Source organism: Artibeus jamaicensis, unplaced genomic scaffold, assembly GCF_021234435.1.
Source record: "Artibeus jamaicensis isolate MK-2021 breed Jamaican fruit bat unplaced genomic scaffold, CSHL_Jam_final contig_1832, whole genome shotgun sequence".
In the NCBI taxonomy this organism is placed as follows: Eukaryota; Metazoa; Chordata; class Mammalia; order Chiroptera; family Phyllostomidae; genus Artibeus; species Artibeus jamaicensis.
The window spans coordinates 678,230-750,318 of NW_026521362.1; the positions used below are offsets into that span (position 1 = coordinate 678,230).

The 72,089-nt window shown below is 37.9% G+C and overlaps 1 protein-coding gene across 1 annotated transcript; it reads right to left on the reverse strand.

The window, feature by feature from the left end:
* Nucleotides 1-1,941: 1,941 nt before the first annotated feature.
* GALNT5 (polypeptide N-acetylgalactosaminyltransferase 5) lies at nucleotides 1,942-38,746 on the reverse strand. The gene is made up of 10 exons (XM_037138322.2): nucleotides 37,100-38,746; nucleotides 25,389-25,555; nucleotides 23,045-23,164; nucleotides 17,196-17,331; nucleotides 16,522-16,641; nucleotides 14,825-14,942; nucleotides 13,551-13,874; nucleotides 8,827-8,907; nucleotides 5,784-5,945; nucleotides 1,942-2,415 (listed from the first exon to the last, which is right to left on the reverse strand). The coding sequence occupies exons 1-10, from the start codon at nucleotides 38,548-38,550 to the stop codon at nucleotides 2,275-2,277; spliced, it is 2,820 nt and encodes a 939-aa protein (XP_036994217.2). The 5' UTR covers nucleotides 38,551-38,746; the 3' UTR covers nucleotides 1,942-2,274.
* Between the last annotated feature and the right edge of the window lie 33,343 nt (nucleotides 38,747-72,089).

Consider the following 72,089-nt stretch of genomic DNA (forward strand, 5'->3'; position numbering starts at 1 on the left):
ATTGCGATCTTCTGAAAACAAAGTTTAGAGGGCAATGCTAAAAAAAAAATATTGGTAGTAGATTTTGCAATTAGTCAAAACTATCAAGCTTGGGCCTATAAAATTCTTAACTAGTGATTATTTTTTTTTGCATCATAGAATAACTGAGCAAATACATGCTAAGAGCTGTCTTTAAAATTCTACCCAAGAACAACTATGTGATGTATGAAAACAATCCTTTGTTATATTGACAATACAGATTCAATTATATCTTCATATAGTGCATATGTCAAGGTAAAGTCAGGAAGAACATACACTGAACAGACTATAAGAAGGTTTTTTGAGAAAAACATTCAAATTTCTTCTGCTCTTATACCCAAAGTGAAGTGTATCTAAAACATAATTCACCTTTTTCTGAACAGAGTTGGAGTTTTTGGTATAACAATAGAGTCTTTAGACTGGGGGAAAATAAACCTGCAACATTTTTCTGCTCATGAAGAATTGAACGAAGCGCTTAGCATACTCAATTCGGTCAGCAGTTCAGTAAGGCGTTTGGCAACTGCCTTGTGTTTTACCCGCTGCATGGCTCTGTGTGGAAAGAGTTATCTCATAATCTAGTCATTCTCTGATCTCCTCTGCAATGTCAATTATTTGTAAAATGCATCCCAAATATAATGTAAAAAAGCAAAACTTTTTCCCTTCCAATTCTTGTTTTATTGCTCTGCTCTTGTGGAATTAACTGGGAATTAAAAATAAACTTTAAATTAAAAGACAGAACTGAAGATGCCCAGGTTTATCATCAGCTCAGCTGAACAAAGCTTTTTTTTAAAGGTATTAACAGGCATATAATATAATTACCCTCCAGGACCCAACTCAGGCAAAATGGTTTATGTATCTCTTTCAGAGAAATGCTGTGGAACAGATTTGTTTAGGCCAGTGCCCTGGAGCAATAGAATGAGCCTCTGGTGATTCACATTTTAATCCTGATTCTCTCACTAATCGGCCTAGGATTTCAGAACGGTAACTCGACCTCTAGGTATCAATTTCTTATCAGAATAAAAGTAAAGGGTATCAGGATTTCTAAGATCTTCTCTGACACGCTTAAGTATTGACATGCCTAAGATAGGGGGGCTCAATTTGAATCAAAGGAATACTGGACTTTTCCCCACTGTTATCATTAGCTCCTTATCCGAGGCTTTATTATCCACCCTGTTCATCAAGGTGGCAAATTCTCTATTATTTTTGCCACGTCTAAAGTGTTTTCTTACCCCTTTTTCTGACGATTGCTTACCTCATTCTCTTCCCCTCTTATTGTTTCCTTCACTTTATTTCTTTTAAAAAATCTTTAGGGCCATTTTTAGCACATTTATCCCCTAAATGCTGCTAAATTTAAGGCAGTATTTTATATAATAGAACCTTAATATTTCTGCACGTTCCATTTCTCCTTCGTTTCCACTCCTCTTACTTGGACCCGAATTAGGGTGTTCAGTGATTAAATGTACTTTGGGTTACTACAATATGTTGTGATCAAGCCTCTTTTACTTTGCCTTTTTTGTTTCCTTCTTAATATTCATGTGACTCTACCAAGTTACTAATATGACTGTTTTTAAGTGTAGTTTTAAGTGTAGTTTTAAAAAGCACAAAATAAACGGAAACAATGTCCACATCTAGAATGGAATGAGTGTTTGATTCCCCAATTAAAAAATTTTCCATTGACTCATCTTGGTAAAAAGCACTATGTAGTAACCTAGATCAAATCCTGCCATCAAGGAATATGATATCAGTACTATCTCAAACTGAAAGGTAAACCCACATGTAGTCTGGGGAGTTTATGAGGTCTTCCAGCCATAGAAACTAATGTTTTTTTTTAATGAAAAAATAGTAAATAAAAGACCAGGTTCTCACTGATTTTAACCTACTTTGGGGCCACAAGAGCTGGTTTTGACCCAATACAGTCATTATGATTATGATTGTAGTTCCCCAAGTACTTCTGTCTTTATTTGTGGGTGCTTGGTGGGTTGCTTGGGGAAACTTGAAGGCTGATGCTAGCTAGCCCAGGGCAGGAAGCAGGCAGGTCAAAAGGGTTCCTGGTGCTGAAGAAGGACTCCAATTCAATGTAGGACTGTTTCCCTGAGTTAATGTTTGGTATCTCAAATATTATGATTTTTAAGAATCTTCCATTCAAGTGTTATTCATTCTGAAAATTTAAATTACTGTGGACAAACATAATCACTGAGTTCACTGTCATTTTCACAGTGTCTGATGGCCTCACTAGACAAAAACATCAGTTCCTCTTCAGTCTTCAAAATACTTTTCAAATTTCCACTTCTGATATGGCTTCTTTGGGTCACAAGCAGCAACTTTCAGGGTCTTCTGAGAAAAATTCCCTTCCAAGCATAATAACTGATGATAGCTTGCAAAAACAATGTGATTTACCTGCAGAGAAAGGGGATCTGGGGATGAGCCACAGACTGAATTTGACCACTGAGATGTAAAGAAATGGAAACCCATAAAAATAAGTATTTACATTTTTGATTATTTAGGAATTATTCTAACTCAATTAATAACATAAACACAGGCTTTAGACACTATTAATTTTGTCTCTCTCTCAAGTTAAGTTCTCACACTTCAAAGAGGAATTTTCTGATCATATGGCTGATTACTATATTATTTAAAGAAAATATTACCAGATGGCATTTGCTATATTTGATGGATGATGGCTCCTCACTGATGGTAAGAAAGAAAAAAACACAAACCATGACAAATAGTGAGTTAGTTCATTTCTTAATTAAATCCATGCCTTAGAATGCAAATTTGAAATACAAAGTGCTAGAAAAATGATGTATTTCATTTACAAGCTCCCCACCATAATCTCTGAGTACATAATGCCTGATATCCAGAAAATTCAGGTGTAATCAGGAAAAACATCAAAGGTACTTCAGGGCTCTATTATTGCTTAATATTCATTGATATCCTAGAAATGATCAATAACCTGCTTAGAACTCACTCATAACTTTATAATTTTTTCACCTATCACACTTCTCAATTATCCAGGACTATGACAAAGATAATTTAAAAAATTTATATATATATATATATATATATATATATATATAATACTTTAAGAATATTATCAAATGGGGGGACTTAATAATCATTTATTTTACAGATATCCCTACAAAAAATATGTTAGAAAAAAATAGACCTCTGGTAAAATCATTCTAAATGCTTTTATCTATTGAAGCATTCAGGATGTAATTGAGATTTTACTTAGATTACCAAGTGTGACCTCTGCACGGACATGGTGCCCCTGGACCATCAGCCACATCACCTGGGAGCTAGTTGGGAATGCTGAGTCTCAGCCCTGCCATGGACATATTGAATCAGAATCCGCATCATAGTAAACTCCTTTGTGAAACTTTGGAAATCTGGTGCTTGTATAAACTCAAGGTTTTTTGTGAAGGAGTTAGACTTGATCAAAATTATTCTGGATTATCTACAATATTCTGCTGGTGGATTGTAAAGAGGTAGCTAAATAACTGGTTCCCAGCCCAAAGACACTTGATATGAGAACTAGTGGTGGAGAGGTATTGTATTTCCCAAATCCTAGAAGCCACCCATGAAACTATTCACTTTTATGTGGCCATAACCTGGAGCATTTGGGGAGGGCTCACCTAGAGAACAGCATTTAAATGCTGATTAATAAACGTATAACTTGAATAACTCATTGGTATCCAGAGTCGAGCTCACTATTACCATTCCTCCTTCCATGAAGGTCCCGACTCCGAACACCTTCTGAAAGGAGAGAAAGGCTCCTGCCAGTCACAGTCTTATTTTCCACTTCTTTTGCTTTTTAAGACTTTCATGTCTTGGGGGACTTAGAAAGTTAAGTATGAAAACTACCAAAATACTGAAAAAAGAAGAACAGCAATTTTCAAAATCCTCATCTCTATGACATCCAGCAGCATGAGATGGGGGAACCAAGGCAGAAGGTAGCTATATACCGTGTCACAAGTCACGGCACAAACAACGTAGCAGAATAGCTTTCTAATTTTTGCCATCTTAATTCAATCCCCTTCTTCACAAATTGGCTTACCATTTCAGGAGAGTGAAATTAAACCTATATAAAAATTGGCCAGCTCTGGCTAGGCGTCTCAGTTGATTGGAGCATTATCCCATGCACCAAAAGGTTGAGGGTTCAATCCCCAGTCAGGGCACATGCAAGTTTGATCCTGGGGTATGTACGGGAAGTGGCTGATCTATGTGTCTCCTTTCTCACAACGATCTCTCTCTCTTTCTCTCTCTCTCAATCTCTCTTCCTCTCCTTCTCTCTATCTAAAATCAATGAACATGTTCTTGGGTGAGGATTCAAAAATAAAATTAATCCACTAATAAGCCTTAAGTTTCTCAGTGGGGCCAGCCCAGTTGGTAAATAGCCCTATGTGATTTAAGGATGGCCTGCTTCTAAATATTTTCTCACCAGCCTAAAATATTTTCTATTTTCAGATTCACTTCTGGAGATAAAGATTTTGTTCTCCTTCTTATATTCTCTCTCTCTTTCTTTTTCATTCTCTTCTTCCTCTCTCTCCCACCCTTCTTTTTCTCTTTTTCTTGCTCCCTTGCTCCCTCCCTCCTTTGGCATAGAGTTAGGGAAGCAAGAGATAAGATGTGATTTATTTGGTATGTAGTTATAGATTTTTCCAACACTATAAAACATAAAAATAGCAGTTTATACACTAGTAATTCCTCATTTTAAAAAATAAGTCAGCAATAACCATTGCCACTAAAGAGAAAAAAAATATTCAGGAGGGATTAAAATGTAACAGAGAAAATAAAAAAGGAGATAAAACTAGAGAATGTGTGGCTCAGGCCCTGATTTTGACCCTGGGCAGGAAGAAAAATATCCTAAAGAGAATAGTCCCTGGCTGTGATATCAAAAGAAATGGAGGCACTCCAAGTAAAGCAGCATGCTTACTTTGGGGCCAGCCCTGAGCAAAATAATGGTCTCCATATCTCAACGCATTTAGTGGATTTGGTGGCTACTCCTACTGAGATAGTGGAACATTTGAGAAGGCCGGCCTGACAGTATTTCTGCCACTCCAAGATCCTACATGAATGCTTCTGACTTTGTACCCTGTTAAAATAGAATTGGGAAAAGCTGAGAGGACTTTGTGTGAATAGGGCATTACAGGGGTATTCTGGTAAATATTAATCACTGGACCTCTGGAAAAATACCCCCTGACTTGTAACATGGATGTAAATATTCCCATCATGGCTGCTTTCAAGTTGCCAAAGCAGTATCACTGCAAGTGTCCTTGGCAAGCTGGTGGGAGCTGACTCCAGCATCCCCAGAGAGCTGAGGCCTCTGGAAACCCAGTGCATGAGATGTGTTCCTGTTGGCAAGAGGCAGAATGTGCATCCAGATGCACAGTGGAATGCAGGCCTTGTGGGGAGCACACTGCTTCCTGCTTTCCCCACATATTCTCCCTATAAGGTTTTCTGGTAAACAATGCAAACCAATTCTCACCCATAAGCTTGCCTTTTGACATTGTTCATTGGCTGAAGCAAATGACTTTTAGAATCAGATGATGAAAACTACGTAACTAACAAAACCTGGTGATTACCATTTAAAATAACTGATTTTAAATAAATTTGTAAAAGAAAAAAATTTGATGATTTGCAAAAAATACATTTATCTCTCTGTAAGAACTTTTACATTGCCTTTATTGTCACATGCTCTTTTATGTCACATTTCCTTTAAGGTTGGATTTGTGGTAAAGAAGGGATTCGAAGATTGTGCTTACCAGTCCTGAATGGAAGACTGATGTTGACTTATGCAGCCATTTCAGCCCTTTGTTTCTGTTGTCACAGGGGTGCAGCCTCAGGGCCCCCTTATCAGGGATGGGAGCCAAGCACCACTCTCCATGTTTGATGAGTCTTAACCAGGTGTAATTAAATTGCTGTAGCTGTGGGAAGATGAGTAGGAGAAAAGTCACTTTGAGCAGAAAATACAAGTTGGTTAGTTAGTTGCAATAATACAACTTAGTACAGTTAGTACATTCATGTCAATAAATATCATTTCAGGTGTTCTGAGGCCCAGACGTTGCTGATGCTTGAAGGATGGGAGCATGCAACACCACAGGATTATGGCCTTGAGCCATGGGGGCTACAGGGAGGTCAAAGTCAAGGCTCTAAAGTACCTTGGCAGAAATTATTACGTTTCTTTGTTTAATACTATTTAGACAATTGGACTTTTAGGAGTGTTAAGAATCTTCCTTTGCTGGTAGCACAAGGGGTCATCAGGTTGCTGCTGTGTGAGTGCCCCCAGTTCATAGAAACTGCTCTTGAAGAAGACTGGTTTTGGGGAGTCACTGGGTCTAAAGGTCTAAAATAAATACTGATTCAGGTAATAGAACCACTTGTCAATTTTTATATATTTTCTCCAGTTATTTACAATCTAGTACTATCTGCCTGCTTGATATACTATAAGGTTCTGGGTCTGTGGGAAACTGTTGTTTTACACCAATGTAAACATATTAGGAAAAAAATAGGCTGCTGGTAAAATCATCCTAAATTGTTTTATCTACTGAAGTATTTGGGATGTAACTAAGATTTAACTTGGATTACCAAGTGTCCAGGTGTGACCTCTGCATGGGCAGGGTTCCCCTGGACCATCAGCCTCATCACCTGGAAGCTAGTTGGCAATGCTGAGTCTCAGCCCCACCAAGGACATATTGAATCAGAATCCGCATCATAGCAAACTCCTCAGGTGATCTGTGGGCACATTAATTTTGAGAATGTGGAAGAAAAGTGGGTTTTATGGGAAATAACTTTGCAGGGTGATCTGATCATAAATTCCTCACTGGTCAGATCATGGTGGGTATTCACCCCTGTCCATTTTTCTGTGCATATAGGTTAACACACCTTTGCCATGTCCCCTGAAAGACCCCTTCTTCTAAACATGACCACCGTTTCAGACCTCTGTTTCCAAAGCGTGAGAGCTAAACTATCCTGTAATCCAGTCCCCTCCTTGCTCTCTCCCACATATAATCTTCCTCACATACCCACTTTAATCTCAAATTCATAAAATAAACGGCAAAATGGTTATTCTCTGGAGCATTTGAGATCTTACTCCCTGGCATATGCCATCAGTTCGGCTCAAATAAAGTAATAAAAATTCTCTGTAGGTTTGGATATTACATTGTCAAGAAGCATAGACATAAGTCATAGCACAAGGAAGCTATATAGCTACTAAGAAAAGCTAGATATTACCTTGCAAAGGGACATCTCACCTGGTTGAAAAGTTAACTAAAGACTTTTTAGGTAAAATGAAATATGGGGCTTGATGTTTCCATCCTAGGGTTTTATTCCTTTTGCACTTAAAAAAAAATAAATGCTGTAGTCAAGGGCTTGATATTAAGCCTCATTAACTCTGGCAAAAAATAAGTTAATTTTCATGAAGTTCCTTTACTTTTTATTTTTCAAACAAACCACAAGAAGCAGAAGGTGAAAAAAGGTAACAAGACCAAAAGGGAGATAGCATCTGGGGAAAGCAGGGTTGCATAATTCATACCTTTTCCTCTTAGCATCCATCTGAAAGACTCTGGTTCTTAGACCAGACTTTGGGTTTTCAGATAAAATACTGAATTATCAGACCCAGAAAGTCACTAAATGTTGAGTCTTGAAGGATTGCATTATTCAATATTTTACTTTCATATAATTTGGACTAATTGTAGTTTTTGTTTTACAATGTGTGAATTATTTCCTCTTTGAATCATTAATACATGCAAGTTATTTCTTTCAGTTGATTTTTGACACTTCTCTTTCATGTCTCCTTATCTTTCCCAATTGAGAAAGAGTTCCCGTAGCTGCAAGTTTACAATCCATAGCTGGATTGTGGCCACAGAGATGACAAAAAGGCCTTTGCTTCTAATAGCAGCTTAAGAGGTAGAGGTGGGATGTGCTTGAAAATGAAAGCAGTATCTCTGAGTCAAATCAAAGCAGTAAGTTTCAACAAGCCTATGTTATCATCTTACAATAATTTCTCTGACAAAGAGGGACCTACCATTTTAGGGGACTAAATTCAACTGATGAATCAATGTCTTGTGAGTCCTATTTGGCACTCAAGCCATAAACTGTCCCCACAGAATAGGAATGGATAGGGAACCTGTGATGGAGAGAGAGGTGCCACCTCCCGGAGCTATGGAGTCCCTGCTCTACTCTCCCAACCATTGTGCTCGGGTTCATGGGAGCTTTGCTGCAGGAATTTCCACCATGGATCATGGGTTGTGTGATTTACATTATTTTCTTAAGATACGAAAAAATGGGGGCAGGGGATAGAAGCAGAGAATGAAATTGCTCCCTGAGATTAATTCTTTAAAAATATGTCTTGTCTTTTTTTATTACTTTATCTTTATATGTAATATGTTATTTTTCACTTTTTTGTTTCTGTTATAGAAGTGAACATCTGTGGAGCATTAAGTGTTAGGTATTATTCTACATCCTTCAAAATATTGCCTAATTCACTCCTCACATAAGCTTTAGGATAGGCACTCTTATCACTGCCATTTACCCGAGGGTTAAGAGACTTGCACAGTTAACACTCTTTGCAAGTGATGGAGCCAGAAACTGTGCTCCTGGCGGGTTGACTTCAGTACCCACATCTTTACATTTAGTGGTGGAGCTTCTCATCACCACCATCATGATTATATAAAAATTAACTATCGTTTCTATAGGAAAAAATTAATTTCTAGGGATCTGATGAATGTGTCACACCCTTCACTCATCAACTACTCCAGTGTCATCGACTGCACCTGCTGTGAGAGAGAGAGACCCAGCTCAACCTACCTCGCTGCTCCCGTCACAGTCTCCCAGAGTGGCTGTGCTGTTCTCAATGGAAATGCATTTTCCCAAGGCCACGTTAATCAGCTAGGAAGCAACATATAAGATGTGCATTAAGAAAAAATATTTTAAATTAGAGCAAGACATTCAGAAAACACAGAATATAAAACTACAATAAGGTCAAATGATAGTTAATAGCTTAGCAGTACTTAGCACTATAGGATTTTAGTGGTTGCTATCTCTAACAGAGACATAATGTGATCTTGCTAAAGTACAGCTTCAATCTGTCAATTTAGGCCTGTGATCTAGCCACAGAGCCAACAAACAGAAGCTTTTAATTAACCCTTGCCTGGAATGCTGAACAGGGAATGAGCAAAAGGTGGCATGGGAAGTAGTTATTTTCTTGGCTCAAGTTTGATGCATATATTAAAAGTCATTGCATATACTTACAATTTAATCAAACCAAGAGTTACAGGCTGTCTTGCCAGGCTAACTCCTCCAAACTAGCTGACTGCTTAGATAGTAAATCATAGATAAATTGAGTCCTTCAAGAACAGCAGATTTCCAGCTGATTCCCTGTCAGAATCTTCCTAATGACTCAGGCAAGCTACAATTGATTACAGGAAAGTCACGAAAGCTAATATAGAGCCAAGCTTAAAGGCAATTCCTGGCAGGTCCCCAGATTTTTAATGGATTTGCAGGGTCAAATATGGAGGCAGCTTTCTACAAGTCACCATTTAATGCAGAAAAATGTTGATTATCTTGCTCCCTTTGACATCCTGGGCAGGGCTAACGAGATGGTGGGTCAATAGTGCAATTTAGACTTCTCCGATTTGTAGAAATGCTGCGTGGAAACATGTTTCTACTCTGGAAAGCCTGCTGACGTGGGAGCCAGTGAGGTGCTAGTTGCCAGGGACACCGTCAGTGAGCTTTCCAGTTCCAGGTGCTGAGCACAGAGCTTGAACTCTGGGGTGCTTGTGGTGCAGGCTGTGTAGCTCACAGATTTGCCAGCGTTCTCAACTCAGTGCTCAGTGGGTTGTCCTCACTTTTACATGCATAGCTTAGCTGGCCAGAAAGTAAGGGGCACTTTCAGGGACCAGAAAAGGCAGAGTTAAAAAAAAAAACCCAGAAAACTAAAAGCAAGTGGAAAAAAACTGCAAATAATGTAACTAAGGGACCAACAATTTAAGGATAGAAGAAAACTTGGCCATGGATAAGGCAGGGAGGTAGAACTGTGGTCTTCCACATAAAGATGAAAAACTAGAGTAGGACCCTCAGTGGAGTGGCGTACTGGGAAACCAATTTACCCATTAAGGGAGTGAACAGGGAGGCACAGAGAGACCCCAGGGAGGCTAGATTCTGCCTGGGCTAAAACCTTACAGCGACCTTCCTTTGGGTTTGAGATGCACATTTACACTACTTGTATCACACATGAACCCTGATAGACCCTCAAGACAGACACAACGTAAAAACAGTACCAAGTTTGTTAGTTCTGGGATAGCTGGAATGCAAACACCATTCTAGAAGGGCAGGAACTCTGTCGGAAATCCTCAAAGAAAGCCCTATTCACACTTTAAAATGGCAAAAATGGAGAAAACCATCCGCCCCACCACCAGTAAATGGGAACAGTCACAATGCACAGAAGAAATCAACCACTGTGAACTTCAGAGAAGAGAGTTAACAGAGATGCATGAAGGTAGAATAACCCTGGAGATTAAAGAAAGGAAGTGATTTCTCAGCTGTTCTTTGGATCTTAACAGAGATAAATATGAACTCCTGTACTTGTGGCTTGTTTAGAAACTATTCTGCCTTTGACAAAAGTGGCTGCCATGTAGCTGCACAGGTGCTTTTCCTCCAGAACTTCGCAGAGCCTTCAATATGTTCATGTTCAGCTTGATGCTCTGGGAGGGGATTCGTACGCGTGGTTGCCAAATGTATTTGACCGAGGATTCCTATTTTTGGCAGCACAACTAAAAACATTGCCCAGAACAATATTTGGAAACCCAGGGTTCAACAGATTTCTTTGTATTTATTTTGTATAATTTCTTCTTCCAACACTGAAAGGCATTAGAAGGTAAGCGAAATCTTTTCTATCTTTGCCCCCCTTCCCCACTGCACCTGAAGATCTGTTTCCCTTCCCTCTTATCCTCTTATCAGAGATTACTGGAGAAATTTCCTGGAGACATGGCTTTTCTTCATAACTAAGTCTATGAAGTGCTAATAAACTTTTATTGTATATTCATTATGAATGACTTTTAAAATGGAGTATTTATTTTATTTTTAAAGAATTGCATACGTGATTTTATGACAAGCCATTTAAATATCTCTTGTTTAGAAAATCAGGTGGTATATCAATTTTAAACTTTTCATTTTGAATTATTTTACTGCCTAATTTAAAAATGGGAGTTACTCCCACAGTTTATCACAGAATTGTTAAGCATTAGGCTATAGGCCATTTTCTAAGAGTTTTATCCAATGTAACTACAAACTATTGGTGAGGTTATTTTATTTATGCCAAACATTTTCAATTTAATAAGAAATGGTTTGTTCTCATTTTTAAAAAATAATTTCACTGGACTTAATTCCTAAATATATAGGTTGAAAGAAGGGAAAATGTGAAGCAAGTAACAAAAGTCACGGAGTTGATTTTTTTGGAACTTTTTAAGATCGTCTATCCAAAATAAAGGTCTAGTTAATCTTACTCTGCATTGCTTGGAAAAAGGTCTTATTTTTTTTTTTAAATGGTAATAATGCTCCCTACTGGTTGCTTCAGGGGGAAGCAAATGGCATCTTTATTAAAATTTGTCTAAGAAAAGCAACAAATAGTGACGGAAAATAAAAGAAAACAATTTGTTAAAATAATTTAAAAAAATTTTGCATTTGATATATAATAACTCCGGTATCAGCAGATGGCTGTTTCATTAGGAGAGTTCTTCAAAAACTTCGTAGGCAGGCAAACAAGGCAGTCTCGCAGAGGAGGCAAAACACAGTTTTTTAGTTCCCTCTGGTGGTTAAAGTTCAGTAATGCTCTTGCTGAGATTTTGTTAGGACCAGAAAAATTACTATGGTGGCATTTTTTTCTTTCCTTCTCAAGACATATTAAAAAATATAAATTTATTTTACAGCCATAACACTTTTAAAAATTATTTATTTATTTTTAGAGAGAGGGTAAGGGAAGGAGAAGGAAAGAAAGAGAAATATCAGTGTGAGAGAGAAACTTCGACTGTTTTCCCCTCATGTGTGCCCCAACCAGGAAATGAACCAACAAGCCAGGCATGCACCCTGACTGGGAATCAAACTAGCAACCTTTTGCTCTGCAGCACAAAGCCCAACCAACTGAGCCACACCAGTGAGAAAGCCAGGCATTTCATTTGAATAGTGTATAAATCCAGGTCATTCTTCCTAATGATTTCTCTAAGAGAAAACATCAGATTGAACCACCTCAAGTAGTGCTATTCTATTTTGATCTATAGAGATGGCAATTTTATAAAATATTATAGTACATACAAATAAGTCATATGTACCCATTAGTCAGTTGAATTTTATAAAAACAGAACAAATTTTCAGACTAGTTTCCTCTCTTTCAAATTCTTCCAGGGTCTCCCTATACCAACCAGGAGAATGGCTTTACTAAGTCCTTGTCATCAGGATATTTGCTAGGAAGAGAGTGGTTGGACTGCAAACTCTACTTTCTAGGAAGAACTGGAAAAAATTGGCTTTCAGTTTTCCCTCTTCCTTGATTTTTTTTCTTAGCTTCGTACTCTATCCAACCTATCTAGCTTGGTTTCTTTTCTTCGGTACATTATTACATTGTGCCTTGGAATTTTCTTTGCTATTGTCAAACAATTTGTTATTTTCAACCCATGTTGGAAACCTATCAAACTCTGATTAAATCATGTCATCCTGTACTTAACCCTACTCAATAACTTACCATTACATTCACAAGAGAAGGAAGGTGGGGGGGGAGGAAGGAAGGAAGGAAGGAAGGAAGGAAGGAAGGAAGGAAGGAAGGAAGGAAGGAAGGAAGGAAGGAAGGAAGGAAGGAAGGAAGGAAGGAAGGGAAGAAGAATTCTTACTCTGCCTACAATGGTGTAAATAATCTGACTCTGTCCTGTCTTTTCAATTTCATTGGGTGCCATTCTTGCGTCCTTCACACCCTGACAACAACATTCATCTTTTCCCAGTTCTTGAATGCCTCAGGCAGTCGCCTGTCTTAGAGTTTCTGCACAAGAGTTCCCTCTGCCTGGGGCTCTCTTCTTTAGAGCTTGGCTGACAGTTGGCCTTTCAGGCCCAGCCTTCAACACCGCCTCAGATTTGACCACTCTAACTTGGAAGAATTTTCATTTGTGGATGGTTCCCTAAATGAGAGCTATTATATTTATTTATACTTCATTTGCTTGTTCATTTATAATCTTTTTCTATTCTCAACTTTAAGCTCCACTAAAAAGAGGTCAAGCCTACATTATTCACCACCCTATTACCCACTTTTGAAATATTGCTTGGTTTATTGATACTCAATAGGTATTTGCTGAATTAATCATCAACGTGGCTGCCTGGAAGCCTTCCTCAAATTTACCTTTATTTACTCCTCAACTCTGCTTTGTCTCATCGACACTCATACTTGCTATTTATTTATCATGTAATAATATTATTCCTTCCCACACATTTTCAAAAGTGTTTTGGCACTTTATTTTTATGGAGTCAGACTTTGAATTACTGCTTGAACTTACCACACCATGAGCCCTCACAATGGGAGCCTTTAAGTCCGGAAAAACGTTTTCCAAGTACCATTTGAAACTTTTGCACTTTAGTTTCTTTCGAAGTTCTCGTTGCTGGGTGAGGTTTCCCACATCAAGGCCTTGGTCTATGAGGTGGTCCCCATGGCCATAGAACAGCTCCTTGTACTCATCAAGCCAGACCTCAGCCACCCGCACTAAGTTGCGTTCCACTGTCTTCATCCGGTCTTTGGGGAAGGAATACGGATTGTCATTTCGGAATATGTGGCCCACTCTGGAACAGGGAACGATCTCGATTTCACCACCACACATCCATACCTAGAACAGTTTAATGATAAGCATCAATGGTCCAATCACTGTCCACAAATTAAGGACAATTAATGGCAAGAAACCACATGATGACTCCCTTCCTCCACCTTGTGTGAAGTGGTTGTCTCACCTTCTAAAATTTCCAATAGAAAATGAAACTCAACAAATGTATTTACTTCTGTATATTGCTGTGGACCATTTTAGGACTAGTCAAATATACTTTTTTCCTTCCCTTCCCTGCAATGTAAATTTCTTTTTCCTACAGAAATCCTCACAGAATTTCAAAATGTAAATGAGTTCCTGCTTTAGTTGAATCAGGGAAAGGAGTATATATTTATGGTTTTTTTTAAACACAACTTGAAAACCATTCTTGTTCAGGAGTTCAAAGTACTATCCTTTTTTACTATATGTCACCCCACTTCCTAGGAAAACAGTTGCTCGTTGGATGCTCTTTACTAAGGTTGTTGCCATGGCTTCCTTAGATATCAATCAATGGTTGTATCATTACCCAGAGTTGTCTGATATGTCCCAAGTTGCCACACTGTGGCCTTTGGTGGCATGCCCTGGGGTCACTTTTTGTACTTCTGTCACTTGTGCTCTCCAAGATGAGCCATCAATGAATGATTTAATAACTCCTAATGTATTAGAAAAATCTTCTAGGAGAGTTATTTTATATTAAGTATGAATCCTACAGCATTTACACCGAATGGCAGACAATTATTTCCCTCACATTCAGATGCAGAAACAGTGCTGTGAAATATTAGGGAACTCTCATACATTTCATGAGTGCTATTGATTCTTCCAAATTCAATCTTGGATATGAAAACATTAATCCAGAGGCCCTAAAATTTCTGTGAAATTTCCTTCCAGAGGCAGTAACATATCTGATTGTATTAGTAAAAAGAAACCGTTGATAAACTCTTAATTGGAAATAGAATTTGAGAAATCCTTGGTAATACCTTGAATGACAGCTCCATATTTTCTCCACCCCAAACATCAAGTCCAGGGTCATATGTTCCAAGCTCAAAAAAGTAATTTTTATCAATAGAAAATAATCCACCTGCCATGACAGGGCACCTACAAAAAGAAAAGTTTTTTTTTCCACACTTGCATGTCATGGGAGCTTGACTTTTAGCACAGATCCTCTGTACAGCTGTGATGGACTTGGGGGGCATTTCAGAATGGCTACCATGTGTGAGGTCTTGGAATGGAGTCACAAACAGCACTTAAGGGACGAGTTCCCTGGTTCGTGCTGGTACAGCTTAGTTAGAGTCAGCAAAGGTGGGGCCTGGAACTTGGATTGTCTGTATCCCAGATTACTCCCAATATAGTCTCTTCCAAACATTGTGTTAAATATAGTCTGAACTCTGTCACTACACTGACCCTCAATACGGGAGTCTGAAAAAGGCAAAGAAGTTCTTCAGGAGCAGGATCAGAGCAAGAGCGTTAAATTCAGGCAGATCACACACACCCAGGTATTAATCCTAATTTCTTCTATTAATCTCCATGTATCCCAAGAAAAATTACTTAACTCTCCTAAATCTTAATTTTCTCATCTCTATAATAGGGATACTACCACCTCTCTCCTATGGTTATAGACTGGGTTAAACACAGAGAGCTTGATGAATATAGTATCCCTGTTTCACTAGCTAGGAACGTCAATCCTGAAAGCACACACCTGGCAAGGGATGCATGTGTTTTCTTAAGGATTATAAGCTCAAGGAAAGCATGCTGCAGTGCATGGACTGGTCTCGGGCTTTCTCTGGGAACTTGCTGCCTGGAGTCCACATAGGTTCCTTTTCCAACAGGGAAAGCTCAGGGCTCCCACCGTACAGCCTGAGGATGATGGCCTGCTTGTCCCCAGGACTCCTTGGGGGAAGTGTCAGGAAGTCTCCACTTTGGCTTCAGGTATAAATTGTGTCCTTCAGACCATCTTCTCCACCAATAAAGCCTCAATTTTATTTCATATCCAGCTTCTGTGTCTATTTACTAATTCATTCACAGAAGTTTGCACCCCTCCCATGGAAATAGTAAGACTAGACTAAAAAAAAACTTAACAGTAGCTATTATTATTATCATGATATTCTATTACTATTATTTGCTCTCTTAATTTTTACTCATGTTGACTTTAATATTATGTATGTTTATATAGCATTTATGCAGCATATTCATCTAGCTTTACATTCTTTTAGGTTGTAAATCTTAGAGAACAAAAATCATGTTCATGAATTTCTCTATATTCAGGGTTGACTAGGGTGCAACTGACCATTTAAAAATGAGCTTTGGTAGTCGGAAATTAATTTCTTAAGAAAATTTTATTTACTTTTGGTAATGTATTGGCTACAACTACAAATCTTTTTTATTGATTGACTTTAGAGAGAGAGAAAGGGAAAGAATGAAAGAAACATCAATCTGTTGCTTTACTTGTTTATGCATTCATTGGTTGATTTTTGTGTGTGCAACAACCAGGGATCAAACTCACAACCTTGGCATGTTGGGATGATGCTTTAACCAATAAGGCTACCTGGCCGGGGCTACAAATGTAATTCTCAATGTCCTAGAGAATGACAGGACCTACTTCTTTTGTAAAATTGCTTCCTATACCTTTACAAAAAGACACATGACTGCTTTCTAATCTTAAATGTCACACACTTACCTTATTATATCAGTTTCTTTGATCTTGTGTTTTGCAACAACGTCTGGAGGAATTGTTCTCCAACCAAAGTTCATGGGCCACACAAAGATGCCTCTTTGAAAGTTGTCCACTGTCATGTAACTAGTCCAGGGAAAAACCAATAGTGCTACCTGAGATCATACGTGTATACTTAACCAACCTGACGCCATGTCTTGTGTAATGAATACAATAAGTGTTTCTGTAGATGATTTTAGATCATCACAAGATTTTAAAGGCCATTTCAAGAAAATTTTAAGTACAATTTACTTTAGTGACCCATTGGCTATCTTGCTTATTTTGAACTTAAATAATATTATAGCCATTTTGAGGGAAAAAAACCCAACTTACAGGCATGAATTTTTTTACCACAAGAAAATTTCATCTTAAGGAAAATAAATATTTTTCAGTTCAGTTGAATAGAAAGAGAAAAGAACTGGACAATGGTGTTAAGGGTTATGAATTTATGATAATCAAATAATCAGATTTGCCCACTCTGATCCTAAGATATCTACCATGCATTTCCATTTATTTAAATTGATACACTGTGTATTTCTTAGATTTGCAAAATGCACACATGAGGAATATGACCAGTACTGTCTGATGTTGCTGGCTAAAAGCCTCACTTGGAAGTATCTTGTAGAACATGACAGTATTACCTCATATCCTTATCATTGATGACTTCGATTACTGGACAGGCTACTTTTTTCCTACTTAAATAAACTCTTTCCAGAAGAGGTTCCAACCAGCCAATGTTACATTCCACGTGAGAATCTAAGAATGTCAATACATCACCTAAAAAGTCAGAAAAAAATTTATTTGAAAATGTGATATCAGGTCTTAGATATTGTTCCTAAAGTGTGATTGTAAAGGCATTAATCTTTCTTTCTCACTGAATTCCTTGTCCCTATAGTTTCATTGTACAGTGAAATCACAGAAATTTTGTTTCTTGCAGTTGTGGGGGGCAAGTATCATTTATGCTTGGAAAGATTGCTCAGCCACTTAGAATGGGTAGCCAGGACTCTGCAGGGGAGACTCAGCATTGGAAGTGGTTGCTCATGTCCCTTGTAAGGAGATGTGTCCCACTAACTGAGGGGGTGGAGAACTGGGACTTTGTTTTGCAGAAGAACAGGAGAAGTTTGAGATTCCAAGTTTGACTTTAGAAATGTTAAAGAGGAAAAACTGTTCCACGTAATAGGGGTAAAAATAAGTTGAAGTGGAACAACCAGGATGACTAGGCGGTAGTGTTCAAAAGGGTATAGGGAAGCAGGGACGACTGGGGAGTTGTTTAGTGGGTACAGAGTGTGAGTTTTGGAAGATGAAGAGAGTTCTGGAGGTTGGTTGCACAACCGCATGAATATGTTTCACATTACAGAATGGTGAGGCACTTAAACATGGTTAAGATGGTAACTTTTACGTTATGTATATTTTATCATAATTTAGAGAGTAGCAAGAGAAAACAATCTTAGAGGCCAGAAATATTAAGATGTATTCTTTTTAATTAGTTGTGTGAAGCAACACACTTTCTCTTCTCTGAAAATCTCAGCAGCATCTAAATTGTTACAAATGGTGTGTGTGTGTACATATGAGTGTGCATGTGTGAATATTAATAACAGGATAAACATGGCTCCTGGCCAGAATCCTACTTTAATCTTTGTGGTTCCACCACAGGCCATGACAAAGGCTTTTCCCTGCAGATGTCATGAAGGAAGCCACCCTCCCCACGCCAGACTAGGAGCACAGCTGGTTGCTACAGTATCTGAAGGGAACTACAGTCTGGGACTCGGACCTTCCCTCTCCCTCAGCTGGACACACTTTCATGCATACCTTCATTGTCCAGAGTTTTCCATTTGGAGGCCTCTCTCTCGACCAGTAAGTGTGCTCCACCTTATGGGAGGTAGTTGGATCTTTTTCTGTATTCTGACTTGGTATTTCGGTATCTTTCCACTTCTAGCCCTCTCCCTTCTCTCTCACCCTGCCCCCCACCCCAGGGCCACAAAATAGAAGGGAACTTTTATTCTGGACTCTTTCCACAGTGAGATTAATATCTGCTCTTATCCACCAATTTAGCACTGCTCCAAGGAAAGAAATAGAACATCGAGGGAGGCAGCCAGTGCTTTCTTCTCATTTAGCTTCTTTCCTTACACAATTGCAGTAAGTGATTAAAGGCTTGACTCTACTTCCCTGTTGGATTATTGGGCTAATCGATCACTCTGACACCTGGCTGCTCTCCTCTGCTCTTGAGAAACCTTTAATAACGCCATTTATCATCTATTAAGTGCTTACTTTATGCCAGACACTGTTCTAAACATTATATATTGTTATCGTATTTAATCCTCACAATAAACCTGAAGTGTAGGTCTAATTTTTATTCCCATTTAAGAGAGAAGAAAACTGAGGAACAAAGAACTTAGGTAACTTTTTCAAGGTTGCACAGCAAAGCAGCAGCATAATATTAGAAAATAGTTCATTCCATAGCCTGAGTTAAAAAAAAATGGCATGATGAGGCAGAACTTTGAGTACAGGAAAACTTAAAGTAAATGTAGGAGACAGTAGTGGGCACAGAACAAGATGAAAATAGATATCTGGGTGATAGATCTTTATTCACTAAAATCTATAGGTTACCTCTCAAGCTACCACTCAAATTAATCAGTATGTTATTAATTACCTGATCAACACTGGCACTTTGACATGAAGGTAAAGAGCCTATTTTAGCCAAAGTCTTGCTGGGGCATGTTCTTGAAAAGGCTCTTCAGACCAGAGCAGGCTGTACTAGTCAGAAGCCCTGCATCCCAGCCAGGTCCTCTGCTCTTGGAGACAGCAGTTACATGTCCTGATCAGGCTGTGAGTGTCCTAACTTTAGGGAATTATAGCTCGTTTCATAATCAAAGGCCATTTCTTTTAAGGGTGTCCACTTGCACAGACCTTCTCCTGTTGTGGGAAGGTTTGCAGGGCCATCTGGGTGTGTAAAGCATGTAAATGTAGTCTGTGAAGGCCCCTCTGGCTAGCGGCATGGTAGTAGAAGTTGTGGAGATTTACAGGACGATTGCTCTTCAGGAGTCCTCAAAGTTGGCTGGAAGCTAATGTCACTTCTTAACGTTAGCCAGCTGATTGGAATGCAAGCAGCAATGTCAAGTATGTTGCTAAAGGCCATGAAGGAAATGAAAATCTGATCTGACTGGTACTGAGTGTCTCCATCTTCTCAGCACTCCTGCTTCCACTCATTCAGATCCACAGGTTAAAGAATGGTCTCTGCTAGTCCCTGTCCCTATCCCCACAGCAGGCTTAGAGAGTCAAAGGGGCTTTGACCCACTTCCTCAGTCCCCAGTGGCACCAGAATGAGTCCCCAAACTTGTATTCAATTCTTGCCTGTCCCAGATCCCCACAAAGCTTCTCATTCACTTGCAGTCAGGACCCATGGAAAGTAGCATCTACCTAAATCATAGGATGAAACTTGATACTGTATTTCAGGAGAGAAGAGAATCCTACCATGCAAGAATTGCATTGCTTCACATTCAGACATTTTATTAAATAAGATCTCAGGAATCAGAACAAGGAGCTGTGTAGCTACCTTGGGTGGGATTTCTAATTGTCCTGGATATTGTCAGTGGACATTTTACACACTGTTCCTGACTCTGAGAGACTGCAGGGCAGAGGGAAATGAACATAGGATCAAAGTTACACAGAACTGCCTTTATCCCAGTGCTGCTGCTGCTCTTAGCCACATTAGATATATTAATTTTAACTTCTTTGAGCTCTATTTTGTGGGGATATTTCTAAGATCTACCCAATACCTAAATTCTTAATATATGGTATTATTAACATTTTTTTCAATGAGTGTTTACTACACCTAGAATAATTAATTTGATCTTGATTGCCACCTGGCAGGTTGCTGTTTCTTAGGAGTAAGTCCAAGTAGTGTTGGAGTGCTTGCATGTGAGTTTCACTGTAACTTATTTCTTTATTTATTGGACAGTCCACAGCTGCTCCATGTGCCCAGCAGCTTTGGCTCCTTTTGGAGCACGGACACCCACTTATATTTAGCAGACCAGCTTGAAAGATTGCTGCCAGCACCAATTAGTGCTGGAGAGCTGTGTTTAGGGTTCCCGGAGGCATGTGGACCTGGCTGGCCATTTGATTTCACATAATGATTTATAAGTGATGCTAAGGAAATCACCTGTTTGGACTTCACCAGAAACAAGTTGTGGAAATTCACAGGACTGCTTCTCTTCAGGAGACCTGACGTTGCTTCTTAAAGTTAGCCAACTGATTCTTTGGACTGCAAGCAGCAATGTCAAGTATGTCGCTAAAGAAGACCATGAAGGACATGGAAGTCTGATCTCTACTCTGACTCTCTGGAGTGTACTACTGAACCTGCCTGACTACAGGCTCTTCCTGGCAGGGCAATAGGCCACGACCAGCTGGTTGGTTTATTTCCTTTGACCTCAACCACCCCATCTCTTCTTACTTCTGTTGCTTGTGTATAGGGGTCTTTCCCTAGAGACTCATTGACCATGGCCTGCCCTTTACATTTTGAAATTGTACTTGGACTCTCTAACTCCTCACTCCCAGTAGAAAACTGACTGGATCTGATCTTTTTTCCTGAATCAGATTCGGATGATGAACCTATCAAGCCCTGGAACTTGAATGTGTAGCAGACATTGCTAGTGATCAGAGTGTCACTGCTTTGCCCTTATTATTTTGTAGAAGGCTCTTTCACAATTCCTAACAGTGATGGTAGTCGAGACTGAAAGGGGCCACTTGACTTCCGTTTCTTCAGGTCCTTGACTCTCCAACCTCATCCTTGCCCGTGGCTCCTCTGCCCAAAGGGTAAATCTATAGGGAACAGTAGGTGTCAAGACCTGTCAAATTCTGAACTCAGGTTCTCTTTTGATCTCTTCATTTACCTAAGGCATTCTAGAGAACATGTCTGCCCTGAAATCTTCACTGATCTCTGATTACAGAGACTCTTCAGATCCAGAGATGCCTCCTGCCTGTGTGCTACTTGTGAGGTTGGGGGGTGGCTGGGGAAGGTGTGGGGGTGGCTGGGGGACTCAACAGGCTGAATATCTTCACTCAAGGCTGGTCCTTGGGTGGTACTTGAATCATATCGTTGGCTAAAGCTGATACAGGATTCTGAATCCCCTTGAATTCTCTGTGGGGTTCAGGCAGTTGGATATATCCTTACACAAGGCTGTCACTAACTTCATCCAGACACACCTTTCTGTTTTCTTCCAAACTCAGGCATTGTCCCTTCGCTCATGCTACTCAAAGTGTGGGCCATGAACCTTGCTGTCTACAGGAAGATAGAAACAGAAATTGAGAACATGTGTTTTAAAACTTTAGCGTAGTTTGCCAGAGTAATTTATTAATATTATCATCTATGGACAATTTTATATAGATGTGTATATATATATAACATGTATATTATATATACAAATATACATATGCATATGTGATATATAGGATAAAATTGTGCATATATAGTACATAATAACATTATTTATATATCAATATACATAGTGATGGAGGCATGAGAGGGGAGGAGAAAGGAGGGAGGGAGGAAGGGAGGGAGGAGAATAGAGAGAGAAATTGCTTATTTTAAAAAGTGAATGCCAGTTAATAAAAGACAAAATAATAGAATTAGAAAAATAAATTGGTGGGTCAGTGTAATAATTGATTCAAGGATTCAAGCACTGATCATCACTGAATGCTAAACTACTAGATAAAGTCTTACGAGGAAAACAGGATCCTTGCAAGGATCAAAGCACCACTCTACCTTTTACTTCTCACTACCAAAGGAAAACTCTAGCTGCCAATACCTTAGCCAAGAGCTCTAAATTTGTATCTCCAACAGTGGGGCAACTTGACATCATGTGCATCTTGATTTGAAGCAATAAGTGCACAATTTCTATCACCTATATAGTTCAATTCTATGTAGTATTCATACAAAAAATATTTATATTGTAGGGAACATGAGGAAAGAGGAAATTTTAGAATGTGTTTAATGATACAAAACAAATGGCCTATACTCTTCAAAAAAACCCCAAGTCAATGGGAGTAAACAACAGTTCAGTGTGGCAGCATTGTCTCTTTTCCATTGACAGACTAAGGAGATCAAACAGCCAAATGCAGTGCATAAAATTTAATTACACCTCAAACATCAAAAGAAAGAACAGCTATGTAAAATATTTTGGGAGCAATGAGAAAATTTGAAAAGAGCACTCATTAGGTGATATGTAGGTATGAAAGTTCTCCTTATATAAGAGAATGTCTCTTAGAAATGCCTCCTAAGGTACTTAGCGTAAGTGCCTTTTCAAAGTTCAGGAAAGAAGGTGTGTATATGCAGACATGTCTGTGTATGTGTGTGATGAAGCACGTATTGCAAAAAATGACAGATATTTGGGTATGCACTATATATACTACTATTTTACATTTAATGTATAATTTTTGAACGTTAAAATAAAACAAAAATATAACCAACCAAAAACAATTAGCAGCTTCTCACCTGTTGCATTCTGTGCCCCTGCCAGTCTGGCTCTTATTAAGCCATGTCTCTCTTTGAGGCGAAGAATCCGAACTTTTGGAAATTGAGACATGTACTTATCCAAATTATCTTTTAGGTAATCTAAATGAAAGTTTAAAGAGTAACAAGAAATCATTTAACTAGATCTGGATAATACCAGAAATAGTGCTTCCTCAATATCAAAGTCCAAAAACTATAATATTTAAATTTAAAAAATTCAGTTGCCATTGACATACAATATTATTATCATGTGTAAACCATAGTGATTAGACATTTATGTAATGTACAAAGTGATCTCCCAATAAGTCAGGTACCCATCTGACATTGTACATTAGTACAATATTATTGACTGTATTCCCTCTGCTGTACTTTATATCCCTGTGACTACTTTTATAACTGGCAATTTGTACTTAATCCCTCCATATTTTTCACCCATTTTCCAACATTCCTCCCATCTGGCAAACATCAATTTGTTTTCTGTAGCTACGAGTTTGTTTCTGTTTTGTTTGCTCATTTATTTTGTTTTGTTTTTAGATACCACATACACGTGAAATCATATGGTATTTGTCTTTTTCTCTCTGACTTATTCTACTTAGCCAAATACCCTCTAGGCCTAGGTCCAGCCATACTGTCATAAATAAAATATTTTATTCCTTGGGCCATGATTTTATTTTCTGATGTGATTGTCTTGGATGAATTTTTGTCTGGATTCAATACTCTCGGGTGAATTTTTGTCTGTTATCTTAAATCCCACGTCCTTCTTTTTAGTGCTGCCAAATCACACAGAGGCGGGTTCACCTTTTCTGAATACGGGGGAAATTTTAATCTCGAAATTAATAAAAGTTGTACAACCCTTCCCCCTTACAAAAGTCCACTCTAAAGCCCAGGGAAGAGACTGAGCATTATATGCGAATTGAAAAATTTGCAAAAGCAAGATAGCACAACTGTCATTGTTTAAGAACACTGTTACTTCTTAAGTGTGACATCCCTGTCTAGTCAGTCATACCCACTCTGTTTTGTTGGCTGGCCAAAAATGGATCCAGCTAAAGAAACTTTTTTTTGTGTGTTTGGTTTTATGAGGTATTTTGATGTGTCTTGCTGTCACTTCTAAGTGTAATTGAACTATTAACAGATATTCCAGGGAGAAATGGCTTCTGCTACTCACATTCCTATTAAAGTCATGTTGTTTTTCTTAAAGAGACTCCATAGAAGCTTCAGGTACCACAAAATTTGTATATGTCATTCCTAAAGAGATTATTACCTGCTTAGTAACTACACACTATTTCTATTTATGCTTTGTTAAAGTTTTCAAGTAGTTTTCCTTAGGCAACTCACTGTTCCTGTGGCTCCATGTGATTCTGGTCAGAACTCTGAGACTGAGGAAGGAAATTGGCTGTCACTGTGGTCATGATCAAGGTTCAGCTGTTCTATCAAGGTTTGTCACCTCTTCATCATTTTCTAAAAGTGGGTTGCATTTTGGGAATGCACAGTGTGTCAGTGATGAGACCACTGATAGTCATGAGACCACTTACATACACAAATTCTTTGACCATCCAAAGAGAGATTCTGCTCTGTAATAAACAAAACAGAGGTAAAGCCCTACCATGGTGGACTGTGCTTTTGAATGGTTAGAGCCTTGTCTCTCTCATACCATTGGAAATGTGTCTTCTGAACACCTACTTACCTGAAAACATATGCTTTGCCCTTGAGGAAGAAGCCATTGGCCTTCCATTTCCTTGTTTTCCGTAAAGTCTAACTCAAGTTCAGGAGTGCCAAATTCGTTTTCACTGGGGGCCACATTAGCCTCGCAGTTGCCTTCAAAGGGCCGAGTGTAATTTTAGGACTGTATAAATGTAACTATTCCTGACTAGGGGCAAGGAGCTCAGTGGTGCTGCCAGGTAGAAACAAGGTGCCGGGCCAGATAAAACAAGGTAGAGGGTTGGATTCGGCCCACAGGTCTTATGTTTACCACCTGCTCTCTAGTTATAAGAAAGGCATTCTATTAATTGTGGGGTATTTGCTTATTAGATCCCATGGAAAGATATTTGTGCAATTGTAGAGAACATCTGGTAGTGTACATCGCTTCTACATGATAGAGAAGTCACAGCTAAAAGGAAGTTTGAGGAAGCCAAGTAAACGGGATCCTAGATGCTAGTTAGAGCTGGCTTTCTGTATCCCATAGATGCTTGGTGAGGCACCAAATGAAACAGTGATTTGGTGTTTATAAAATATGTATGTTTTTTTCAAATTACCCTGTAATGTTGCCATCCATCCAAAATATAACTGTCTTATATCAAACTTTATTTTTTAGGACTGGTTTTCTTACCTTTGGTGCTAAAGTCATCCACCAGCAGAATCTCCTTGATGAGATGAGGAGGAGAGCGATTGAGGACACTATGAACAGACCTCAGGAGAGTGGACCATACCTCATCCACAAAGCACATGATGACACTGGTGGTCGGGAGGTTATTGTGAACTAGCTGCTTTGCACACCTGGGCCAGGACACAAGCAGAGCACACACCATGTGCTAATAAAGTCCACAAGATGGTTTTAAAAGTTATAGAGTGCAATTGTGTATAAATATGCATACCTATCTAGTTATCTATCCATCCATTCATCTATATCTATGTATATCAAAGAGAGTACTATTGTGTGTTTTTTCTTAGGGAGGAGTACAAAAATAAACGAGCAAAGAAAGAATGGCCCCCATTCTTTCTTTAGTGTTTCTATAAAAAGGCCAACAGTGCAAGACATGAACACATCCTGTGGAGGCAGCACACTGTGGTGGAAAGGACATAGGCTTTGCAAATGGTTAGACGCTGTTTTGAATCCCACCACCAACATTTCTAAGATCTTCATTCACTGATACCTTACCTAATCTCTCTGTGCCTCCATTTTCTCCTGTGCAAGATGAGGTAACGTTTCTAACTAAATGGAGGTTTACAGCCTAATGAGAATGTATGTAAAATGTCTAGCACAGTTCTTGGCACAGAAATTCACCAAATGGGAGCTATTGGTATCCTAATTAGATCGTGTACCACAAGAGAACATTTAGAATTATATAATGCTATCAAGGAGTTAATGATTGTCCTTCCAACTGGCCTTCTGCCAATGGCAAGTGAAAATATCTTTCTGCTACTCTGCATGTAAATGCATTAATAACAAATTACATATATGTGTGTGTATATATGATGTATATAATAATTAGACTCTTTAGCTTTTTCATCTCTTTTGGGGTTTCTTGCTGAGACTCTGGCTCCTAAAGATGAGCCACAGTTGAAATTGTTTGCTGGCACAGAGATGGGAAGAAGGCCAGGGTGGGAGCTGGAGTTCAGGTGCGCCGTAATTGGTCTTGGTGTTTTTTCATGCCGTGCACTGCATACTGCCCCACTGCTGGCATTTTTCCATCTTCTGCCTGTGTTACTATTCACGGGATGGTACCCAGTGGAATCTCACAAAGAAGATGTGCTACCCTTTATCACAACCACTGTTAGCAATGCAATAATTATGAAGATCACGAGTGAGTACTATATTCACTCTTTGTTATTTCTATATAAACCCTGAATCAATGGCATGTCTTTCTCTTTTTATAGGTGAATAATTGAAATCATGGGGAGACTAGTCCATGATTATACTCTTAGTAAATGTCAGAGTGGGGACTCTGCTTTGCTTACTACAGTGCCACAAGCATAATAATTCTTTGATAATTATGGACTCAATGGATTGAATGAATGGAGTTAGAATGGAGCTTAAGTCAAAAGTTTAAAAGGTGGAAAGTTATATTTTCCTTCGAGATAGAAAGGAAAAAGATGGTAATATATACTGGTAAATTTAAATATCTGGGATGAGAAGTTGAAAGTATTTGGAGCTCATGCTGGATGAAAGGTTATTTGCTTATATAATAGGGTAGAAACTTGAGAATGACAGAGAATATGTGGGACTCACAGTATGAACGATGGGAGACCATGCTGGCTGCCCACACATACACACACACACAGAGTTCTGAGGGGCATTGAGCACTTTCCTGCATTTTGATATCCTGGAATTTTGGTCAAAATACAGTGTGGTTTCCTCTACCAGTGTCTGGCAGCCTAGATGTAGGAGAAGATAAAGCAGATTGTTGGATTAATCCAAGTTTAGGGGTCATCACAACAAGTGAATTGGAAAGAGAAGTGGCAAAATATTAGGAGGCTACTGATGTAGAATGATTGAATGTTTCATCATGGGCTCTCATCTGGGAAAGAGGAAGTAAAGTTAGAGGAGTAGAAAATGACAGGGGAGGTAGAAAAGACATCAATGACTTCCTATGACTTTTTAAACTGTATATTGTAAATTAATGAGAAATATACATTTCACACTTAAATGTTCTTTACAAGATTTGGTGCTGAAAAATAAAGCAGTTCTAAAAAGGAAGGGTCAGCTGCACAAATTCTGCATGAGCCACCCAGAACAAACAAGCTTAGCTGGGAAGTCCTGAGGATTGTGTTATGGCTAAAATTTGGTTGCCTATAGGGTCATCTAGTAACATGGGGAATAATTAACTAAGAACACTAATGTTCTTCTTAAGTGAAACTTCTTATATTCTGAAATCAGTAGACTTTGGTCTTTTCTAGAAGGAAGTTCTAAGAAGTGTTATAATGCTAGCAGGTCTGACATTGAAGGTAGGAAAAGCTCTCTGAGATCTGAGAGATTTGGGGAAGGCATTGCCACTCTCTATGCGTCTGATCCTCCATTTGCTGCAGCTGGTCACAGAGCCTTAACTTCACCATGGAAACATATATGCGTAGATTATGAATGACTCCACTAGATGCTAAGATCCCAGCAATAGGTAGTACCTCTCTTAATTATTGAACAGAGAAATGTTTGAAGTATTTAAGGGATCACCTTGAAGAAGACTTTGTGAAGGATTATACTGTAAGGATCATAGTGGTGCCTGGAAATGGGGGCAGCATTAAACGATGGGGAAGTGAGGCACAGAAGGGGATGTGAGAAGGTTCAAACACAAAGTTTCAGAGTATGCCTTGGGTTGGGTGGTTGAGATGTCAGGCCACTTTTACATTTTTATATGTACGTGGTTTCTTGCATTACCAAACAGGTTTAACATCTTTTCAGGTATCTAGAAAAATCAGCATGCTGTCTTGTTCAGAGATTCTGTGGGTCAGACCAGAAAGGCTTTCAGCATTTTTAGCTCTTGCACCATTTTTACATACTGACAGTCATCTAATTTTCACAGGTTGTAAAAACTATTTCTAGTTATCCTACACTGACCCAAAGGGAGTAAATTTCCTTTCTTCCCATTTATCCATTGGAAACCTTGCTTTCTGCTATACTTGGGTGAGGACCCAAGTCACAGCTCAAGTCAAGTCTACTTTAAATGTAAGATATGGGTTGGTAATATTACCAACCCATTATTATTAATAAATAATATTGACATCAATGGTAAACCCATTATATTATCAATAAAACTGTGGTTTACCAGAAATGGGTTGGTAATTTTTTTGAGAATTAGAAATTATATTTTATTCTATATGCCCACTTATTAAAAAGTTAGATATTTAGAGTCTTCAGTCCCTATGTTATTCTTAAAAATTAATCCAATCTATTTTGTTTGGTCTAGACTTTGATTGCTATAGCCAATTCAGTGCTGAAAACAAATGGGGACACTAATGGGGGGTTTCACTGTCCTGCCCAAAGTCAGTAAGTCCACTGCTGTGCTGGGACAGGAAGACTCTGGACTTGAACAAGATGATGGAGGACTGAGTTTTTAGTCCTTTTTGGCACTATTGTCTGCACAACCCTGGGCAAATCCTGTGACTTTCCAGAACCTCAGTTTCCTCACTTTTAGGTTGAAGATTACAATGCCTTCATCACAGAAAGTCCATGAAGACTGGATGAGATTACGAATATGAAAATACTTTTAAGCTCCATGGTAGAACACCCATGTGAGGACCTATGATTACCCACAATGCAAACACATACATTTGGACTGGGCGCACTGCCCTTTTCTCAGGCAGTCCTTTAATCCCAACCTATCTAGGGCTCATTATTTATCAAGAGACTTGGAAAGTGATATGTTTCACCTTCTTGGCTTGTGTGCTGAATCCTCAGCCACTAACTTGATTTGAATGCAGTCTATCAAATAAAAAAGGTTTCAAATCAGAAGATTGAGGGAATGATAACATTCTCTCACGTCTATGAATTTTTCATTTTATTCCAAGACAGTCAAAATGTACTATTGTAGGTCAAGTCTCAGTGTTCTCAGGTTTGAACAGAAGGTCGAGGAGAATATTTTCTCAGCTTCTATTTGCAATTCAACTGCTGCCGCGTGTGAGCCTTTGGGGGCTCACTCCCCAAGCTCTGCTATCTTCAGGATGATCAGAAGCAGAACTGAGCACCAGGCTGAGGAGCTTTGTCTGGAATTATATTATTTTCTCCAAGACCTTAGAATTATTGGGGCTTCTTTTCCCTCACTGATAAGAAAGTACAGTTATATAACAATTTTACTTTTATGCTGTTATTTCTATGGTAGACTACTCCTGGCATTCAGTCAGAATCAGCTGACTACTCATTTAGAAGATTTTAGTTAAACTCACCACCTGTACTTCAAAGGTCTTAGCCAGCTGAGGCTGTGGTTCCTGAGGTAGCTGTGCATCAATGCTACTGAGCTAAGGCTTAGACATATAAACCACCAGCATCAACATTCATCAGTTCAACAATAGTCTATTTTGAGCAGGCAGCTGTCAGAGTGAAATTGGGAGGGGAGGGAGGAGAGCAGGAGGTGGTGTGATGTAGCAGAAATAGTTCTGGGTGGAGGTTAGGGCACCGTAGGGCCAGTTCTGCCCCACAGTGCATGACCTTGGACGAGTCACTTCCTTCCTCAGACTTCTCTGTGCATAAGAGTCTGATTAGATTGCTTTGGAAGTCTCATCTAGTATTAACATTCTCTGATTCTCTATTCAGCATCAGCCTCATTCATTTGTAAGGGTTTTGCTTCTCTCTGGGTCATGAGACCTCTGAGAAAAGGTAATTAAATTGTTCTCTCTATCACTTTAAATTTTTCAATGTTTTCCACTGGCCCTTAAATGAACATAAGGCCCTGAGCAATGTGGGCTCTTCTTATTTCTACGGTTTCACCCCATGTCAGATTTTCCACACTTCCTCAAAGAATTACTCCTTTTACTCCCTTTCCCCACTTCTGTAACTCCCTACCTCTCAGGTCAGAGCTCAGACACGTCTGCCCTCTCACAGGCCAGATCTGGCTGTTCTTTTGCTTACTCCTTTAGTGAGTCAGGAAATTTTCTTTTGAATCCCAAATGTGCTATTGGCTTGCCAGCAGAGCAGATGTATCATTTGGCTTTTAGAGCCTCACTTTTCTCCTCTGCAAATCGTATAAAAGAAATCATATGTCTTTCATAGTGCTGCTGTGAGGACCGATCAGAATAAGAGTATATACATGTAAAATGCAGCACACACACACATAGCTGCCTCGCACCTAAATAAGCGTGTTTTTTCTTTACTTTTCTTTTTTTGTGAGGCTCAGCAAGGGAGAAAGTCCCCTTATTCAGACAGCTTTGGCAAAACCAGGTGAGGGGGAGGTGAAGACGGTCACCATAAGGGAAGAGTGGCTGAGGTCTGAGGTTGGGGAAGAACCAGTGGTATAGTAGATTATTACTGAGAGAGGCAGAATCAGAAGGCCAAGGGTGGATGCAACCCTGCCATTTGTGAGCTGTGGGCCCTTGGGCAGCTTATGTTTCCCTGGCTTTTTCTCCTCATCTGTTAATGAGGAGAGGTAACTCTTTACCCACCTGACAGGCTGCTGTCAGGATCAGACTGGCTGACATGAAGGATGAAAGGTCCCAGCTGCCTGGCATGGTGTGCTCAGCTTGTGACCGTCAATGGGCAAGTAGCCCATGGAATGAAATGAACTGCCACCCTCTGGGTTGTCTGCCACAACGTGAAACCTCAGTTTCCTCTGGAAGTGTCGGCTTCTTTGTAGGTAAAGCTGGGATACTGACAGCACCTGCCTTCAGGAATGGTTTTAAGGATAGAATGAGAAGGCAAGTCAGAATGGCCCTTGCAAATACTAAGTTTCTCTGTATTGCTTCTTCTCACACATGTTCACATACCAACATTTTAAAAGCAGGGCCAATTTAGAAGATGATATAGTTTGGAATAATACAGACTTTGAATTTGAAGTTTAATTGAAAGTTTAATTGAATTTAATTGGGGTGACATTGGTTCATAAAGTTATATAGGTTTCAGGTGTACAATTCTATAACATATTATCTGTATATTGTATTGTGTGTTCACCACCCCAAGTGAAGTCTCCCTCCATCACCACTGATTTCCTCCTTTACCCTCCTGTTCCTCCCCTTACACCCCTTTCTCTCTGGTAATCACCACACTGTTGTCTGTGTCTGTGAGGTTTTTTGTTGTTGTTTTCCTAGAAGAGACTCTACAAAGCTGCTTTCATTTCAAAAGCAAACAAAACAGAACTTCTAAACATTGCTATTTTCCGCTGATTTTCTGACCCTTGAGAAAAAACGTTTCCTTCTTAAAAGACTCTTGTTCTGAATGGGTCAGCCAGGAAAGCCCAGTGGGAAGTCATTTTCTGGTATGAGTACCTGTGCTGATGTTATGACAGGAAGGTGATAAATTAAGCTGATGGTTAAACTGGGATTAAGTTGGGCCCTGGATTAGATGTGTAAAAAAAAGAGTAAACAAGTTTGAATTCTCACCTTTACTAATTAATCACTCCAGGCCTTTAGCAGTATTTAGGAGAAAAAGTCACTGATTTGATTTAACATTGCTCCGTTTTACATTAATTAGACACTGTGTAACTGTTTTCTTCTCTTCGAATTAGTAGCAGCAATGTGTTTTGCATTCCTCCCTTCTGGTCATCTTTCTACTTATTATCCCCCTAGTTATGGGCACACTGTGGCAGATAAAAGTATCAAAAGGCTCTATAATCATCTTTTAGCCACATTCAGCCTTTGTTATGTTATGTTCTAGCATGCACCCTTTAAACAAATTCTGCTTTTTATTTCCTAATCCCTACATGACTTTTTAGTGAAATAGTGCACTGTGCTGTAATGCATGCAAGCATGCAAATGTGTCCAGGTACACACGCACACACACATACACACACGAACATACAAACCTCAAAGGCACCACTGCACTGTGTTGATCCATAAGGGTGAAAGCCAGACAGAACCATTTAAATGTGTCTTGTGAGATTCCTTACCCAACCCTGTTTGGTTTTTTGGGTAGGTCTCATAGCTTTTCCAATTAATTTTATTATAAATAATGTTCTCCAATCATTACTAGTCACAAAAGCAGTTTTGTGTCATCAATGAAAATACTCATTCCACATAAAAATTAAGGAATCTGAACTTCACTTAACATTAAAGTTTCTTTTTCCTCCAAGCCTGATAAATGTGTAAGGGCCTAAGGTTTAGAAGAATATGTGTGATAAGTTTATTTTCTCTCTCCCAGTGCTCCTTCTCTTCCTCCTCCAGTAATTCATTAGTTATGGCTTTTGACCTCATGAGGGTTGGAAAGGGAATGGGGGGGGGACGGAAAGCCAGTTTCCAAAAAGGGTTTTCTTTCCCCTCAGTAATTTAGACCGGTTTGTGGCAAATGCATGGTGCTATCTTTTACTTTTCACATGTGCCAAAAGAAAAGTCTCTTTAGCTGTGTAGGAAGGAATCAAATTATTGGTTGACAGTCCCGGCTCTGGGCTAAGATAACAAAGACCAATTTGGATACTTTTACAGAGAAGTTTGCCAGGGCTCTGTAGGAAAAGCAAGCACTGAATGAAGTGATCGAGTGAAGTCACGACACAGCGGCGGCGGAGGAGCGTGCTGTAATTCTTAGCGTACTTCAAAAACTAAACGCTGGCAGCAAAAACTTTTTGAGTCACTTCTCTCTAAATACAGATCCAGGAAGTGCACTTGTAAAGTGAGTTCATTTTTTTTGTAGTTTCATCTCAACTATAGCTGTCAGCTAAAAGAGAGACTTTAAGTGGAATCGCCCTGCATTTTCTGGAGACAGGACCATGCTTTAACAGCACTTGTATGGTGTACCAGTCATCACTGACTGAGGCAGACTTTCATAATTAACAGCAAGAACTATAAGGATTAGCTTTCTATGAAGAAGTGATTCAATATGGAACTTCAAAATGACTGTCAAAAAGGCAAAAGTGAAATTGTATTTTACTTATTGGCATAAAGCATTCTTATAAGGAAAGTCAAGAGGTTTTCCTCCCCTGACAGTAAAAACATTATAATTAAAAACCAAAACAATAATGAATAGATGCACTAAAGAATGAACATGAATTAATGAGTGTATCATAATGTTAAAGTAGAAGGTGTTTACCTTTAACCTGATACTCACATATTCCATACATTCAAGATGAAAAATTAGCATGTCATTATTAATGTATAAAAGGACTCATTGCAAGTTTTATTTGAATAGTAACCTCTCATTTACTTTATTTCCTTAGGCCTGGCCTGGGAAAAAATAATTCCCCACATCAATCAGTAGGACTTATCTACTTGTTTAAAAAAAGTACCAACTTTTGAAAATAATCTTAGAGAAATATCTTTTAAAATGATATTTGGTAAAAGACATTTGTATCTTTTGAGTACACAGCACTGTGATCAGAGCTAATGAGTACAAAATAAAGTAAAAGAGTTTTCCCTCAGAAGGTTATAATTTCACTAAGAAGGCAAAATAGACTCTGAAGGCCCGAGTTGGTGGAGAGCATACAAGGAGCGTCTCAGTGACCACGAGAGCAGTGAGGGTCACGGGGATGCAGAGGTCCCAGCCAAGCCATGGCCCAGGTGCAGATAAGCTGCAGTTGGATTTTGAGCAGTGTCAGAGCAGAAAGAATAGTGAGGACCATGTGAGTTGAGGATGGTAGGTGGCTGTGGGAAGGGACTAGTTAATAAAAACATCAATGGATGGTAATGAGCATAAAATGCACAAAAGGGTATTCAGACTAACTTTTCTCCTGCTGAGGGCCCACATAGGAGAGAATGTCACACTCAGAAAGCTACAGCTACATTGCAAGGGGCAGACATATAGGCAACACAGAAAAAGACAGTGAGAAAAATGCTGGTAAGAGAAAGGAGTACTTGTGCTTTTGGAAAAGGCCATGATTGCATCTTAACCTCTTAGAGGTGGGTTTTTGGATTCAGGAGAAAGGAAGGAAAAAGCAGGCTTGGAAAAGAGTCTGATTTCAGAACTGGAGTAGGTGAGGTTGTCCTGTGTGCCTCTTCTCCTTCTTAATGCCAAGCTCCTACCTAGCGCATCTGTTACATCACCCTCAGGTAAGAAGGTATCAACTAGTAACTGGTTATGGCTATCATTACTGAAAGGGACTGAACTTAAATAAGCCTATGGTTTTTATCTTTTTTTGGTTAATTGATATTCAATTGGTAGTTATGGTAGAGCAGTAACTGTGTTAATCAATTTGTAATGGTGGCTTTGGGGAAAATGTAAAGGGCAGATACAAGGGAGATGTTTCCCTAGAACTCTTAAGATATAAAGGTTTCAGTGGGCTGCTGCTGTGGCTAATTTTAAGGGGAGCCCCCTGTGTTTCTCTCTCTCTCTCACACACACACTTTCTTATTATATTCTATTACACTTTGCTCTTGTATTTACTTTTAAATTTTATTATCTTAAAAATCTTAATGTGCCATCTCAAATACTTTGTGAACAAGGCTGAAAATAAATCAAATCAAAGTAAGAAAACTTCACTCCAGTTCCTGCCAACCCGATGAATCAAATATTTTTTCCTTCCTATTTCCTTCCAACCTCTATCCATGTGCATAGATATTTTGCACATATTTGTAGTCAATGTGTTTGAATAAAAGAACAAAAAACCATTTGTCCTCTTTCAAGGAAGAATGGCAGAACGGGGCTGCAAATACTTCAGGGGCTCCATACGTCAAATCCCTGGGGCTGAACTGCCGCCTCCACCCAGTCGCTGGAGTGCAGCATCAGGCAGGCAGCATGCCGGGAGCAGCTATGTTTAGCGAAGGTGGGTTGTGTGATAAGAGGGAGGCGACCCGGCCACATGCCGGCTGACTCATCCTCTCCAGCACACGTGTCAGTGTCTCCCACAGTCTGGACAGCCTCCTTCATGAGACACAGCGTGACTGTAAAAGCAACTTTCCTGAGCTGCAACCCTTAACCTCCATGCACCAAATATTAGGAACTAACAAGTGCTGGGTGTTAGAAAGCTTTCAATAAATCTCATGCATAAGAACATCATTATTACTTGCTTTTGGCCCCCACACAATTGCCCTTTCTCTGGTTTGGAACTGCAGCCATGCTTCTGTGCAGTGTCTGATTCTTCCCCAGGAGCCATAGCGATCTGCCGAGATGCCAGAGGGATGTTGAAATGGAGCTACTTTAAGCACTACCTCAAAGCTGGCACATATATAAATCATCTAAAATATATGTGACATGTAATATGTAATATACAGAATTTCAGATCAGAGCTGGTCCAATATAATTTTTGGATTATCTGAGGGGAAGGGTGTAATCAGCAGGAGATGAGAGATAAGCACATGGCATAATTTTGAGCACAGATTGAAATCATTTCTTTACAATTACTGACTCTATGACCACAGACAATTCCATTTCCTAGGCCCTCAGTCCATTTATCTTTATTTTGGGTGTATTTGTGTGCTCTGCTAGGTTGGTGAGTTTCATCAGAGGGAGGAACATGAATGGCACAGTGGCTGGTCTAGCAAGCAATCAGTACACATCGGACAGTCATTTGCCAAAGGCTAAGAGAGTGGAAAATGGACTCCTTATAGCTGATATCAGGGGCTCCTCTTCCTAATATGAATACAGGCTCATTTACATCTGCCTTTCTCCTTGTAACACCGACTACCTGGATCACAAAAAGGAATTTTCTAGAGGCCAAACTAAGCCCTTGTTTACATACCACATGTGCTAAGTTTGAATCTTGATGTTCCCTAATTCCAAGTTCCAAGCAAACACTGTTTGGCTCAGGGACACGAATATCAAGGCAGACGTGGAGCTTTGATATTACTGGGCAGTGACAACATGGCTACAAAGTACCCTAACTTATGAGAGGGTTAAAAAGAGGTAGGACCCGGAGCATGTAGTTGTGACTTGATACACCTTCTGGTGATGCAGTTATGGGAATTTAACTCTCTGAAGCCCTGGTTCATGGAGGCTCATTGGGTAGCTTTAGAGCTCTGCTACTTTGGGAGAGTGATACAACTTCTGGGCACCTCATCTGTTAATTTGATTTGAACCCATAATATCTGCATCCTCTTTTCTAGGGCACTTATGAGGTTCATTTGATGTGTATGCAGGCTCATTGTAAGTGGTGCCGTTCTATAAATATGAGCAGGCATTACTATACTCTTGTATAGGTTTCTGCTAGTTATTGGTTGATTGACTTTTTCTAACATTATTATTCTTGTATAACTGAACTCCTGAATTCCAAAACATATTACATTTCAGGGAGAAAAGTCACTTCTTCGCTTGCTATTATGGTGATCATTATTCATGATTAGGCAGAATTTTGCTGGTTAATATACAATTTTAGGGGGGTCTAGAAGGATCCTTCTCTGCACTCTATTCTCAAATATGTTCATGTCAAACTTGCTGACACTGCAAAGTTTTGAAATTAGGAATTCACTTCACTGTCACTTTTTAAATGGAATTACATTTTAAGTTCTATCATTTATATATAGCTTATTAGGAAGCTAGTTAATCTAATCATTTTGTTTTTAATAGGGGAAATGAAATGTAACATAAGGTAACAGGAGTGAGGGCCAAAGACTCAGAGGAACAAGAGCAGAAAGGGAACACAGTGATATGCAGATGTTGGAATTTTTCTTTTTGTGGGTGGTAGACTATGTGCACTGTGTCTAATAATTAATATTGCTTTAGTTCTCAAGGTGACAAGAAATCATACAAAGTTATCTAGGAATAAACCTTCTCTACATCAATACATGGTATGGAAGAAGAAGAGAAATGGGTCTTACCCAACAGGTCTTGTGTCTTCGATGGCTCTGTCCACTGGGATCAAATCGCTGAGGTAGACATTGAAGTTTCCTTCTTTCCATCTTCTTTCTGCCTCCTTCTCCTTTCCAGGGGGAACAACTATAGGACGTCCAAACTGACCTGGAGCTTCAGGGTCCCTTGGAGAAAGTGTCACATCAATGCTTAATACCTGGTGCATTTCATGGTCTTCAGGTAGAATGGCTTTTTCATGCCTTTGGTTGAGTTCTTTATGCTGGACCTTGGCAGTTAAACTGATTCTTGCTGGCTTTGGTCCCCCAGTGAAGACTTGATTGGTTTGAGATGCTGTTGCTCTATGTAGAGCAAGTGCAGAGAAAGATGCCTCAGTTCTATTCCTGGAACTGTGTTTCCCTTGGCTTCTATCCAATACTAAAGGAAATACGGTTTTGGTTTTAGGGTTGGGGGCCTGTTTGGTGTCTGTCTTTAGCTCCCCCTCCTTGGTTATAATCACAACATGGCTTTCAGAGAAATTGAGTTTCTTCTCACCAGCCACTTTGGCTCCATCATTCTTTGGCAAGCCTCCCAACAGTGTCTCATTAATAGATTGCTTCTTTAAGTGATTTGAATTGGCAATGAACTTGGAAAAGGGACGGTTATTGGCTTTGTGATTATATGCATTTAGTTCTTTGCTCTGAGTCTCAGTTTTATTTAAGGCTATGGCTTCCCTAGATTTTGGCACTGGTCGGCCAGCAGTGTATATCCCTTCATCTGCTACTGCCTGTGATTGCTGCTTTGATCTGTCACTATTAAGCCTGATGGTCACATTCAGGTTCCTTTCAGCTGCTTGTTTGGATGTGTTATTGCTGTGACCATGTCTCTTCTGGACCTCCTGGTTTATGCCAGTGGGTCCTGTGTATACAGATATTTGGGGCAATGACGTTCCTCTTACTGCTATGACTGTGGCTTCCCGAGCTCCCTGAACTGTTGTTTGCTTTGGTGTCACAGAACGAGAGTAGGCTTCAGGTTTGATGTCACGTTCCTCTGTCATCAGCTTGGAAAAAGTCATAAGGAGGGTCTGCAGATGTTCAGGAGGCCACAGAGGTGCAATCTTGACACTTCCTGCAGCATTCTGCATTTTTCTTTCCTTCTGGAGTTGGTCCAAATCATCTTCAATTTTGAGCACATGCTCTTCAGTTTTTCTAAAGTTCTCTTTGCCCCATATGCCCTTCCCATGTCCCCTTAGTGGCCGCTTCATCTCTTTTATGCTGCTGTAAAGGATCTTCATTTGGTCTGGCTGAACCCTGAACCCTACCCTCTCCTTTTTGATGATGTCTTCCTTCAGGACCCCAGTGTTGATCTCACTGAATGAGAGGCGGAGAGCTGCCATGTCAAAGAGCAGCCAGATGACAGAAGCTACAAATATAAATGCCAGGACTCGCCCACTTCCTCGGAAAAACTTTCGGATCTTGTTCATGGTACACAAGTGTCCCTTGCAGCCTACCCTCCCTTTGAGCCTGCTTACCTTGAGTGGAGAGGGAGCTGAAGTAGTAGCAGCAGCAGCAGCAGCAGCAACACCAACAGCAACAGCAGCAGAATTGCCAGAAAGTGCCCCCCTCCCCTGAACACAGCAGGAAGCAGCAGTCCAAGGGGAAAGCTCAGCTCCTACTGCTTGTCAGTCTCTGCCAGCGTGGCATTTCACAGCAGAGCATCTGTGCCTGCTAGGCTGGCCCCTGGCTCAACCCTGAGAAACACTGTCCTTAGGTCACTCTGGGAACAGTCAATTCTAGCTGCCAGATAGTTCAACATATCACTCGTTTTGTCTCTGGGAGCCCATGTCCACCTTCCTACAAGCCCAAGAAAAGGTGGGGGCCGGGCTGGAGCTGCTGCTTCTCTCCTCCCCGTTTTCAGCCTGCACGCTGTAACTCAACACCACTTCTCATAAGGAAAACATTTCAAGCCATTACCCAGAAAACTTCATTCAGCTCTCACCTTCTGTGTTATGTGAGAGTGTGTATGTTTTCAGGGCAATTAAAGGGAATGAAAGCTATCTCGCTTGGAGGGCATGTGTTCCTGGTTTGTAACCCCACCTACCCCATTCCTGCTTGTTAACCCTGTTGTACCCAGGTCTCTCAATGATCTGCCTGAGCAATCAATCACCGGCCTTAACCTTAACGTTTCAGCTTTAAGAGGTAGCAGCTGAAAGAGGTGCCTAACATAACCTCAAAACCATAGGCAGTTGTGTAATGATACCTTCCTTGAGGGACTATCAAAATGTTTCTTTGTAAGTCAGTCTTTATTTTAAACTAGTCCATCTATTTTTATTATTTGATTTAATAGATATAAATGCAACTTGTCAGACTGGTATACAAGTTTCTGAAAACTCATTCTCAGTTTCTGTACCTATCTCATCACGGACCATAGCTGTTTGCTGATTGCACTGAACTTGCACGGAACTTGCACCAGACTGAGCGGCGCTTGTAGATGTGTATAACAGGGCCCCCCACAGGCTTCGCCTTAAAATCACGCTGAAGAAGTTTCCCCAATCTGATTAATTCCTGGGGGGAGAGGGGAGAGATGACAGTTCATCTGGTATTGTGTTTTTAAGAAGCTTCCCAGGTATTTCTAATGTAAAGCCAAAGTTGAGAAACACTATCATAAAATGCCTCGGTGTTATTTTCTGGTTTTTGTTTGTTTTTGAATACTGCCTACAGCTTTTGTGAAATTCCTTCTTAGACAGAATAAAACTTTATAAAAGCTATACATTCCCAGGACAACTGAATCAGAATCTGCATTTCAACATCACCCATGATAAATATTGCCCATAAAGTGTGAGCAGTACTGATCTAGAACACTATTTTCTGAGGAGCTCTGCCTTTTTTTTTAAAAAAGATTTTATTTATTTATTTATTTTTAGAGAGGAAAATGGAAGGAGGAAGAGAGAGGGAAAGAAACATTAATGTGTGGTTGCCTCTCACATGCCCCCTACTGAGGACCTGGCCCACAACCCAGGCCTGTGTCCTGACTGGGATCGAACCAATGACCTTTTGGTTCACAGACCAGCACTCCATGCCCTGAGTCACACCAGCCAGGGTGGAGCTCTGACTTATTACTTAGCGTTAGCAGGGCTCTAGTGTCACCGACCTGAGACTATCTTAGGCTCCCAAAAACTTGGGAAAGAAAGAAGGAAAGATTCTAAATTCTTTATACTTATGCCATTGCCTTACATTTGGCTTTTAAGTTTATACTCGGCCTCAAGGGAGGGAACTCTGCTCACTCTGATTTGGAATACTTACACAAAGGTTAGCATTGGTAGCTTCGCCATTTCCTCCACGCACTTTGTCTTGCTCCAGTTACATTTCCAATGTTGGTTGAGTGTTTTCTGTGGCTCAGGCCCTATATTTGGTGTTGAGGGTATTGAATGAAAGGACTTGGTTCTTGTCTTTGAGATTTCACAGTCAGGTAATTGGATACAGACAGGTAGGTACATATATAATTCACAGCAAGTAATATGAGAGAATAATATCCCAAATTCTATGGGGATGTAGTTTAGTTTTAGAATGCATGGATGACTTTTGAAGAAGATATCCTTAGACTCTAGGGATGAATAAGAACATAATAATCTCTGCTTATACTATGGTCCAAGAAAATAAATATTAGTTGGATGATAAAGTGTAGATAAATTAGCTAAAGCATAGAAGTGAAGAGAGAGTATAGTATCTAATGGGAAGCACGAGTTTTGGAGAACCAGCCTGATTGGAAACATAGGCCTTGGTGTTAACCTGTGTGCATGTGTGAACACATATCCTGAACACTTTGTTAAGTTCTTTCCATTAAGTGTTTCAGTCTTCACAAAAATAAGGAAGATACACCTATAACTATACAGTGGCACCCGGGTACTTGTCAGCTTCAGAACTCATCAAACACAGCACTCATCACATTTTGACAAAAAGAAATTTTGGCACTTGGTGTGTGCTCTACAGTTGTTGCACCTGCTGGAACTTTATGAGCCATGATGCCACCCTGGAAGAGAAAATGACTCATTGATCATCGCTCACTCTCCACTCATCAGAATGAATTAATGATGAATTCTAAGGAGGTACCACTGTATTTTGTAATCAATGAAACAAAATCTTATGAAGGTGAAGCAACTTGTGGAGCAGATTAGAGGAACTGGATCTTGAATAAATGACTGCATGATGCTATAATTCATGTGCTTAAATACCACACAGTACTGCTTTTTTTAGCTCTATGACTTTGCAAGTTGGTTAATTATATGTGTTTTCTTAGCAATAAAAAAATAAAATAATTTCTGCTTTTCAGGTTAATGTGAAGATTACAGAGCTTGATTTAAAGTTCTTGTTATATGTAATGCACTCTATAAACCATACTTCCTGCCATTAATACTGCTGCTGGTGCTTTCTTGCCATTGGAACGTGGGTATAGTGGAATACAGTACCAGCTCATTGCAAAGCTCAAATAGAAGGCTGATAACTGACATGATTTTGGCAATGGGTCAGGAAGTACATCTATGTATTTTATTTTATTTTCTGCTGTTCCTATTTTATTTTATTATGGATTCAATCAGCGAACAGTTATTCACAGAGAGCTAACTACATGACCAGAACATGAAATAGATGACATCATTTTTGCCCCTAATAATCTTAAAACTCACTGAATAGAATACCTTCAATACAGAACATAGCACAACTATTAAGAATTCACTAAAATAAAGTGAGATCTTTTCAGTATCAGGGATAAGTGATTTGCATTATAATATTGTTTTAAATTTGAAAACAGAGTGTTTGAAAATATTTTACTAAAAAACATTTGTCTTGTCCAACCATGTCTCTACCACAAATGGCAGCTGAAATTACTCAAACTCTTATGGGAATAGTTAACACTTATTGCATCCTTATTATACTTGACAGCTTTAAAATACTGCTTGGAAAATATTCTGAGTTTTCTATATTCATTTGATCTAAGAACAATGATCTTGCTCTTTCTCTTTCTGTCTCTCATTTCTGATTTGTCCTTAATAATAAAAACATAAGTTACTTGCAACAGAGGAAAAAAATGTTAAGAGAAATAAAGGAGAATTTTGACTTTAATTTGGGGGAAGTTACTTATTACCTCTGGCTTAGTCTTCAGTTTTAGTAGACATAGAATTCAGAATAAAACATAAAAGTGCATAAGAGAGGAAAGAAGCATCATCTAAGTCCCCCACAAAAAGAGGAGTGGGTTGATAGATAGTTAGAACTAGTCTAAAGCACTGACTTGGTTCCTCAGAAGTTGTTTTCCTAACCTCTTCTTCCCTGGTAAGTCCCCAGCAGATAAACATCTCTCCTCTTTTTCCTCTCTTGTCTGGATATATATGATGTGGAGACCATTGACAGAATATAGATAAAAAGGAATAGAAAATAATAAATTAAGAAATTTTACCTTTGCTGTGGCTGGTGTAGCTCAGTGAACTGAGTGCAGGTCTGCAAACCAAAGGGTCACCTGTTCGATTCCCAATCAGGGCACATGCCTGGGTTGCAGGCCAGGTCCCCAGTAGGGGGCATGCAACAAGCAACCACACACTGATGTTTTTCTTCCTCTCTCCTTCCCTTTCCCCCTCTCTAAAAATAAGTAACTAAAATCTTTAAAAAAAGAAAAAATTTTATCATTAATAGAAGTCAGCACAAACATTATCCCACAGGTGACCTTTCATAGATAAATTCTGCTGTTTTTTATTTTTGTTGCATTAATGTCCATGTTGCCAGCAAAAACCTAAGCACATAATTTTAATTTGGGCTATTTCAAGTTATCTGACTGTCATCTTAAATTGTAACTTTGGCCAGTCAAATTTTTCAAGAATATCCACATACTAAGTTGAAAGGAATATCAACCTGAAAATCTAGTTACGGAGTGCTCTTTGGGAGTCTTCAGAGGGGTTATTCTCATTCCCATTTTGAATCTACCTGTATAGCAAAAAATTGAAAATTTATTTTGAGTTTCTTCTTTGTAATATGGGTATATTAGTGGGAGGACATTCCCTTTACTCTACTTCATTGATTGTCAGCTTGTGTGCCATGAGAATTTTTAAAACATGCAGTACCGGACTATTTAGTCAGTGGCACTGACCTCTTTACCCTTAGATTGTCAAATAATAATAATAAAAAAAGCCCTGGCTGGCGTAGCTCAGTGAATTGAGCGCAGGCTCTGAGTCAAAGAGTTGTTTGTTTGATTCCCGGTTACGGCACATGCCTAGGTTGTGGACCAGGTTCCCAGCAGGGGCCACATGACAGGCAACCATACATTGATGTTTCTCTCCCTCTCTTTCTCTCTCCCTTCCCCTCTCTCTAAAAATAAATAAATAAAATCTTCTAAAAAAGACTGCTTAAAAAAATAGCCCTGGCTGGTGAGGCTCAATGGTTGAGTGTTAGCCTGCGAATCAAAGGGTCGCCTGTTTGATTCCCAGTCTAGGGCACGTGCCTGGGTTGTGGGCCAGGTCCCCAGTAGTGGGTGTGTGAGAGGCAACCACACACTGGTGTTTCTTTCCCTCTCTCCATTCCTTCCTCTCTCTAAAAATAAATAAATACAGTCTTAAAAAATAACAACAGCTAACCTAACAACAGCCATCCTGTGTGAATGAGGCAAAAGTATACCTATTTTTGTCAGATTGTCAAAAATATATTTTTGGTGTGTTGCAGAATTATAGTAATTAGTTTATGTGTGCCATGAGATGAAGAAAGGTTCAAAGGATAATCATATAAATAGCAACCATTTATTGAGAATTTACTGAGTGCCTGCCACTAGATTCTTCCAGACTGGATAGATCATGAACTGTTTAGCAGGAGAGCTCTGTATAGAATGGGATCTGTACCCTTGTTCTACTTTTCACTGCACTTATCTCTGAATCATCCTTGTTCATAATCACTGGGAGTTCAATAAACTTGCTTTTATTCCTATTTTTAAATTTCCCAAGTGGGAATAGAGAATCTCAGAAGAACTGGTTCCAGTTCTTTGACTTTGCATCAGAAGTTACACTCTCAGGGTATATGAAGGTCTCTTGGCTATGTGAGTGTAGTGTGTTAACTAATGACTATTGTCTTTTATGATATTAATTCAATAGGTTACCCTAATTATAAAGTATATAAAGAAAAATATAGCTGAACATATATTTTAAAGAAAATAATGGTAATCTATAGATGCATCACTGACTGAATTTAGGTTTAAATTTGGGAATTCCAGTTAAAGACTGTATGGGGATATTTGAATGAGAAAACTGAGTACATATTAAGTATCATTTTACTTTCTTATTTTAGTATGGTCATTTTTTCTTAATTTTTTTGAGAAAATAAATTATACTCAACAGGATAACACTATCCTGTGGATAAGATCCACACACCCCCCAAAAAATGTTAAAATAGAAATTTAAAGACTAGAGTTATTGCAAAATTCATGGCTAGCATAAACATACAAGTGAGTAGGTCAGGAATGGAGTCCCAGAATTTGCACTTGTAATCAGTTTCCTAATGAGGCCAACAGTGCTAGTCCCGGGACCACACTTTGAGAAACGCTGGCTTTTGCTGAGCATAAGGAACCTGGATGGGAAATGTTTGTGGAGGAAGATGACAATTTTGATTGTGGTCATATTGAGTTTGAATTGTCAATGATGTATTTGATTAGCAATATCCTTTAAAAAAAATTTTAGCTTAGATTTTAGGAAAGAACCCAGGGCTGAAAGCCTTTGTGAAAATGTAAGAATGTATTTGATACCATATGCATAAGGTTATTCAGATACTGCACAGACCACAAGGTGAGAAAATGGCAGGAAAACTGGTGTAAAGAAGGTAGAAGAAGTATATAATAAGAAAGAGACTGAGAAAGAACAGTTAGAGAAAGCAAAGGCTGGTAAAGAATAATGCCATAAAATTCCAGAGGGGAGAAAATTGAAAATGTTCAACAGCATCAGATATTTCTAAGTTAAACAAAATATGTAAAAGTAGTTCTTTAGATTTGCCAGTTGAGTTTATTGATGTCTTTTTTTTTACTGAGTAAAATTCATATAATATAAAATGAACTATTTTAAAGTGAACAGTTCAGTGCCCTTTAATAATTCACAATTGTACAACCATCACTCTACTTCCCAAAATTTTTATCACTCCAAAAGAAACCCCCATACTCATTAAACAGTCAATCCCCATCCTCCCTTTTTCCCCATCCCTGGCAATCCAATCTGCTTTGTGTCTCTATTTTGTGTTGTTGTACTTAAAAATATCATATGCTATGTGAATTTTAAGTGTAGCTTCTTTCACATAGAATGTTTTAAAGGTTCATTAACTTTGTAGCATGTATTAACACTTCATTCCTTTCTATGGTTGAATAATATTCTATTGTATATTTATGTCACTCTTTTTTTACCCACTCGTCTATTGGTGGACATTTGGGTATTTTCCACTTTTTGGCTATGGGGAATAAAGCTACTATGAACATGCATGTACATATATTTGTTTGAGTACCTGTTTTTAATTATTTTATGTATATACCTAAGAGTGAAATTGCTGGCTCATATGCTAATTCTGTTGAGAAACTACTGAATTGTTTTCCACAGAGACTGAACTATCTTATGTTCCTACTAGCAATGTATGGGGTTCCAATTTCTCCACATACTTGCCAACTCTTGTTACTTTTAATTTTAAAAGTTATTATTATAGCCATCCTTGTGGGTGTGAAGTGGTGTCTCATTGTGGCTTTGAACTGAATTTCTGCAATGATTAACAATATTAAATAGTTTTTATGTGTTTGTTGGTCATGTGCATATCTTCTTTGAATAAATGTCCATTTGAGTTATTTGCTTATTTAAAAATTAGGTTGTCTTTTTGTTGTTGAGTTGTAGAAGTTCTTTTTGTGTCCTGGATATTAAATTCTTATCAAATATATGATTTGCCCATATTTCCTCCCATGTCATAGGTTGTGTTTATTTTTCACTTTCTTGATATTGTTCTTCAATACATAAAAGTTTTTAAATTAAAAAAAATACAACTTTTCTATTTTTTCTTTTGTTGCCTATGCTTACAGAGTCATATTTAAGCATGCTTTGGTAATAAAAAGTAATTAACATTTATTTCTATGTTTTAAAGAATTTTATGATTTTAGTACTTAGATCACAAATTCATTTTGTGTTAATTTGTATATGGTATTAAATGAATCATTTAAAAAGAGTAGTGATGGTAAAACAAAGAGTAGAGAGAAACTAAAGAGAAGAAATATAATTTTTAAAAAAGAATTGTGTTTATCTGTACCAAATATATTAATTGTGTTTCCTTATTTAATGTCTGACCCCTCGCTAGGTTGTAGGTTCCATAGAGTTAAAGATTGTATTAATTTATTCCTTATATCTTTATATCTTTAGAGCCTAGTACTCAATCAATATTACTTTTCTTCATGTTCTAGACACTGAGAATATAACAGTGATTAAAACAGAGAAGGTTTCATCCTCCTGTAGTTCACACTTTACTGGGGGATACATAACTTATTAAACAGACAGAAAATGTAATTTTAGGCAGTGATGAATGCTAAATACAGAACTAAAGGGAATGGGGAGAGAAAAATGGGGTATAGTCAGGGTAGGCTCTTTAAAGAGAAACCATCTGAGCAGAAACCTAAATCAGGTGAGGGAGTGAACCATGGGAAAATCTGGGACGAGCGATTCCAGATGGAAAAAACAGTAAGAACCAAAATCTCAAAGAGGACATAAGCCCAGCATTTTGGAGATTGGTAGGAATGGGAGTGTAGCTAGAGTGGCACGAGTGGGAACGAGAATGAAAGATGAATTTGCAGAGATAGACAGGGACCAGGTCTCTTAGTTATTTTATTGTATATATGATTGTATTGGTTGAAAGTGTGGGCTAACATTCACAGAATTACATATATTACCTCAAGTAGTCTTTTCTTAAAACCATCTTTGTAAAGCAGCTGCTAATATCTCCATTTTATAGATAAGAAAATGAAGGCACAGCAACATGAAGGAACCAGCCAAAGGTCACACAACCAATGAAATAGTTTTACGTCCCAGATGTGAACCAGGTTGTCTGGATCCACTAAAACGCTCTTTTTTATCATTGGACCATATTCTCTTTTTCACCATTGGACCCCACCCTGGGGGAAAACTAAATTAAAACTGTCTCTAAAGAGACAGGGGTTAAATACTAAGATACATTATTTTGTCAAGTAGAGTTGAACTTTGGAGGACCAGAAACCACTGCAATATTTTATAATTCCCCCCACCACAAGGACAAAGTTTTGCTCCCTGAGGGCAACAGCACTTCACCAAGATGCATGTACTACACTTTAATACCTCTCACAAACACATAGTTTTATAGTAAAATTTTCTTATAAATAAATGAATGCTTTTCTTATAAATAAAATTCTCTCATACATAAATATTTTTTGTATATTTTTCTTAAAGTATGGAGAAATAAAAGGGATAAGTTGGTACCTTGATGAGCCTGCCTTTTATACGAGGATGGGCAAAACCTGAATGTTTTTGAAGACTAAGGCATAAAGGTGATAATATTGAAGATTAACAGTGAATAAGACGTTATCAGATTAAAGTGATGTCCCAGAAGAGACAGGAAACCAAGTTAAGAACCGAGGCAAATTACTTAATTTATTTTAGATATGACTGGGAGCTGTTTTCATTCTGAAATTGTACCTGTTTTAGGGCAGATAAGGACGAGTGGAGATGAAAGGAAGGGAAGTTCGGGGAGTTTGTGGTCACTTTTTAAGATACATACATGGCAGACAGTGAGGAGTAGCGGGTGGGTGGGAAGGGGATCAATGTACTGGTAAAGATTGGAGTCAGTTGTTATGAAGAGAAAGAAAGGCTGCTGACTCAGAACAAGAGTATGGATCATCAGACAGTTTTGAGAATCCTGCTGACATTTAAACCAATGCCTCTAATCTTGGTAAAAACACATTGAGTCACACTAGAACAGTGGGGATCTGGAAAAATGTATTGAGTCAGCTAGAACAGTGGGGATCTGGACAGTCAGTCCCACAGCATCCATGAGACAGAGTGTCCAAGGATGATAGGGAAACGGATAGGAGTGATGATGTCTAATCAGCTTGGTAGAGAGCTGGATGTCATGGAAAACTTCATGAAGGAAGTGGAGTGGTTGGATCTTGAAGGCTTGACAGAAGTCTTACAGTTTAGTGTAGGAAATAAGTACTAGGGTTTGCTTTTATTCTTATGTTTTTCTTGTTTTTGTTCATTTGTGTGTGTAAGGAAATATTCTTCGATGACTGCAGGCATGTCAGGGGCTTCGTCTTTTGAAAATCTATCTCTAATCACATAAAAATCCTTTATTGTGTCTTTTGGCAGAAGCTGGATTAACCTTCAGCTGCTCTCTGACATCATTCACTTAAAAGTTCCAATGATTCATATGCAAGGCTTGGGTTGAAAAACAAAAAAGACCCTAAAGAGATGAGTCTCTTTAGGGTGTGGCCAGAGTCAAATTTTCAGGTGAAGTGGAAGGAGTGATTGGCATCCAACCCTCTGTCCTGGCCTCCCAGGAGCTCCACCCACCTAATTTGAGCCACCTCTGTGGTATTCCGGGTGCTGCACCAATAATGACCTCAGAATGTGTCCTGACTCCTCTTCCTCTTCTTATCTTTCCTACCCTGAAACCTGACTATTCTCTCTATAATCTCCATTTCAGCAAAGAGAATGGAAGGAAGAGGAAAAGAGTAGAAAAATAAGTGCTGTGGGAGGGGCAGACTGCAGGAACTTTGAAGGGCATTTGAGGGCACTTTTCATGTGCTGTGAAGAAGTGGGATTAAATGAAAGCCTTTCAGAAAGGGCTAGATGCTGCTTCATCACTACCACCTCAGTTTCTGCCCCAAGGCAGAGGATCAAAATAACTTTCTATGGGGAGAAATGATGACAATGACCTTGGATCCAATTGCGTTATCATAACCAGGAAATAACCCTTGCTGAGGTACTTTTCAGGCTTGCTGAAGTACTGAACTGTGAAACTCACATTTGAATGTGAGAAATGAAAGAGATTTGAACTCAGAGTCCTTTGGACATTTGAGTTCAATATCAAAGAAAAATTTTTATTTCTCCTCTCTCAAAATAGGATATGAAACAGACAAGTGGTAATCTAACTGAGAAATGGTGGAAGCAATACCTAATTGGAAATGAAACTAAAAGAGGAAAGGAAAAATGTGTTCAGATTAACGTCAGGCTTGCAGTTATCAAGGGATCACATATTTTCAGGATTATGGAATGATGTGAAGTATCTAAGTGTTTGCCTTACCCCTGGCAGTTGAGGATCAAGTAACTTTTCAAGGCTGGGCACACAGCAGACAGGAGTGTGCAAGGGCCCACTCATGGTTGAACTGAGAAATGTACATATAGCCTTAAAGTCTCCCACTCCTTTCCAGAGGTATGAAATAATCCTGGAAATAGTTAAACTCTCCATGAATTTGGGCTGGATTAGAGCCATGCAAAGAAGGAGCATGTGAGAAAGAAGAAAAGATGAGCAATGTGTATATTTTACATGTGCACACATATGTGACTATATATTTATATGGAGACACACAGGCTCCATGTGTGGTTTATGTTTGTGCGTGCATGTAGATATTTATACAAACACGTATGCATAGAGTTCACAGAGCACATGCAAACAAACACACACCAGATGTGCTGATTTGGAGGTCTGTAAGAAAGAAAGAAAGAAACTAAATGGCTTTTGAGGACTTTGGTCATACTACCAGATGTACTGCTTTTTGGAGGGCATATAATGTGTTTTGTGCATGTTTATTTTGGGTAAGAGGAGACTCAGGGGCAACAAAATAACTGTTCAAAATTTTGGATATCATGTGAAAAAAGGATGTAGCTCATTCCATATGGTTCCAGAGGGTAGAAAGGAGCCTGAGGCATAGCAGATTTCTGTTCTAAATGAGAACAACTTTCTAACAATTAGTACTATACAAAAGAGACATGTATTCCTTCTAAAAGTAGATAATGATCTGCCTGCTCTTGGAGATGACATGTGGCAGAGGCTGCATGGCCATCTGTCACAAAAGTTGCAGGGGGCATTTTTCCACTTGGTGGGTTCTGGACTACAGTCAGTTGTGCTGTCTCCGTTCTGAAATTCGGTGGTTGTCTCAATACATAAGCACATTTTGAGGAAAGTGAAGTCATATAATAGTTTTTGTTTTCTGACTGTTTTCATTTTACTCAGTGACTTATGAGCAGCTCACTCGTGTCTCAATAGGTTCTAGAAATAGCAATTTTTCTGTCTTTTATATGATTTCTGTTCTCCCCATTTTTTTTCTTACCTTTAATTTCTGTGGGTTTTTTTTGTTTCATTTTCCTTGTCTTTTCTTCATTTTTCCTGTGCCCTACAGACATGAGGGATGAAATGAAGGCAATGTTCACTGAGAAAATAAGATGAGGAAGAAAAATGTTTGAGTCAGTTAACTTTTATTTTCACTTCAAATCCTGGCTGTGTCTAAGTATGTGAATATGTGTATGTACACTTGAACATGCATGTCTGTGGGTGTATAGACCCTCAGTGAGCTGTGGTATTGCTTATTTGTGGAAAATAAGACTTGTAGTATTTTTCACTGAGACAGTTCATTTCCGAAGTAAATGTTTGTAAGAGTTGGGGGTTGGGAACTTCTGATTGTCACAATGCCTGGGGACTGTTACTGGCATTTAAGGCGAGAAAGGAAGGCATGCTTAGTACGCTGCAAGATTCAGGACAGTCCCATCCAATCAAGTATGATGCCACCCAAAAGACAATACAGCCACATTGAGGAATACCAGAGAAAGGCTTCGGAGATAGATTACATGGGTTTGAATGTGGTTCCGCCAATTCTAGCTCTGTGATCTTCGACAAGTACTTTAATCTCTCTGGGCTTTTGTTTTCTTACCTGTAATATGGAGGCTAATAAGAGCACCTACTTTACAGTATGGTTGGGAAGATTAAATAAATTAACAAAATAAATGCTTAGAGGAACACAGATAATAAAACACACTCAAAAAGCATCAGCAAGAATTTTTATTTTTTGTAGTGGGTATTTAGATTCATTTACATATTGAGTATATGAGAGTTTCTTTTATTGTATATGCTTTAACCAGTTTTTGGGAATCAGAAGCCAATGAACCAAAATGTAAAAACAGTGTTCTGTGACCCCTTGAAGTTATGAAGCTGCTGTGATATCGCCATGGACGTGAGTGTGCAGTAACCCTCGATGAGATAACATTAGTCTGCCTTTTCTTCTCCTCCTCTCACGTGTATGTACCCAGCTATTTCCCTAGCATGCACATGGTTCTAATTAATAAAACATGCACTCATTTAAAGACCCAGGCATTTTTTCAGTATTTGTTCAATAAATGTATACAAAAATGCATTTACAATATGTAGAGACTATGGAATTTTAAAGAGTGTTTTTTCTTTAGTTTATTATGCTTAAAAAGCATGTGATTCTTACTAAAGGCCATTCGTAATCCTACAATAATAATGAAGATTATTTTATCCTTTTAAAGACAGACTCAGATGGCATTTTAAGATTTGTTACTTTTCAAGGTCACATTCATGGACTCTAACAATAATTCTGTTATAGTTTTAGAGGGCACATTTGATTAAGTGGAACCTGTTAAAACAATGTAATACCATAGAAATGGCTTTTTTAGAAAAAATCCCTCACATTTAGTTTACCTTTCATGTTTTATCTATTTTATGAAAATAGAGTCAAGATTCTTCATAAGGGTGTGTACTTTGGTAGGATAAACAATACTTCCACCTGATTTTGTCCTATATGTTTAAATAATTTCCCTATACTTTGTTGACGGGCTCATTTGGAGAGAAATACAAGTATGTATGACAGTATGTGGATTGAACCCCATGATTCCTCCATGATATGACTATTGTATTTTTTATGAATATACAGTGAGAGGTGTTAAACCTTTTCCTGCTTTTCCCGAATGCACTTTTTGATCTCCCTCTGGTGCAGGTGGCCTGCATATACTGGATGCCCCAAATTCCATGGAGAGAATGGAGACATTTTACAGTTTATTAAAATATGCATGCTTACCTATTTTCATTATTTATTATGAGGATTAAGTGACTTCTTACAGGTCAAGTGCTTAGAAAAGCACAGACAAGTTAAACACATTCAGTAAGTGTCAGCTACAATTTTGATTTTTCTGAAATAGCTTGGAATAGGCTATTTGAGTTCATCTTATATGTTGAGTATATACAGAAGTTCCTATAGCTTTAGCCAATTTTTAGCAAACTAGAACATGATGAACTAGGACTCAACAAATTCTATGGCGAGGATAGAGGTGTCTTGCACTTTATTAAAATAAGAGGACTCCACGTGCCACTCCGGTGCAAGACCTTTTCGGTTAGGGAGGCTGTGCCTGTGTGGGGATCAAGAGTACAACAGATGGGAACTCTGCACTTTCTGCTCAATTTTACTGTGAAAATAAAACTTCTTTTTAAAAATTCTATTAAGCACTCAGAATACTATTGAGATTAAGATATGAATTATAAAAAAACAAAAATAATGTTTGAGTAATTAGGCATTTTTAGTACCCAAAATTTAAATTACTTCTTTTCTCTCATGTGTACTCACACCTCCAACTCCACTGGGGGGGGTTACAAGACTTTGACATCATGAAGAATTGAACTTATTGATTTGTGTTTGCCTGCCTCTGAGGAAGCTCAGTCTAGAGAGGGAAGCCAATAAGCAGGATCTTTATGGCTGTATGACTGGCCTGTTCAGGGTACTGCTGGTTGGTCTAAAGTGCTCGTGGTCCACTGGTTTACATAGCTGTGATCTGGGTATTGTTTGCATTATTTTCTTTCATCTTTACAATTCTGTTTGTGCTTTTGTACATTAAAAGTTTGACTACATTCAAAATGTGACTACTCACCCATTTTAATTTTTTTAGTAAGGAAACAGAAACATTAAATAGAAAACTTCATGCACAAAAATAAGTTCTCTACAGGGAGACAGCCTGGTATAGTGAAGAGCAGACAGAGTTTGAGGTCATCAAGTCTCAAAGTCCTATTTCAGCACTGCCATTTTCTAGTGATGGGACTTCGGCACCACAGTATCCTCACTGACCTTCAGTTTCCTCATGGGAAAGCTATGAATTTTGATGCCTCTTTGCTGGAGTTGTGAGAATTAGAGGATGAAGGTAAAAGGTAAACAGAATTGTGTAGGAATGCAGACTGGTGCAGCCACTGTGGAAAATAGCATGGAATTTCCTCAGAAAACTAAAAATAGAACTTCCTTTTGACCCAGCAATTCCACTGATGGGTTTAAGGTCTAAGAGCCCTGAATACCAGTTCAAAAGAACCTATGCACCCCAATGTTCGGAGCAGAACAATTTACAATAGCCAAGCACTGGAAACAACTTAAGTGCCCATCAGTAAATGAATGGATCAAAAAACTGTGGTACATTTACATGATATAATACTATACAGCAGAAAGAAGATGGAGCTCCTACCCTTCATAACAGCATGGACGGAACTGGAAAGCATAATGCTAAGTGAAACGAGCCAGGCAGTGAATGACAAATACATGATTTCACCTATAAGTGGACCCTAATCAACAAAACAAACAAGCAGGCAAAGTACAACTAGAGACATTGAAATAAAGAACAATTTGATGGTAACCAGAGAGGAGTGGCGAGAGGGATAATAGGAGGTAATGGAGGGGCATTAAGTAACATGTACGAAGAACACATGGACAAAGCCAAAGGGGGTGGATTCGAGTGTGGGAAGTGGGGATGAGTCTGTGGGTGGCATGGTGGATTGAAAATGGAGAAAATTGTACTTGAACAACAACAACAATAACAACAACATAAATAAATAAATACTTAAAAATAAAAGGTAAGCAGAATTCCGAGGAGAGTAAATACACCTATCTCTGTGTCTGGCACATAGTAGATGCTTACTAAATGCTAAGGAATCAACTAATGACAATTGTTATTATTAACATTATGGTAGAATTTTTCATAAACGAGTTTTATTAAAGTATTGTCACTTGTTTTCAATTGTGACACTATAAAGTGGTGCCTTAACAGCAGCAACAACAACAAAGGATTGGAGACTAAGCTCAACAATTGGCTAAGCAAATACACAGAAGTCTCCAGTCTCCAGACAATATTATCCAAAGACTTTAGGGACAAGATACAAGAACTACCCCATGTGACCAAAGTGTACAAATAACTCCTTATCATTCATGAAATTAGAATGTGCTTGAAAATTTCTAAGAAATAATCCATATTGGACTATGATTTGATGTAGGTAATCAAAGATCTAATTTATAATCAGTAGGAGCTGACTAAAGTACAATAAGAATAATGATAAACCAGGACATTTTAAATTTATTTATTACCTATTCATTCCACAGTGTTATGTGATAGGTTTTGTGTTATGTGCTGGAAGTGAAGGTACAGAAATTCATAATATGTCATCATTAAAATCAAGTTTCTTAGGCTAATAAGCTAGCATCTATAACACAGATAAGTGAAAATATCATGGAGACTTTTATGCCACAGTTGGTACACAGAAGGACATTTGGTTAACTTGGAATTGTCAGGGTAAATAATTATAGGGATGAAGAGTAAAGATTGAGCAAGAACTGTCAAGAAAGACAAAAGAAATGGACAATTCCAGTTAGAAGGGACGATGTGTGCAAAGACAAAGTGATGTAAGCAGCATGTGGCACAGGTAGTTGATCAGGGAAAATGCAGAAAATAAGTCTGGAGGCAGCAGCAGGAACCATGACAGCATTGTTTCTGCGCTATACTAAGATGCAAAAGAAGAGACCCAACAATCAACAGTAGTAGAAGGAGTTTCTTAGTTGCCACTGTTGGTCAGTGAGCTAAACTTTTCAGGGTGCCACATCAGCTGGGTTTTTATTACAGGTTTTCTCTCAACTTCTTTTTCCCTGTCCTGACTCTGCTCCCCCAGGGAATCACATCCCTTGTGGTCTCACTGATCACCAATGCTCCAGAGCATTTTTATGCCTTATGTGGAAGACATAAGAGTTCTTAGGAGTGGGGGTTTGGTAGAAGAACAAAAGTTATGGTAATATGGTAAAAAAATCTGTTGGGGAGCTTACAAGAAACAGAGCCTGTTCTATAAAATGATCCTGGTATCTCCTCACCCACCAATCCATATCTCTGTTTTATTAGTTAGCTTGATTCTCCCAATTGTTAAGTTCATTTTGGGATTTAAGAGACTGCCAGGTATTCTAAAACTCTCCTCTGTGATTTCTCATTTGAGACTGTTCTTATGGTATTGGGTCTCACATAATGGATTTCCCCAATCTCTCTCAATTTTCTAAGACTCCTTTCAAGAAAAATTATCCTGCATACCTAGTATCTAGTTAGATCATATGAACAGCTAATTTATTCTCTGATATTAATGGCTTATCATGGTTCAATAGCTTTACTTTACCAAAGAAGAGTATGCTTAAGGTCTTCACCATGATGTTCCCATTGCCTCAACTTTCTTGCCTACACCCAATGTAGGCTCTTTGGCAATACTTCATGAATGGGAGATCAGTTTTTCATAAAACTTGTTTTTAATAATTTCCCATATAACCCTTTTCCCCACCGACATCTGACACAGAGCCTCCCCCATTTTCAACAACCCTCACCAGAGTGATACATTAGTTACAGTCAATGAACCTGCACTGACACCTTGTGATTGACTAGAGTCCATAGTTTACATTACAGTTTACTTTTGGTGTTGTATATTCTATGAGTTTGGACATATGTATAATGACATGTATCTACTATTGTGGTATCATATAGAATTGTAATATTACAAAATCATGTTTTCACTGCCCTGAAAATCCTCTTTCCTCTGTTTATTTATCCTTACTCCCACCTGTCCCCTCACAGCCAATGATCTTTTTACTGTTTCCATAGATTTGCCTTTCCCAGAATGTCATATAGTTGGAATAATACATTATATAGACTTTTCAGATTGGTTTATTTCACTTAGTAATATGCATATATGTTTCTTCCATGTCTTCTCATGGCTTGATAGCTCATTTTTATTGTTGAATAATATTCCATTGTCTGGATGTATCACTGTTTATCTATTCACCTACTGAAGAACGGCGTAGTTACTTCTGAGTTTTGGCAATTATAAATAAAACTGCCATAAAAATCTGAGTGCAAAACTCAACATAAAAAAAGAACAATTGAAAAACAGGCAAAGGATCTAAATAGGCACTTCTCCAAATAGGACATACAGATGACCAACAGACACATGAAAAGACACTCAATATCACTAATCATCACAGAAATGCAACTTAAAACCACAATGAGATATCATCTCACAATGTCAGAATGGCCATCATCAATAAATCAACAAATGACAAGTTCTGGCAAGGATGTAGAGAAAGGGGGAGTTTTTGCACTTTTGGTGGGAATGCAGACAGGTGCAGCCACTGTGGAAAGCAGTATGGAGATACCTCAAAAAATTAAAAATGAATCTGCCTTTTGACCCAGTGATCCCACTTTTGGGAACATATCTGAAGGATACCAAAACACTAATTTGAAAGAACATAAGCACCCCTATGTTCATTTCAGCATTATTTACAGTTACCAAGATATGGAAGCAGCCCCAGTATCCATCAGTAGATGAGTAGATAAAATAACGATGGGATATTTACACAATGGAATATTACTCAGCCATAAAAAAATAAGAAAGTTTTACCCTTTGTGAAAGCATGGATGGACCTGGAGAAAATAATGCTGAGTGAAATAAGCCTGTCAGAGAAAGACAAATACCATTTAACTTCACTCATATGTGGAATCTAATGAACAAACAGAACTAACAGGAAAAACAGAGACAGATGCATAGATAGAGAGCAGGATGAGAACTAAGGAGGGGAGGGACTGAGGAAAAAGGACTCATGGACATGGACAGCAATGTAGTGATTTAGGGGGAGGGAATTATAAGGGCACTGAGTGGTAATGGAAAAAATACAATAAATAATGCAAACAAAATCTGTGTGAAGGTTTTTTGGATGTTGATGTAAATCATTTCTGAAATTTTTCTATTTTTTGAAGCAAGCCCATTGAAGTAAATAAATCATGACCAAAACAGTATCTTTACTGTCAAATGATTCTTTAATGTTAAAAGTTGAGAAGGTTTCCATAAGTAGAATGACATCATAGAAGTCTGACCTGGGCAATATTTGTGGAGAGGGCTGCTTGGTCTTTCAAATCACTTAGTCCTAGGAGGTCACAATTTTGCTACATTGAGGGTTTTTTTTTGGTAAAATTCAGTGATTCTCACTCTTCTCAATATCAGAGCTATAAACTTTAGTGGTCTATTTAAAACAATTATAAGAGCCACACTTGCAATGGACAAATCAACAGTTCCTACTTCAGTTAGACAATATGTAATATATGTCTTGAACAGCAACTATAATTAAAGAATTCTTGACTTTGTCATGATTCAACTCTTTTTCCTGTGAGATGGAACATTTACTGTCTCAAACATGATTTCACATATTGTCAGCAGGCAAAGTTCTTTGAGGAAATGCATTATGTATTTCTGGAGAGCACCACTATTTTATTATTTGGAGATGGTATTCTTGGAGCTGTGCAACGCTGCCAGTTTTCATGGCAGGTAGTCACGTAATGTTTGTGTAACTTGGGCTTGACTGCTGCTTTGTTCTTCCTTAACCTGTTCTTTTCACTAACTGCTCATATATCCTGCTCAGCCCAATGTTCATTGGACAAGGCACAGTAACATTGTCCATGTTAACTAGGATAAAATTAGATCTTGTTCTGGACTTCAGGTCAGTCTCAGCACTGAGTTCTAGAGGGTTGAGTGAGATGAGTGGAGAGTGTCGTGACTATTTGTCCTTGCATAATTTCATCCTGATTACATGCTTTCACTTGCAGCAAAAGTACATTTTACATGTAGATTAAAAGTCAGCTATATTGCCTTTTAAATCTTTCAAAGAGAGTAACCCTACTTGTAGTCAGACAATTTATACACAGATATTTATACAAAGAACTTATCAGTGTAGCCATCAAATTTACAAGCCCTTTAAATTGAGACCCTTGGCTTCTTTCTTTGTTCCTTTTGTCTTGCATAAACTATTGGATCACCATTTTGATTTTCTTCCAGTCATTAGTTGGAGGAGTTTCCTAGTCACACAGAATAATTTGTCTTATTCTGCTATTATCACTACTTTGAAGAGTCTCTTAATACTTAAATGAGGAACTCCTCATCTTTGAGTATTGAAAATATAGCCCTTCATTCTGTTTTTAAAGTTAAGAGGTATGGACTTAACAATTTGTTCACACAAATGTGACTATTTTCTCAAGGGAGAAAATGCTGTTCAAATAGACAGAAATATAATAGTAGAGAAACTCAGTTTATTGTGCTTGCAGTTGGAAGCTAAAAGAAAATAACCTTTAGGTGAGATAAATTGGTTTATAATTTGTCATAACCAAGTATTTTGGTTTTTTTTGTAAAGAAGAAATAAGCTAATTATGTAAAAATATAGCATGTTACTAATCATATAGTAAGTATTCGATAATTGTGGGCTTACATGGTTTCCTGATTAACACCATCGTATTCCTGTTTTTGCTGCTAAAGGATGGCCCTTCTGTTCAGGGATGAACTTGGGGGTGACTTAGGTGCTGTGATTTGTGGGGCAGTGGAAAGAAACATGTCAAAAAATATTCTCCCACAGGTCTACAGCATTTTGAATTTGTAATAATGTTTGCATAAATAATTAACTCTAAATTAAAACTTTTCCCATATTCTAATCTATTAACATCCTTATATGCAGATGCAAAGGAAGACTGGTTTGAGACCCAGGGTTCTTCCTCCATTTTCCTCTGTCATAATTGACAAAAATTACTGGGAACTTGGGGGAGAGGATCCAAAAAGTCACTAAAGGCAGACTTTGCCTATTTTAATTTTATGAAAAGATGAAATTTCTTTGCTTCTGCTATTACATCTAACCCCCCCAAATCCAGGGTATCAACCAAAAAACACAATTTAGATGGCTTTTTAGCTACCTATATGCATGTCTGCTCAAAGTTTGAGAAGAATGATTCAGCCTGTGGGAATGTATTGCCTTAGAATGCACTAATTGGTCTGTTACATACTGTAGGCACTGGATAATGCTGAATGAGATGTATCAGTCCATCTTCCTGTTGAGAACAGCTAGAAAACTTGGATATAAGGTGAAAACAAAACATTTACTTGAATTCTTTAGAATTAACAGGACGGAGAGAAATCTTTGCAATCTCCTGTTACCCAGAATGAATTCTATCAGTTTGAAAACAAATACATACATTTAGATCAATTCTACCAGAAAATTAAAAAAAAATACTCATTAACTATTTCATATGGCAAGCATAACCTTAATACTAAAGTCTCATAAGGATACTCTGAGTAAGAACATGTACAGGACAATCTTACTCATGAACACAGATACAAAAACCTTAAACAAAGCATTGGCAAACCCAATATAGCAATATCCAAAAATGATGTTATGATTAAGTTACACTTATTATAAGAATGCATAATTAGCTTACAATTAAAACAATCAGTGTATTTCACAAACAAATGAGAACAATCATGCAGCTCATCTAAACAGCTGGAGAAAAAATTTATGATAGAATTCAGTTCTGATCAAATGTCTTAGCAAACTATGAAAACAAAGGGACTCTTAATTTGATAATGGGTATCTATAAAGACTTCCAAAAATACCATCCTTAATGCGGAATGCTGAAAGTTTTCCTCCTGATTTCAGGAAAAAAAGTGACTATACATTCACTTTTTTTCAAATTGTCTTGAAGAGCCTAACCAATGCTGTCCGGTCAAGAGAAATGAATGATGAGAACTGGGAAAGAAGAAATACAATGGCAATTATATTTCAGATGATATGATTGCATGAATAAAAATGTCTGAGGCATCTATGTATCAGTTATTACAATTTGTAAGTTAATTTAGCAGGATTGCTGTGTAAGAGGTCAGCAGAAAAAGTACAATTGCACTCTTACATGGTATACACAGCAGAAACTGAAATGGACTTCAAAGATAAGTATTAGCTAATCCACCTAGACAAACACAAAATGTTGGACAAGATTAGAAGTAGTAATCTGAATCTGTGGAAGAATTTTATTTCAAATGCGTTCAACATTTTCTGTTTTTTTTTTAATGAAAGGGACCCCTCAAAACCCTGGAATTATCTTCTGGAGGGCGGACCCCTTGTAGTACAGGCTTCCCCAGCAAGGAGAGTGTTCTAGGAACCCATCTGTATCAGTGTATCAGCTGGTGTTGTGAGAGGGTATGTTTGGCTTCAGTGAATTTTTTTAATATTCTTTCAATATCATTGCTCATTTCACGATGGGTGATTTACAAGTGCACCTGCCCACACTGCAGTGAGTGTTCAGCAGTTTTTGACCAAAAATGGCATGACTCCCATGCCCTACCCTCCCTAGTTTCCTGATCTGGTCTGTAGTGACCTTTTTTTGTTTCCCTGGATGAAAAAAAGTCCTCGAAGGGAAGAGTTTTGACAAGGTGGAAGAGATGAAACAAAACACAGCAAAAGCACTAAAAGGCATCAAAATCGACAAATTCACAAACTATTTTGAGCAGTGGGAAAAGACTCGGTAGGTGTATTGCATCAAATGAAAAGTACTTTGAAGGTGACTGAAGTTTAAACATGTAAAAATAAATACGCAATTTTTATAAATAGATTCTGGTTTTTGAGGAGGGTCCCCCCTCATATAGTCTTTTTTTGCAACAGAATCCCACAGGAATGTGATAGTTAAAGAATAACTTCAAATAAAATAAGTTACTTAAAGAAACACCCAGTTCTTTGATCTGGGCATATCAATATCTGTTCACTTCTTCCAACACAGCAATGACTAGCAAAATCTCAATGCCATCATCAATAGTTAAGTGGGATTTTGTTCTGCTACATTTCCTTGCTGCTTTCTTCCCAAGTGTCAGTGTTTCCTCATGATCAGCCTCTCTCTTTCCAAGCCCTTCCTGTGGTGAACCCAAATGTTGTTTATCAGGTGGGCGTAATTCAACCCACTAAGATGCATCCTTGCCAGTGGGTTTCGAGCTATAAACTCCAACCCCCTCTACCTAGTGGCATGTGCGTGTTCTCAAATCTGCGTCATGAAGATCTGTAGGCAGATGTAGGTGGTACTAAACAGATGCAAACTTTTTTTTGAGCTTTTTCTTTGTCATTTGGCACAATAGTAAAAAAAGCAATCATTCCTTATTTACAAGGATTTAGACAGTTAACTGTTGGGCCTATTCCCTAACCTTGTCCTGCCCTGTGTATTCTTCCAGATCTTAGCAGGGAAAAGAAAGCATATAAGCCTTGAGTTCTGCAGCTTATTTTAGTCCCCTCATGCTTTGTTGTGTTTCTACACCTAGATCAAACTTGTGTCCCACACATAACTAGGAATAAGGGCATGAGGTTCCTGAATGGAATCCGGACCTCTAAACATATCGTTTACTTTCACTTTCACATTAATAAAAAATGTAATTGATATAATTTGCTTCTAACATCGAAACATTTAAAATTAACTTCTAATACTCAGAAAATATACCCATGTTTTAATTACTTAGCAATCCTTTGTAGATTTAGTAAGAAATATGAGAAAAGAAAATGAGAATATTATGATAATATAGAATTTCTTTTTTAGGTACTAATTTTGTAATTTAAAAAGAGTTTTATTTTAAAAGCACACATATCAATATGAACAAATGTATAGAATATCTTTAGAAGTATCATAAGAAACTGGGGACAGTAGAAAACTTTGTAGAATTGGGTAATATGACAGCAGAGTTAGATACATTTTCACTGTTATCCCCTTCATATCTTTTCAATTCAGCACCATGTTTAGTATCTATTTAAACACAAATGGTTTTTGAAAAACCACAGTGATGGGAAACATGACAGACATTTAAATTTTTCCTATTTAACTCTTTCCACATCCACTACTAAAGAATTTCTGTTAAAAACATCCCCTCTCTTACCAGGAAGAAGAGCAGGTAACTCCCTATGTTTGGGGTTTGGAAAAATCCTGGTTTAGTTAAATTCTAAGTTAAAAAACCAACTCCAAATATATGACCTATGTTATTTTCTCTTATTTTTTTCCAAACTGTTCAATTTAAAGTGAATTTCAAGGTCCTTTGGAGACACTTTTCAGTTGGATATTTCAGATGTTGTTTTCGAAAGGTTATTCATAGTAATTTAAATAAACTTAAAAGACTTTGAAAACAAGATGTGCCTTGTTACATCTAAGCAAGATCGTTTTAGAAATCAAAATTATGAAATTTGAGAAGGATTTAAACTTGGCAGAATTGCATCCAGAAAAAGAACAGTAGATCTTGAAAGTATTGGAAGCCATGTGGTTTATAAAGAAAATTTTCACCACATTATCAAATCACTTGTTTAAATTTAAAATCTTTCCCCCTCTTCTAAATAATGTGTAGTTTCATCTCTTCCTGTTTTCAGATTTGTAACTAAATGCCGGTTTAGCTTCAAAAGTATTGCTTTTAATTTTCTTTTAAAAGTATCAGCTTTGGAATGTCTTGTGAATTACACAGTGGATTCACTGTATTAAATCAGGAGGGCTACTTTTAGAAAGGAGAGAGAGATTCACACTCAGTATTCTGATTTACCTGGATATAAATACCAAGGTTTTCACTGTCTGTCTGTGGATGAGTGAGGATGGCCCCTTCTCTGGGTCCTTGACTTTTAGTTGTAATAGTCTACCACTTTGGGAATGTTACCAAGGATACCATGTTATTCTTTAGGAGTCCTCCTCAATATCTATTTTCAAATGGCCAACTTATTTTTTAAAACATCTTTACTTGTTAACATTAAATCAAAGCCTTACTTAATCAAGTTAAAAATGACTTAGGACTTTCATACTCATGTTTCCCTCTTTCTTTTCATTGCACAGCCTTCTAAGCCATAACAGACATAGAATATTGATAATACTAAATATACCAAGATTCTTTCACACATGATTTTCTGTATCATTTTAAGCATAAGCCTGCTATCACAGCATACAGTCAATCATAGTTTTTTTCAAGATTTATATTTTAGAATCGGTCATGATTCACCATTTGATATTCCTACTAAATATTGATATTTTGAGTATATAAACTCCTTTAGCAAATGGTCATCTGTCCCTGTCCGGAACACGATTGATTTGTTGAGAGCCTGCCCCCATTCCCTGGCACAGCAGTGGGCTCTGTCTCACTTCCTTTACTTCCTGACCCAGGGCAATAGCTCACTCAGCCCCTTCAACCCAGAAGGCAGCCACCTGGTGTAGAATCCCACTGACTTGCTTTGAGCCCAGTTACTTCAAGTGATGACCGCTTGCCCAAGGAGACCTAGGTTTTCCAAGCCCACCAACTGCTGAAAGGACAGGTTGATCTCACACCTGAGCTGTCTTCTCTGACAACACACCCAGGTCCTTGCTTTCAAAATCTACTGAGCTGAAGGCAGATGTCAATCTTTTGTTCATCTATAGTCCTGGTGTCCATAGGACCTACTTTTGTCCCACCTTGTATATTTATCTTTACAAATAATAACATTGAGTAGAATTTTTAAAGTAATTCATTCATCAGATGTATGTTTAGGTGTTCTCAATAATTTGGTTTTAAATTTTTTAGGCAGGAAAGGATGAAAATAATCTGCAAGTTTGGTGAGAAGAAAAGTGTCAACGAACAACTGGTGAATTTGGTACAGACAGTACTAGCTATATCTCTAGTCAAGATGCTATGCAACTTAATAATTATGCTTTGATTTTTATGATGCTAACCCAAACTCTTCATACTTTAAACTCATCTGGGGGTAAATGAGATAAAATGCTCATTCATGGAACTGAACTAGAGATAACCCAAATGGTGGATTCCCTATTGGTTCTCACCGATGCTCAGCTTCTGCCCTTGAACCAAATTGGTACTCTTTCTCTTCTCCATTAGAATTTATTGCTTCTAAGAATTCTCTTATGTCCTTCTTTCTAACAGATCTTTGGTCAGTCCACTTAGTCAGTCCTTTAGTTGTGTCTGGGCTTGATGTACCTGAGTCAGAGAATGAGCATAGCTTAGTGTAGGATGCCGATAATACTCTAAATGTATCTATTTTATGTTTCATTAAAATTACCAGTTAACTTCTTACTCAGTTCACTTGGAAACTTGGCATAAGTTTTTAGTATCACCATTTCTAACATATTTTCTTATTCATGTAATTCACTATTAATCAGGAAAACATTTTGAAAATTCTTGGTTTAGATCTATATTATCTAAACAAGTTAATGAAGGAATAATGTGTAGGGTCATCTATTTATTTTATAGCTTTGTAAAGATGTCCTGAATATATCATAATATCCAGGATCCCTCTCCCCATAACTGCATTTTAATTAAAGATATGGAAGGAGAAGGAAGTGGTCACCATAGAAAATAATGCAATTTTGAATATGGATGAGCATGTGTGCACAGCTGTGCATTTAAATGAGAGTAGTGGCTAAACAACAGGATGTTTAGTATTGATAAGATAAATGTTTAGCATGTAGTGTGTGTTTTATGAAAACAAATATTTAAAAGGTGTTAATGTGTTTTTCCTTATTGCTTTTATCTGAATTACCATGACAGTAAAGCCCAGACCCTTGGCAAAGTCAAATGATATTTCATACTTTTATTTGGCTAGGTGTTGACAGTTTCATCAAGGTGTTATAGATGATTAAATTGGTTCAATACTATGTTGTCCCCCAAAGCCATTAAAATTTGGGGGGTTTTGAGCATTGTTTTATTCAAGAGATATACAAATTAATCTCATTAAAAATTAAGATCATGATATATGTGTGTTTTTGTGCATGTACCATTCTCTGAAATAGCACAAAAACTGCGTTATAACAGTTTGCTTCCTTGTGCATCCCACAGTATGAAAAAGTCCAGTGAACTTCAGAATGCAAATGAAAATGAAACTATAGGCTCAGTAATTTGCAAAGAGGTTGTGTTTCATCGTGAGTGTCTTATATACACAGTCAGCATGTAAAAATAGGTGGCAAATATGACCAAGAGTTTAAAATTATGAATTAAACATAAAGTGTGTGCTAAATTAACTAAAGAATTAATTAAGAAGCTTAAGTTAAGAAGAAAACTTGTTGGGGTTGGACAATATTGGATAATGGTAGTCATTTTCTACAATAGGTTAATAAAATTTGACTCATAATATTGTCCTTTGGTAAATTGTTATAACACTGTGTGATATATGTAGCTTATTAACAGTTTCATTAATTGCTATTAGTGGAAAAGCTATGAAAGCCAGTACACGTAAGAACAAATGTGGAGGCAGATGGTTGAAGTCAGTGACATGTGAGCAGTTGCTGAACTAGTGTACTTAATTAGCTTTCTCCATCAGAATAGTTGAAATGAACTTGTCATATTGTCTTCTGAAAATTGAAATCCAGGGAACAATTATATTATATTAAAAAATATAAACATCAAATAACTGTGGGTCCTGAACCATGACCATTAGCTTGTTCTGCACTGAGTCTGCTTAGAATGAGAGGAACCTTTCCCTGTTAGGGAAGACCACCTGCCCTGACATCTTTTCACTGCCTGTAATGGGGACGACAGGGGAGAAGAGCAAGTGGAAGTTGGCTACTGACCACAAAAGTTTCTTGATGCTGTTACTTCTTGTGAATGATTCTCAGAGAAGGAGAAACAGACTTTTGAAATAATTTCATAAAACAGTTTCATTTTTGGTGAGAGTCCAGAAAATTCTAACCATCAAAAGGGGAAAAATAGGAGGGATTTAGAGAAATAAGTATAAAGGACACAGGGATAATCACTAAGGGGGGTGGAAATGGGAGGGAGGTGGGGTGCATGGTGTGGGGTAGGCTGGGACGGGAGAAATAGACAGAAAACTGTACTTGAAAAATAACTAAAATTTTAAAAAAAAGATTATAATAATTTTTATGCTCAGGCCACTTCTAGCTATATCCCTGGGAAGGAAAGAAGGCAAATCAATTTTTTTAGATACTTATTTTTGGTCAATTCTTATTGATTTGAGTATGGCACTAATAAAACAAGTAGTTAAAGATGGTAGAGATCTTGCTCAAAACATGATTCATATATTGGAAGAAATGATGGTATTCTGAATTTTTTAAGGAAGTTCTCTAAATTTTGGTTCAGCGTTACACAGTTTATGTCCACTGAGATTTATATAATTTTGGAACACTTTATTATGCTTTCTGACATTAATGTTTTACTTTTTTCCTCATTTTTAAGACACATTTTTGAACTTTGTGGCAGAAGTGAATAACTAGGATATCTGTATACAAAAGGTTTCCATGGTACAGTTTTTATCTATTTTTTAAGAGGTGGGGAAATGAATATTTATTGAATGCCTACTATGTGTTTGGCCCTATGCTAGGTCACATTACAAGTGAGCTCTGGGTGATCATGTGTTTACTGATATAAATCTGAATGACAGCTATAAACAACTATGACTCAGTACTGACATAGTTACCCTTTCCTCTATTAGAATATACTGTGAGAGTCTTTAGTTTATAAATAGTTTGATTTAGAAATTGCAGAGCAGCTGCTGCTAATGGTTTAGCCTTTGTCACCTTCCTTGCCTTTTTCATCACCCTTGAACTTAGGAAAGAAGTTAAAAGTAAGATCATTTTATTCATAGAGCATTTATTGTCACTGTGCCAAAAACCTTTGAATTTTTTGAGGTCTCAGAGAATGCATACTAAAGTGTTAAAAATTATCTTTATAATATGAAATCTACCAATAAAAATTGAAATGAATAAGTTCTTACATATCTGCAATGTGCGATTTAAAAAATAATTAATTGCTATTTTACTGAACTTTTGAATAGTAATGAACTTATAAATAATACTTATTCTGGAAAATGGGTCTACTTTTTACATGTTGCTATGAGAAAAACTTTGATATAAAATATAGTCAATCCTTATTAAATATGTTTCAATTTCCATGGTTACATGCAGCAAAAAAAAAATAGTTGCATTAAACCACTTAAGGCCATCATTTTTAAGCCCTCAATTTAATATTCTTCATAAAAGATGAGAAGATATTAAGCATGATGTAGCTTATTAGAATTTAAGAAGAAAGTTTAGGAATACTAAGATGATCATTCAAAAAATAAAGAAGTTTGCCTCATGGGGATGGCTCAGTTGGTTGGAGTGTCATTTCATACGTAAAAGGTGTTGTGTTTGATCCCAAGTTGGGGTTTTCTACAGGAGGCAACTGATCAGTGTTTCTCTCTCTCTCTCCCCTCCCTTTCCCCTCCCCTTCCCCTCTCTCTAAAATCAATAAACACATCCTCTGCTAAGGATTTAAAAATTAAAAAAGAAACAAACTTAATGATAATAGGTATAAGACAAAGAATGCTATTACAAATATTCTATATGTGAAAAATCTAGAAATGAAAGTATACCACAAACTAAGTAATTAGGCCAATGGTACTACAATTTTTTATATTGAGCAACATGGGACTGACTAAGCAAAACTGGAATCAGCGTAGTTAGTTATATTTGTACATTATAACATAATTTTTTGACTTAGACCCTTAGCTTAAATTATTCTCACTGAACTTTTAGTATTTGTTACACACCCATCCTACACCATGCACAAAAGCTGTAATGAGTTAAGAATAGAGATAGTACTAGTTCCAGTAAATCCTCCCCCTTAAAGGACACATGTACAACAACTAAGGGGGTGGAAATGGGAGGGAGGTGGGGAGCATTAGGGGAGGTGGGCTGGGATGGGAGTAAAAGACAGAAAACTGTACTTGAACAACAATTAAATTTAAAAAAAAGAAAAAGAAAAAAAAAGAATAGATATAGTACATCATTACTCATCTTTCCAGTCCTTGTGAAAAACAAATTGCTAGGTGCTCAAAGAATGCCTTGATTCAAAAGCTTTTACTCTGAGTGTTAGGAGTATTGAGAAAGCTGCTTCTAATTTGGATATAGATCACTCCTACTCTAACAGCAAAAATATGGAATAATCTACAAAACCATAGCTTATTTGTATTCATCAGAGAGATTGTGATGCAATCTTTGAATTCCAACGGATGACAAATTTTTACGTGGAGAGGAGGGTTACACAACATTTGCCTTTTGTAGAGCACAGTAAAAAGAGGAAGCATCCACCATGGCCACTGTGGCTCAGTTGGTTGGAGTACCATCCCATAAACTAAAAGGTTGCAGGTTTAGTTCCTGGTCAGAGCACATGTCTGGGTTGCAGGTCCATCCCCAGTTGTGGCATGTGTGATAGACAACCAATCAATGTTTCCCTCTTACATTGAGGTTTCTCTCCCACTCTCTCTTCTACCCTTTTCCTCTCTAAAATCAATAAGCGTGTCTTCAGGTGATGATTATTTATTTTAAGATGTTATTTATTTACTCTTAGAGAGAGGAGAATGGAAGGGAGAAAGAGAGCAAGAGAAACAGCAGTGTGCGAGAGATACAGGGATCAGTTGCCTCTCGCACACCCCTAACAGGGGACCTGGCCTGCAACCCAGGCATATGCTGTGACCAGGAATCAAACCTGTGACCCTTTAGTTTGCAGGCTGGCACTCAATACACTGAACAACACCAGCCAGGACTATTTTTTTAAATAAAAAATAATATATATGAAGCATCCATAAAATCAGGTAAGAAGAAAACAAGTATGTGATTGTTAGTTTTATTTGTCAACTTGACTGGACCATGGAATGCTCAGATATTTTGTTAAACATTATTTATTATTATTGAATTTTGTTATTATTAACATTATTTTTGGATGTGCCTATGTAGATGTTTCCGGATGAGATTTACATCTCAACGGGAAGGTTTAGTAAAGTAGGTTGCCCTTCTTGATATAAGTGGGCCTCATTCAATCCATGAAGGCTTGAATAAAATAAAAGGCTGAGCAAGGAAGTGTTTGTCTCTCAGTAAGGAAGAAATGAAGGTGAGATGCTAATTGACTCCGTGCCTTCAGACTTGGACTTGGATGGGAACATACACCACTGGCTCTCCTGCTCCTTGGGCCTTCAGATTTGAACTAGAACTTATACCATCAGTTTTCTTCTTTACAATAAATGCAAATAAAATCACCGTACTGTATGCCTTAATCTTATATGGTAATATATAACAATTATTTATCAATAAAACTGAACAAAAATTTAGTTCAAAATAAAAAATCAACACTGTTGTTGATTTAGAACATAAATCGGGGTAAAACATATAAAAGCAATAAAACAAGGAATGAATCGAAGGAAATAAGGTTGTGTGGTTATTACAACATATTGAAGAGATACATTTTTAGAAAGTATCTAGAACCTATCAAGTAGGTTTTGAGAAATTAAAGATGTACATTGTAAACCCTCTAGAAAATACTAAAAAGTAAGACAAAGAGCTGTAACTAATAGACCTATAAGGGAGATAAAAATGAATCAGACAAAAATAGTAATTTAACCCAAAAGCAGGGCAGAGAAGAGAAAATATACAGAATCTATGACACATTTAGAGAACAAAGAATAAAAAGGTAGATTTAAATCTAACCATATTGGGAATTATATTAAATGTAAATGGTGTAAACATGTCAGTTAAAAGCTAGGTATTGTCAAATTGGAGCATGATACAGCTATATTTTGTTCACAATAAGCTCTCTTTAAATATAAAAATATAGATATATTCAAAGTAAAGTAATGGAAAAAGATATACCATGTAAACATCAAATGAAGCTGAAGCCAATGTGTTAGCATTAGACAAAGCAGACTTCAGGGCAAGAAATATTACAAGAGACACAAAAGATATTACATGATAGTCATTTAATCCATAAAGTATAACAATCCTAATAACATATTCTTCAAATAATAGATGGTCGAAATATGTGAAGAAAAATCCTGATAGAACTGAAATAATACAGAAACAAATACACAATTATGGATAGAAAATTGCAAATTTCTTTCTTTACAGATGATACTCACAGGCAAGAAAGTCAGGAAGAAGACTTGGCAGACTCCAACCACACTGGCATTTATAGGATATTCCAACAAACAATAGAAAGTCATATTTTTAAGTGCACATAAAACATTAATGAAGATAAAACATTTTCTAGGCCATTGGAAATGCCACAAATAATAAATAATAGAAATCATGGGGAATGTGATGATCAGATGAGAATACAACCAAATTAAAATTTAATATTAGAAAGACATCTGGAAAATCCCTAAATATTTGGAAATTAAACTATATGCTTCTAAATGTCCAATAGGTTAAAATGTATCACAAGGAACTTAGAACTATTTTAAACTGAATGAAAATGAAAATATGACACTAAATTTTGAGCGACACAGCTAAAGAGCTCCTAAAATGCAAATTATAGCATCAAATTCTTGTATTAGAAAAAAGAGGTAATGACTATTTTTGGATATAACAACAAAAGCCCAAGATTCAAAAGCAAAAATTAATTGAGACTACATCAAGCCAAAAAGCTCTGCCCAGCAAATTAAACAATCAACAAAATAAAAAGAAAACCTGCCCTGGCTGGTGTAGCTCAGTGGATTGAGTGCAGGCCTGCGAACCAAAGGACTGCAGTTCGATCTCAGGGCACATGCCTGGGTTGCAGGCCAGTTCCCAACAAGGGACACATGAGAGGTAACCATACATTGATATTTCTCTCCCTCTCTCCTTCCCTTCCCCTCTAAAGATAAATAAATAAAATCTTTAAAAAAAGAAAACTTATAGAATGGGAGAAGATATTTGCAAATGATATATTTGATAAAGGTTAATATCAAAATATATAAAAGATTTATACAACTCAATAGCAACCATCCCTCCAATTTCCCCAATTTGATTTTTAAACAGGAAGAGGACTTGAATACTGTATTTTTTTGGGCTATAAGACTCACTCCTCCCACCCAAAATTTGGGAGAAAAAGGGGGGTGTGACTTATAGTCAAACGTAGCTTACCTGGCTTCCTGTGTGGGGGGGCAGTGGCCTATATTATTTATGTTATTAAATATTTTACCACATTTTTTGCTTCAAAATTTTTTCCCATTTCCCTCCTCTAAAATCTAGGTGTGTCTTATGGTCTGGTGTGTCTTATAGTCCTAAAAATACAGTAAATATTTTTCCAAAGAAGAAATACAAGTGGCAACAGGTACATACAAGGTGTTCAACATCGCTAATCACCAAAGCAATACAAGTCAAAACCCAAACCATCTTACATCTGTCGGAATTGCTATTATCAAAGGACAGGAGATAAGATTTGCTGGCAAGGGTGTGGAGAAAAGGCAACCCTTTTGTACTGTTGGTGGGAAAAGAAACTGGTGCTGCCAACATGGAAAACTGTGTGGAGGTTCTTCAAAAGGTTAAGAGTAGAACTACTGTGTGATCTAGGAATACCACTTCTGGATATTTATTTAAAGAAGAGAAAATTACTTCTTTGAAAAGATAGCCTTACATCCATTTTCACCAAAGCATTGTTCTCCATAGCCATGACATGGAAAAAATCTGTATCTATAAACACATGATGCATTAAAAAATGTGATATGTACAAGGTCTTTCCAGAAGGCATCCAGCCTTGTAATATGAAAAATAGAGACATTTACTGAAGAAGACACAAGATTTAAGAAACATTACACACAGGACAATGATGCCTCAGTCTCCTTCAATGTAGGCACTTTGGGACCTCACACAGTTCTCCCAATTGCCATCAGCTGCTCCATTGTATTTTTCTGAATGTCATTGATGGTCTGAAATTTCTTCCCTTTCAAAGGTGATTGTAGTTTTGGGGAAAACCAGAAGTTTCAGGGCACTAACTCTGGGGCTATGGGAGTGATTTGAGGTTTCACCAAAAAACTGCACAAAACATGAGGCATGAGCAGGTACATTGTCATGATAAAGGTGCCAATCACCAGTTGCCCATAGCTGTGGCTTTCTGA

Bases quoted from the DNA above. Each gene is read 5' to 3' on its own strand.
- GALNT5 (XM_037138322.2), bottom strand. From the start codon at position 38,550: ATGAACAAGATCCGAAAGTTTTTCCGAGGAAGTGGGCGAGTCCTGGCA. The intron at 17,332-23,044 runs GTGAGAAGCTGC...CTGACTTTTTAG, and splicing joins AGGGGCACAGAATGCAACAG to GTGATGTATTGACATTCTTA. The intron at 8,908-13,550 runs GTAAGTTCAAGC...GTTGCTTCCTAG, and splicing joins TTGTGAGGGCTCATGGTGTG to CTGATTAACGTGGCCTTGGG.